We start from the raw sequence: 60,948 nt of genomic DNA on the forward strand, positions 1-60,948 counted from the left end.
GGAGTACCCCAAATCCAGGTTATTTGTTATTTCCCACCACTCCCCTCTTTATTTGTATTCAACAGAGTTCTCACCTCACCCTCTTTGCTCAGCCTACGTGTTTTTCCAAGGAAATATCCTCCAGACCTGCAGTTTCCGTAAGCACATCTCTAATGTGAGAACCCATCAATCTCCCTGGTTCCTGCCTTGCTTCCGAGTTCAGTCCCTTATTTTTCAATTCAGTATGGAACATGGTATGATCAAAATACACAAAACCTTCATCCTCGGCTGTGTTGGTCTGAGTTCCCCGCCTTGGCTGGTGTCTCCACACACTGCTGAGAACTCCTAATTCTTCGGCTAGTCAGGCTCCGAGTCCTGTTAATTCTATCTCTTACACATTTCCTGAATTGATCTCTGCACCCTCTTTGTGATCACCGTTTGTATTCAGCTTACCCTGTCAGTTACAAAGGGTCCCGCCCACCCCATATAGCCCCTGGGCCTCAAGGGACGGTAACCCCGCCCCCCCCACCCTGGTCCCAGGAATTGGGATCATACAAGGAGCATCCCTCTCCATTGTCAGTGACTCGGTAGGAATGGGCGTGTGGCTGATTCTGCCCAAGGAAACCATGAGAGAGACTTGCTGGAAGCCTCTAGGAAACTGCTTCTTTTTCTTCTTAAAGGGCCGTGGGAAACCACCCAGCGGATGTGAACAAGGGAGCATTGAGTCCCAACTGGTCCTGGTAGGCATTCTTCAACCACGAAAAGAGCCAGCTTTAAAATGAAGCCAACTGTGGACGGCAGAGGGGAGAGACAGAAAGGGCGCCTTCGGCGGGGTTAACAGGCCTCTGTCACCTCTGGACGTCTTACCGCGCGAGGCAGCAGATTTCCTACGAGTTGAAGCCAATTTTAGTTGGCTTTTGTGTTACTTGCAGCCAAATGGACTCTATCAGAGACACAGCGTGAGTTAAACTAAAAACCCGGTTGTATAAATCTCCCACTTACAGCCTCTCCACTCTTGGAGACAGAATCACTCCTCAGTGCAGACCGCGCTGGAGCCCTGCTACGTGGCCCGTGAGAACGATGGCGCCCACCCTCCCCCGTTCTGTTCAGTGACACCAGGGTGGCAGCTTGAAAACCGTCACGAGGGAGCATTTGCACACAGAAAACCGGCAAAGGCTACAAATCAGAGCCTTTTCTCCTCCCGACACCAGTTGTGAAGCATTAACCGGTACACTGCTGTGTAGCGTTCTAGACCTTTCCCAGCTGGCCCAGGTTGGCCTCTCCAGCTTCTCCTCCTTCCCTTAGCTCCCCTGTAGCCCTAGCCACAATGAAATTGCAATTCGACAAGTGTGCTGTACTGTCTCCTGGCCCTGAGTTCTTAACAGAAAAATGCCTTTTCCCTCACCTCGAAGGCTGACTTCCACATCAGGGCGGAGTCACAATGCCTAGAATCCATAGCTTTAGGGTACTATTTCAATTTCTTTAAAAATTGTTTTAAATGCTTTTATTTATTTTTGAGAGAGAGAGAGAGACGGAGACAGAGCGTGAGTGGGGGAGGGGCAGAGAGAGAGGGAGACCCAGAATCCAAAGCAGGCTCTGGACTCTGAGCGGTCAGCACAGAGCCCGACGCGGGGCTGGAACTCACGGACCGCGAGATCATGACCTGAGCCGAAGTCGGACGCTTAACCGACTGAGCCACCCAGGGGCCCCTGTTTTAACTTCTTTCAAAATCAAGAAAGAAAAAATGATCAAAGAAAATGTTTTAATATGTAATATGTGTCTTTACCAGTTCCATTAGTGAAACATAACAAAAAATTTTTGTGTGTGGAGAAAGGAGCCCGTAAAGGCACAAGTGCCTAGAGCCCGTTAAAGTTATAAGGTGGCCCTAGCTCATCTGTCTATGAAACTCATCTCTGTGAAGATTTCTAAACTCCTCTGAGTTCATCGTCCTAGTCTCCACAATACTGTTTATACTTTTGAAATAATTTTCAGAACGACATGGGTTGTAAATAAATAAGGTATTGGCTCCTCCTGGGGCCTCTCTCCTTGGCGTGCCAGAGGGCCGTCCTCTCTCTGGGCCCTCACACGGTCTTCCTTCTGTGTGTCTGTCTAATCCTAATCCCTTCTTGGAAGGACACCTCATTTTGACCGGATTGCTTCCTTAAAAGCACTTCCTCTGGGGCGCCTGGGTGGCTCAGTCGGTTAAGCGGCCGACTTCGGCTCAGGTCACGATCTCGCGGTCTGTGAGTTCGAGCCCCGCGTCGGGCTCTGTGCTGACAGCTCAGAGCCTGGAGCCTGTTTCCCATTCTGTGTCTCCCTCTGTCTCTGACCCTCCCCCATTCATGCTCTGTCTCTCTCTGGCTCAAAAATAAATAAACGTTAAAAAAAAAAAATAAAAAAAAAAAAAAAAGCACTTTCTCATCCAGTCACATTCTGTCTGAGTGACTGGGGGTTAGGACTTCGGCACATCAGTTTGAGAGGGACACAAAATTCAGCCCACAGCTATGCTGTCATGCGTCGTGGTATTTTTTTGTCATCCAGCTCCCACGCTGGGCTAGACTGTGAAGTCCTGAAGGGCAGAAACTCTGGTTCTTGGTGTCTCCATCGCCCAGGGGAGGAACACAGCCTTTGCTGAGCGGATGTGTTAGAAGTGCTGTGGAAGAATACACGTGCTCAGGAAGGAGGTCAGGGTCCTATGGCGAACCCATCGGGCTCCAGAGACTTCTAATGAGCAGTCAGCAGCACCGGGGGGGGGGGTGGGGGGTGTGTGGGGGGGTGGGGGGGTGTGGGGGGGTGGGGGGGTGCTGGTGAGGGGTGGCTTAGCAGCTCTGCCTCTAGATGGAGTAGCTTGTGTTGAACTGCTTTCTTCTTGAGTTTGACAGCAGCTTCAGAGACGAGAGTTAGAAAAACAAATATTCAAAGGGGTTCTGGCTCTTTAAAAGTGTATTTATTAGCAGTGACTTGCATAAAATCACCTTTTGAAGGGGGGAGGCAGCTGTTTTCTTTTTTCCAACGTGTTTATTGGGACATAATGAATCGCAGAAATGTTCTCTGCTTGCATCATCTCAAAAGGGCGATGTATATACATCTGGTGGGAATAAGAAGGTTTTTGTTTTTGTTTTTTTTGATTGGAGGATGGGATAGAGTCCCAAGCCATGTATTTCTATACAGCTCCACTTCTGTCCCTTGGAAAAACTGGCAACCAGTCTAAGGTTCCAGGATGCCAAGATGCCCTGCAGTGGGGTACAGATTTCTCAGTTCATATCCCATTTTTTTAGACCCTTGTCATTTTGGCTTCGTATCTCAAAGCATTGAATATTAGAGCTGGAAATGCAAATTCCTCATTTTCTAGCTGAGCAGGTCACACAGTGGTGAGTGGTTAGACTACATGCTGAGTGTCTTTTCTTTTCTTTTTTTTTTTTTAACCTTTCAAAAATTTATTTGAGTAATCTCTACACCCAAGGTGGGGCTCAAACTCAGGACCCTGAGATTAAGAGTAGCATGCTCGGGTGGTGCCTGGGTGGCTCAGTCCGTTGGGCGTCCGACTTCGGCTCAGGTCACGATCTCACGGTCCATGAGTTCGAGCCCCGCGTCGGGCTCTGTGCTGACAGCTCAGAGCCTGGAGCCTGTTTCAGATTCTGTGTCTCCCTCTCTCTCTGCCCTTCCCCCGTTCATGCTCTGTCTGTCTCTGTCTCAAAAATAAATAAAACGTTAAAAAAAATTTTAATTAAAAAAAAAAAGAGTAGCATGCTCGGGGCACTTGGGTGGCTCAGTCCGCTAAGCATCCAACTTCGGCTCAGGTCATGATCTTGCAGTTCACGAGTTCTAGCCCCGCATCCGACTCTGTGCTGACAGCTCAGAGCCTGGAGCCTGCTTCGGATCCTGTGTCTCCCTCTCTCTCTGGCCCTCCCCCACTTGTGCTCTGTCTCTCTCTCTCAAAAATAAAGAAAAACATTTAAAAAAAAAAAAAAAGAGTCATATGCTTTTCCAACTGAACCAGCCAGGCAACCCTATACTCTGAGTTTCTAAATCTTGGTCTGGGATTAGTTCCACTACTTTCAACTTCCCCTATGACCCCATTCTCAGCCATCGCTTTAAATCCTTCCTGGAACAGAGTGGAATGTGAGCAAGTAAGTAGAAGTCAAATAGGCAATAGAGAGCAAAACGGTTAAAATACCCCAGTCTATCGACGATCAGGCCTCCGGGGAGACCAGTGTGAGTTGTATCAGTGAGAGAAGGCTAAAGGCAAAAGCAGGAATTGATGCGGTCTTGCCTCCATTCGAGAGAGCGGCCGCAGTTAAACTCTCCTCAGTGGGACGAAGGTGCACCTAAACGTTTGCCCCTTTTCTAAATTCAGAGAAGCTTTTAAGGAAGACCTCATCTGACCTAGCAAGGAAAGATACAATTAAACCCGGTTACTGGAGCTTTCTATTGCTTGCGTGCCCAGGGCAAATGAGCTAGGATGGCCCTGGGGAGCATGGTTTCTGATGTTTCGGGCCTGGCACTGGGGGGAGGGAGGTTAATACACACTCACATGAGACACTCACCACCACTGAGGCCTCTACACAAATCTGAATGGGCCAGCAAGAGGTTCTAGAGGAGTCCAGAAATCGGGGAGGCCCTGATCTGGATCCCAAAGCTCCATCCTTTCTACCCTCCAGGTGATAGAACACCTGTAGAGAAGTCCAATGACTCTTGGTAAAGCTTAATTTAGGAGTCAGCAGTCAAGAGAAAGGAGGTTACAGTCACGACAAAGGGGCGACGGGTCATGCTGAGTTTTTGTTATTTCATTAGAAGGAGGCGAATTCTGCGTGCAGCCTTTCCAGCTTGTCTCTGGAAGGATTTGACCTGAGAGCAGTCTATCTCATTGCAGGCTTACAGTGCGTGTTCCTAATGTTTTAAAAAAAAATTTTAATGTTTACTTGGGGGGGGTGAGGGGCCGAGAGAGAGGGGCCAGAGGATCCGAAGCAAGCTCTGTGCTGACAGCAAAGAGCCCAACGTGGGGCTCGGACCCACGAACCGCGAGATCGTGACCTGAGCTAAAATCGAGGGTCAGATGCTTAACCGAATGAGCCACCCAGGCACCCCCAGTGAATGTTCCTTTTTTTTTTTTTTAATTTTTAAATGTTTATTTATTTTTGAGAGAGACAGAGCATGAGCAGGGGAGGGGCAGAGAAAGAGGGAGACGCAGAATCGAAGCAGGCTCTGACATGGGGCTTGAACCCGCCAACTGTGAGATCGTGACCTGAGACGAAGTCAGATGCTTAACCGACTGAGCTACCGTCCCAGTGAATGTTCTTGAACGCACCCCTGGCATTCTGCACAGCTGGCTCAGTCTTGACAGCCATCTGGCTCTTTATTGCCCTCTGTGGGGCATAGCCACACCTTCAGGGAAGCCAGGGTCACACTTTTGCCTTTTGTAAGTGAAAGACACTTTCTGCAGCGGGTGGTGACGATATGTTTCCTTCCTCTACCCTCTGTCTCTTGTCCCCACGCTGTGCTATCTGTGCCCCCAGCCCCCTCCCCTTTCCCGCGCTGCATCAGGAAAGCTTTTCAAGCATTCTGGTGTGGGATTGGTGGGGTTGGGAACAGTAGAGGTGACCGGTGGTTCCCTAAGGCAAGGCCTAGAAAGGCCTGGAGAGAGTCAATTTCCCTGTCGGCTGGGACACTGGCTCTCGCACCGCATCAGGGAAGCGGCAAGTCTCACACACACCTAGGGACAGCTGTCTTCTCCCATCTTGAGGGGGTCGGGGAGGTCAGAGGAGTGAGCAGGTGGCTGACTTTATGACCGTTCTCTTCTAATCATGGTGATCTCCAAGGTGTTTGGCATGGTGCTTGTTATCTTTGACCCCCAGCTTCAACCCCGTGTGGTTCATGCGGGCTTGCTGTGGCCTCACACACTTGTGAGGGTGAGGTGGTGACGGAGTTTTGGTCTGAGTGCGTCACCCCCAGCCGCAGAGACATGGACAAGCCCTCCTGCCGAGCCCTGCAGACGCTGCTTCTTGAGGTGAGACCCACACACCCCCAATAAATCCTGGCTTTGCTTAGCAGCCTGAGCGGGTTTCTGTAGCTTTCAACCAAACAACCTCTACTAAGGTCTTTATTGAAATAAAGTCTTATCTAGAGCCCAATATACATAAAGAAGAGATGGGGCACTTGGGTGGCTCAGGTCATGATCTCGTCGTGCGTGAGTTCGAGCCCCGCGTCCGGCTCTGGGCTGACAGCTCAGAGCCTGGAGCATGCTTCGGATTCTGCCTCTCCCCTGTTTTGTGCTCTTTCTCTCTTTCTCTCAAAAATAAACATTTTTTAAAAATTAAAAAAACAGAAAAGAAGAAATGACACTGTGGCTGTTCGGTTGAAGCCAGGGACGTTCCGTCAGCCCCTGTGTCCTCTGCTTGGGTGCCTTTGAGGGGTTCCCTTGGAAGCAGTTTAAAAACCACTGCAAAAGGCAGTGACTCTACCACCAAGGGGACTTGGTGTCCCAGGTAATCACTGGGCTCCTTCTGGCCGCTGAGCCACAAAAAGCAGACACGAGGGTTACAAGCGAGGGTGACAACATCAGCATCACCAAGGGGGCACAGAGAGGTCTGGGGCCCTCCAATCCCACCAGCCTGAACTCAAAGGACCGGGACATCCTCTGCTTTGGTTCAGCGGTAAGTCAGCTGGGAGGTACCCAGTGATCCTGTTCTCTCTACCGGTGTGACCTTGACCATTAGCCTGTGCCAGATCGTATTTGGCTCGAGACTCTTCCTAACGTACCTGGGCTAATACCTACCCGACTCGGTGGCGTCGTCTCCTGGAAAGCACTCTCACTCCATCCTCCAGCCCCAGATATGTACACGCTGGTTGTATACAGAGTCGTGTTTGCAGCTGGGCCCGGAAGACGGACTTCTGGGGGATGGCCGAGGTGGGGGAGGGGTGCGGTCTCCCTGGTGTTTGTGCACTCAGACCCTGCTCTTTGGTTAGGCGCTCACAGCACCTTTGGGTCCAGATGCACGATGGTGGTGCGAAGGCTGTCACACGATACTTACCTCTACAGCAGGCTTGTGGCTTCTGCTGTCAGATGAGATCCCCACGGTCTCACTGGTGGCAAGTCGCCGCACAAGGACTCAGACCCATGACCTTGAATTCCAAGGAACGGCTCTTGGAGCCCAGCTCCTCCAGAAAAAGCACCCCTGGTCCCCGAGGCGCACCTTTTGCCATAGAACTTTCTGCAGCTGGGGGTGACTCAGTGTATTTGCTTTCTCCATCGTTTCTTGCCCCTTCGCTGTCTTCTCTGTGCCCCCAGCCTCCTCCCCTTTCCTGTCCTGCATCCGGAAGGCTCGGGAGCTGTTTTCCCTCCCTCTGGAGCTGTTTTCTTTGTTCTTAGGCACAATAGGTGACCCACAGCCTTTCCTCCTAGGTCCCCTCCCCAGTCTTGTGGGATTTCCTCTAACAGCTGGGTCTACATTTCCAGTCCTTTGGGGAGGTTGGGGTGGGGCAGCCCCTGGGGCCACTTCCCCACCACTGGCCGTGTGCCTGGTTAAAGAACGTGATCAGAGCAGCAGACTTTCCAACGATCCCTGGGGGTGGCTCAGGCCCAGGCAGACAGGTCTGGGCCCAAACAGAAGAATCATTTTGGCCTTAGACAACAGCATTGACGTCTACGGGCTACGGGCATTAGCTCAGATTAGACCAGAGCACCACCCAGGACAGTAGCTGGTGAAGAATGTGGATAGAGGATGGTCAGAGCAAAAGCAAGGGGACTCTCGATAGGTATTCCTCAGTAGTCACTCCCTCCAACTCCCTCGCTCCTTACCATCCGTGGGTGAATGATTTCTGTGACTTTGGGGGGGCCCAGGAGACATCACATTTCAACCCTGCTGTGGGAGACCCCACATCTGACAGTCTATGGGCAAGATTGGGGTTTACAGATAATGTGGCAAGATTCTGAGCTATGCAGTGACTCGTGTTTTTTGATAGACATGTTAAAGATAGCCCCTGTTTAAATGTTTTTTTTTTAAGTTTTACTTATTTATTTTGAGAGAGAGAGAGAGCATGAGCAGGGGAGGGGCAGAGACAGGGAGAGAGAATCCCAAGCAGGCTTCGCACTGTCGGCACAGAGCTCGACGCGGGGCTTGAACCCACAAACTGTGAAATCATGACCTGAGCTGAAACCAGGAGTCACAGACTCAACCCACTGAGCCACCCAAGATAGTCCCTGTTTAAAGAGAAGGGAAGGGATAGGGGGAAGGCGAAAAGAAGGAGAAAAAGAAGAAAAAGGAAACCAGTCCACAATTACAACCCATAGAGAGGAGAAAACATGTTATAACCCAGAGAACCAAAACTACATACATATCCATCTTTTTCAAAATCGGCTCACTAGATTTGCCTGTAGGAAACACATTCAAAGAGAGACGAGGCAGCAGATTAAAATTCCTTCCTGCCTGCTTTAATCTTAGCACGGGCGGACGATAAACAGAGCCCTCTTTCAGCCAAGTCTGGTGAGAGAAATTGCATCTTTTTCAAGCAAAGGCCTATGGACGGGGCCAAGCGGTGAGCATCGCGGACCCGTCCCTCATCCACCGTCCTGCCCCCCCCCCCACCCCCTCACCTGTCTGGGATGTCTGCCTCTCCCTGTTGCCAGCAATGGCCCGTAAATGGCACACAGAGATTGTACCAAGTTACCAAGCTTTGACCAAAGAAAATTCAGGCAGAAGGCAAACCGTATTGCGGACACATCTGCTTTTATTTGTGGCCTTTGCACAGCCGGGGTTTCAGGTTCCCGCTTCCTGCCAGCCTCTGAAAGCGGCTTTGTCTTTTTTTTTCCTGGACTGAAGCATTGCATTTGCGACAATCACACAAGCCTCAAAAGCTGCCATTTCTAAGGTGGCATCCACTTCTATGGCTCGCGTCACAAAACCACTGCAGGCGGCCAGAATTCTTCCCTTATGTCCAGCCCTTTGTTGCTTTTGTAGTTGTGTAGGGAAAAAAATAACTTTCTTTTTTTTTTTTTTTTTTTTTAGTGTATTCGTGTGCTGGGGGCTGTCGGCTGCCATAACAGAGTGCCACAGACTGAGCCACTTACACAACAGGAGCCTATTTCCTGACGGATCTGGAAACTAGAAGTCTGAGATCAAGGTATATCGGCGGGTTTGGTTTCTCCTGAGGCCTCTCTCTTTGGCTCGTGGATGGCTGTCTTCTTCCTGAGTCTTTACATGGTTCTCACAGGGAATGTGTGTCTGTGCCCAAAGTTCCTTTCCTTTTTTTTTTTATAAGACAGAGTAAGAAAAGAGAGAGAGTAAGAAAAGGGGGGAGGAGCAGAGAGAGAGGGAGAGAGAATCCCAAGCAGGCTCCGAGCTATCAGCAGAGCCCAACGTGGGGCTCGAACTCATGAACCGCGAGATCATGACCTGAGCTGAAATCAAGAGTCAATTGCTCAACTGACTGAGCCACCCAGGCGCCCCCCCAAATTTCATCTTCTTAGAAAGACCCCAGCCACATTGGATAAAGGCCCATCCTAATGACCTCATTTAAACTTAATGACTCCTTTAAAGACCTTTCTCCAAATACTGTTACGTTCTTAGACACTAAGGGTTAGGGCTTCAACATATGAATTTTGGAGGGATGTAATTCAGCCTACAGCTTTTGATAAAAATTGTACTGGTCTTTTGACTTTCACATTCCAGAACATTCCAGAGTGCTGGGAAAAAAAAAACCCATCTGACCACCTCTACCTATGCCACTTGAGGACTCTTTGGCCTGTTGCACGGGAAGTTGTTATCTTGCATAGCATATTATGGGAAACGCTGTGGTAAACCCTGAAATGCATTTTCTCTTTTGATGCTTACGTAATGACCTCATAGGACTTCATAAATTAATGCATGGAAGTGATGAATAAAGGCTAAAGAGATCCCTTAAGCACTTAAGACTTCTGTTAATAGACTTGCATATGGGGAAGACCATGTGATGGGCTTCTGGGTCAGAGGTTGCCATTTATGGGTCTGAATCGAATGTGTATCTTGGAGCAGTGCATTCTTCCATGTCAGGGACTGTTAATTTTGTTTCTTTCTTGACGAGACTCTTCCATTGGGTTTTACAAGATCTTACAAACAAAGGCATTAAGATCATATAAAGCAGGATTATTCATTATACCATAAGAATTGCTTGCGTGGGGGCACCTAGGTGGCTCAGCCGGTTAAGCATCCAACTTCGTGTCAGGTCATGATCTCACAGTTTGTGGGTCCAAGCCCCACATTGGGCTCTGTGCTGACAGCTCGGAGCCTGGAGCCCGCTTCGGATTCTGTGTCTAACCTTTCTCTCTCCGCCTCTCCCCGCTCGGGCTCTGTTTCTCTCTGTCTCTGTCTCTCAAAAATAAATAAACATTAAAAAAAAAAAGAATTTCTGTGTGACCCACTCTAGGAAGTAAGAAATTTGTAATCTCATTGAAGAAAAGACGTGCGACTCACCTCTGCATATACTAATGGAAATTCAATTCCTTAGACCATTGTCTAGGAAATCAACAACGCTAAGTATTTCCGCCTTGATGACAAGGCCCAAGTTTGTCACCAGCTTTCTCTTCGCCCGCTACACCCCCCCATCGGGCTTCACCTCGCACACCCAAGCTCACATTTCCCTCATCTGCTTCTCTAGCTGGTGTCTCTCTTCTGAGCTTTGACCCCGAGCCTTCTGACTACAACACTTTCCACTTAATTTTCCCACAGGTAATTTGAACTCCACATGACCCAAGCAGAAACCATCACCTTGCTCTAAATCCTGCTCCTCCTCCTCTCTAGTCCTTGTTGGTCAAATGGCACCATCATCAATCTACCGCCCTCCCTTTCAATTTACCGATTCCTGCAGATTCTACTTCGTTAGGACATCTTGAGTACACTCCAGTCTCTCTTCCTTCATTGGTACTGTACTGGACTCCACCCTCCAGTGTTCCCCCATGGGGTCCTGAAACCCATGGGTGCAGGGCAATATCATGGCGAATATCACGGGTGAGAGATAAACAACATCGTGCTTTGGGCTCTGGAAGGTCTGGATTGAAATTCCAATTCTGCCGCTTCATAACTGTGTGACTTTGGTCAAGGTGCTTCATCTCCACAAGTCTTGGTTTTCTCATTGGTAGAATAGAGGAAAGGTCTAACTTTGGGAGGTGAAGTAACTTAAATAAGAGAACACATATAAAGTAATGAGTACGGTGCCTGGAATACGGTACTCAGACATCTGATCATTTAATTGCTCTGATTGCAATATTTCAGTTACCCTCAATTTCCTTGGCAAGGCACACATGGCCAGCGCCCTTGCTTCTCTGACCCCATCTCTTGACCCTGCTCACCCAACTTTCCTCGTCTCCACCATGCTGAACTCTCTGATGTTTCCAAACGAGCCAGGCTTTCTCTGCTCACTGCTCCTTTATGTAAGCAAGATGGCTCCCACCACCTGACCTCATGCCTCCTCCTTCCCACCACCTCCCTCTGTACGATCCTAGGGCTCATCCTTCTGGGAAAACTCTCGTCCCTTCAGAGGTCTTCTTCTCCATCTAGCAGCTTCCTTCTATCATTGCACTGATCACACTCAATTGCATCCATTTGTCTACTTGTCCCCTTCCCTTTTCTTCCTAGAACTAACTTTATGCATTGTATCGCTAATTCCTAGGCACCAAGCCTTACATATGATGGGCATTTGGCGCCTATTGAATGAATGATAACAGCCAGCATTTATGTAGCCCTTGTTATGTGTCAGGATAATATTGGCTCTGATTTCTTTTTGTGGAGCTGCTGAGTTTGTTTTGTTTCCTATGAGTAAAAACCCCTTTTTAGAAGTAATCTTTGGTTATCTGGTCAGATTTGGAAAAACTTTAACCTTGGCAGAAATCTGCCTTATCACTAATAATGTTGCTATTTGTCTCTGTCTTTGCTGTTTGTCGCATGACCGTAAGAAGAAAATTCAAAGGGAGGATAGATTCCAATACGTACATTTCTCAAGTCGGCCCTGAGACGGAGAAATTCAGAAGTCTTCAACTTATGCCGGCATCCTTTGGACAAACTGTGCTTGGTCACTCATCAAAACCTTATGAAATGAGACTCGAAAGCATTATGCAAAGTGAAAGACATCAGACACAAAGGGCCATATATTATATGATTCCATTTATATGAAATGTCCAGAATAGGGAAGTACACAGAGACAAAGGTAAATTTTTTTCTTAATTTGAGAGAGAGAGAGAGAGAGCCAGGGAGAGGGGCAAAGGGAGAGAGAGAGAATCTTAAACAGCCTCCATGCTCAGCACGGAGCCTGACATGGGGCTCGATCCCATGACCCTAGGATCACAACCTGAGCCAAAGCCAAGAGTCAGACACTCAAACAACTGAGTCACCCAGGTGCCCCAGACAGAAGGTAAATTAGTGGTCACCTAGGGCTGGGAGTGGGAACAGGAATTGACTGCAAATGGACAAGAAGTTACTTAAAAAATAATAATAATAAATACATTAATTAATTAATTATTTTGAGAGACTGAGAGACAGAGACAGAGCGTGAACAGGAGAGGGACAGAGAGAGAATCAGCCTCCACACAGAATCTGAATCAGGCTCCAGGCTCTGAGCTGTCAGCACAGAGCCCGATGCAGGGCTTGAACTCACAAGCCATGAGGTCACGACCTGAACCGAAGTCGGAGAATTAACCGACTGAGCCACCCAAGCACCCCAAGAAGTTACTTTTCAGAGTGATGGAATGTTCTAAAATTGGATTGCATGGATGGTTGCACAATTTCGCAAATTTACTAAAAATATCAAATTGTACACTTATGATAGATAGACTTTGTAATGTATCATCTGTACCTCAATAACACTGTTTATAAGAATCCTTATGAGAACTTTCCCCAGTCTTACCTTGTTTTCTCCATGACAGTCTGGTTCTGGGAGAGATTTCCTTTCCAAATCTTTCACCCTCTGGGAACTGCAGATATGCTGGGATTGTAATTTTACAGCTCGGCCCGTCGCCTGGAGAACCTGTGACAGATGTATAAGTGGTAATTTGGACCAGACTCCGCTGGGCTCAGCCTATGTGCCCATCCCCTCTAGGCCATATCTGTATTTGTGCTATAACTCAAATTCATGTACATATCATTCTAAATGGCATCATTTCACCAATAACTTAGCATTACGGGAGCCACTTTAGGGAACTTTTGATAGTCACAAAATCATTTGAGAGATGAATGAGAAGGAAATCTTTCTAACTACCCAATGTTATCTATCTATCTATCTATCTATCTATCTATCTATATTTTTTGATTGGTATGAGAGAGCATCTGAAAGAAATTTAGGTTTTAAAGCTGCTTCCTTAAAGAGATTCCTTGGCCACAGGGGTGCCTGGGTGGATCAATTGGTTGAGCTTCTGACTTCAGCTCAAGTCATGACCTCACAGTTTGTGGGTTCAAGTCCCACATCGGGCTCACTGCTGTCAGCCTGTCAGCCTGTCAGTGCGGAGCCCCCTTCAGGTACTCTGTCCCCCTTGCTCTTTGCTCCTCCCCCAATCATGTTCGCTCGCTCTCAAAAAAAAAAAAAAAATAAATAAATAAATAAATAAAACATTTAAAAAAAGAGAGAGTCCTTGGCCATGGCAAAGAAAAATGTGAAAAACATAAAAACGTGTCTCTTTTTAATCGCTTAATCACAACTCATATCGAAGAGCCTTGATTCTTCCTATTCCTTTCTCCATTCTCTGTTCCATCTCCTTCTGCCCCTCCTTCTCCCCTGATCTGCCTGCTTCCCTCCTGAACCACCAGAAACTTTCAAGTTCAATTATCTTTTCAAGTTAAATCCTCCTTGGAACAGAGAAAATCCCTACAGTTGATGTTAAGCCCCGTTTTTTGCCCGCGCTGAGAGCCGTTGTCAAAATTTTCCCAAAGTCTTTGGAGAAATATGACTCAATGGATGCAAATTTACAGAGGAGTTTAGAACAGTCTATGAATATGTCATCCAGAACTCACTGTTCTATCCCAATTAGTTCAGATATTAGTAGGAACCTCCTTTGCCAAAACAGTGGGTCACCAAGGCCAGAACGGGAAGAACCGAGTGTGGCTTAAGACGGTGGAGGAAACCAGAGGGATTGAGAAAAGTTGTAGATGTTGGACAAGATCTTTTGGAAGCTATCCCCAGATCTTTCCAGTGAAACCACATGGGGATCTGAGTCGGCCCTTAGGCCAAGAGAGGATGAGGCCCCTTGCAGACTGCAACGGCGTTTGGAAGTAGATTGGTCAGCAGATGTGACTCCAGCTCTCTCCTGGCTTTTGGAAATGGCCTTAATCCAGAAATAGGGGACTTAATACACAAGCAAACGCTAGAGCAGGGAAGAGCCCATTGCCAGACCTCCGGCTCCTTGCCGAATGCTTTAAAAGAAACAACAAGGCTCAGAATAGATACATGAATTTACAAAAGTCAGATGATGGGTATCTCTAAATAATCCTCAAACCCCGGGCACTTGTTGTGATGAGCACTGGGTATTATGGGTAAGTGATGAATCACTACATTCTACATCTGAAACCAATTTTGACCATCTATGTTAACCGACTAGAATTTAAATAAAAACTGGAAATAAAAAAAACAACACCCTCAAACATTCCCAATGCTAATAACAGCCGTCCTCAGACCTTTAACCTAAGAACATTCCTTCCTTCTTGTGACACAACAGCACTAACTTGATAAGGAGGGGTTCACACGGCCAATAAAAACACCAAGTTCCTTGTTCTCCTGAAGGTCTCTTCCTGGAAATCCCTGAAAATGCCCCTGTTCACAGTGAGACCATAGCTAATTTCCCCGTTGATTTACTATTACTCCAGTATCTGAGTCAAATCTAAATCGGTCAAGGAGACGCAAAAACATTTTTCGACGCAGGCGGGATTTGGGAGTGAAAACACGTAAGGTTCAGAGTGCTTTATCTAAGTCTCTATCCAAACTCTGCAGCATTCTGTTAAACCGGAAGCTAAAAAAGAACTAAAACTAAAGAACTTGGTGAAGGCCTCCCAGAGAAAACGCTTATCACTCATGGCTTGTACCAGTCCACATAACACTCCTAACCGTCCCTCATCGAAAAGTCCGAAAGCCAAGATACAGATGCATTCAGGACTTCAGGGCCACCAATGGGATAGACATCCCTTGCTTCGTTATTGTACCAAACCCAAATCTAATTTCACATGGGTGCCTCCTGCAGCTACGTAGTTAACAGCTGCCGATTTGCTTTCCTTAGTGTCCCTTTAGATCGAAGCGGTCAAAACTCATTTATGTTCCCCTGGGGAATTTGCAGTGTGCCTGGACAATTTACTCTTTCCGCCTCTCAATCATCTTCAACCAGGGCCCCAAGAACCTTCCATTTCCCTATATCCTATGCTTACCCAATATATAATGAGCTTTTGCTTGTTCTAGAGACGAGGTGAGATCCAAGACTGATTCCATCTTCCTCCTCAGAAAGGACATGGGTTTCCAAAGAGAAGTCACAATTTGGTCAAAGTGAGATTCATTTCCTGGGACTTGTTTTATCTTAAGGAGACAAATCCTGACTTCAGACATACTGCAGGACCTTCAAAACTTTCCCAGGCCAGCAAATAAGAGACAAGTAAGAAGATTCCTGGGTCTCACTGGCTGCTGCCGGCAGTGACTTCCAGCTCCTGTGAAATTGCCAGGGCACTAAATGACTTAACCAACTCCTCGATAGCCGAACCTCTCCCCTGGGAGTCTAAACATGAAAGGGCCTTTCATGAGTTAAGATTAGCCCTCCAACAATCCTCCACATTGGCCTTCGCAATTATCATAAGCCTGTCTACATATTTGTATATGAGACATTAACCTCACGGGGATCACGAGATGCCAAGAACTTACTACCCTCTCTCTCTCTCTCCATCCAGTGGCTGTGCCATTTTACATTCTCGTCTGCAGTGTATGAGGGCTCCAATTTCTCTACATCTTTGCCAACACTTGCTATTGTCTGTTTTTTTGGTTTTTGTTTTTAATTACAGACACCCTCGCAGGTGTGAATTAGCAGCTCACTGCGGTTTTGATTTGCGTTTTCCTAATAGCAAATATGCCCAGCATTATTCCACATGCTTTTCCATTTGTGTATCTTCTTTGGAGAAGTGTCTGCTCAAGCCCTTTGCCCATTTTTAAGTTGGTTTGTTTGTCTTTCTGTTGTTGACGTGAAGGAGCTCTTTATATATTCTAAATATTAAGCCTTGTCAGATGGATAGTTTGCAAATATTTTCTCCTATTCTGTGGGTTGTCTTTTAATTCTCTTGATGGTGTTGCTTGAAAACAAAAGTTTTCAGTTTTAACGAATTCCAATTTATTTTGTCTTTGTCGCCTATGCTTTTTGGTGTCGTACCGGAGAATGCATCGCCAGATCCAAGGTCATGAAGGTTTCCCCTCTGTTTTCTTCTAAGAGTTTTCTAGTTTTAGCTCTTCCATTTAAGTCTTTGACCCATTTATTGCTGTCCTTGATCCACTGCAAGTTAATTCTTGTATACGGCACAAGGGAGCACACATGGATGTTGCATGTGGATGTCCCATTTTCCCAGCACCACTCGCTGAGGAGACCGTGCTTTCCTTCTTGAATGGTCTTGGCACCCTTGTGGAAAAGTCAGTTGACCGTGGACATGAGGGTTTATTTGTGCCTTCTCCATTCTCTTTCACTGGTCCATATGTCTGTCTCTACACCAGTCCCACCGTATTTTGTTTTGTGGAGCTTTGTAGTAGATTTTACAATTGGGAAGCCTAAGTCTTCCAGGTTTGTTCTGCCAACCTGGTTTTAGGGTCTTTAAATGTGCTGGCTTCCTCTGCTGGAAGATCTTTGTTACACGTTGAAGATATACAACATTTCTCCTATGAAATCCTGTTACTTCCTCCCGTACATATCCCTACTCATCACTATAATACCTAGAACCTTGGTATTCTTCTATTATCTGAAGAAGGGGAAATTCATTACGATCTGACCTCTGTTCATGAACGATGTGTCAGAAACTTTAGAAAAACGCAGACTCGGGGTGCCTGGGTAGCTCAGTCATTTAAGTGTCTGACTCTGAATTTTGGTTCAGGTCACGATCTCAAGGTTCGTGAGTTTGAGCCCCACATCAGGCTCTGCGCTGACAGTGCAGAGCCTGCTTGGGATTCTCTCTATCCCTTTCTCTCTCTGCCCCTCCCCCATTCTCTCTCTCTCTCAAAGATAAATACATAAACTTAAAAAAAATCTTTTGAAATAAAAAGAAAAGCACAGACTTAATCCTACTGGTTGGTGGACAATATCTTCAGACTGAGGCAGGAAAATAATCTTGTAACAAACTCACTTTGCCTCTAGAACATGCTCTCTTGGCAGAGGCAAAATCCGCCCAGATGGCAAAATTCGCTGTGCTCACCAGGGCTTTCCAGGTAGCTCCAGATAAGAAAGTTAAATATACACACGGAGAGTAAATATGCATTTTGGGGAGTTCATAATTTTGGAATGCTTTGGAAACAGAGAGTCCTCCTACCCTCAACAGAAACCCCATTTAGGAATGGGAACCCAGTGGAAGAAGAGCAGAACGAGGCATGGGGACCCTGAACCAGGGTGGAGATGGCCCTCTCGTCCAAGTATTGGGGATCCACCCCGTGTCCCTCTTCAGGTGTAAACATCTGACCTAGTGCAAAGCTGATGGCCATTTGCCTGTTGGCTTGTTTTCTGGTTAAGCAGAAAATTTCTCTTAAAACAGGGATTGCAAAGAGGGTGAGGAGGAAGCCGAAGACAAAACTTTTTGTCTCCTGTGTGCATTTGATTGACTCCGCTACTAACTCCCTCTGGCTAGAAGGGTAACCTTGTAATTCGAGAAAGGGTTTTAGGTTCTGAGTACCTAAAAGGACAAGCCAACATCTGGGAAGGAGCTAGGCTGCATAGAATTTCCCATGCTGCTTTAAAAGGCAAGGAAGACCAAAATACAACTGGAAGAATCATTCGAAGAAGGGCAGACTCGCTGAAGAATCCTGTTTTAAAAAAATTGCGGAAGGGGCGCCTGGGTGGCTCAGTCTGTTGGGCGACCGACTTCGGCTCGGGTCATGATCTCACAGTCCGTGAGTTTGAGCCCCGCATCGGGCTCTGTGCTGACAGCTTGGAGCCTGTTTCAGATTCTGTGTCTCCCTCTCTCTCTGACCCTCCCCCGTTCATGCTCTGTCTCTCTATGTCTCAAAAATAAATAAACGTCAAATAAAAAAAATTAAAAAAAAATAGCGGATTTAGGAAATAGGAGAATGCTTTATTCTTCTTAGAGTCACAAAATGACAATTTAAATTTCAGATGTCCCCTTCCCCTACTTCCTTATGCATCCTGAAATTATCTCAGTATAAATCTTGATCTGGGCCACCTTGCTCTCTCACCCACTGGAAATCTACTTGGTCAGAGTGTGGCATAGAAACTAGGAAGCCCTCCTCTTTCTCTTAAAGTCTTCTACCCAAGGGGCACCTGGGTGCCTCAGTCGCTTAAGGATCCGACTTTGGCTCAGATCATGATCTCGCGGTTTGTGAGTTCGAGCCCCGCGTCGGGCTCTGTGCTGACCGCTCAGAGCCTGGAGCCTCCTTTGGATTCTGTGTCTCCCTCTCTCTCTGCCCCTCCCCTGTTCACGCTCTGTCTTTGAATAATAAATAAATAAATGTTAAAAAAAAAATCTTCTATCCAAAAGTAAAATGAAACCCAGCTTCTTCCTTTGACTCAAGGAAAGATGACTTCTTTTGAATACGTTTCCCTTTGTTTTCCCAAAAGGTGCCTCTTAACTCTTTAAGCCTAAAATGTGTATTTGATAGTTACAGTTGAACTGTTTTCGTGGCCTCTTTTCTACTTTATTGGAAAGGCTAAGTGAAGGCTGGGGAACAGTTCCTTGGGAAGTACAGGTCCCAGAGCCTAGAAGCATCTACAGTCGGAATATCTGAGCCCAGATCTGGCTTCCTGGCCATTAAGCCGTGGGTCCTTAGGCAAGCCACTTAATGACATCCATAAACTGGGGATAATATGCACTCTGTGTGCCTAATCGGTTGTTGTGATGACCAAACAAGATAATGTATGAGAAAGTGTTCTTTAAAAAGACACTGTACAAAGAATGGTTATCTGCGAGCGACAGGATTATAGGCCAACTTTCGTTTCTCCCACATGTTTTCTTCTCTCTGTTATATAATTTATACTTTAAAGAATAACTTTTAAGGGGTGCCTGTGGGGCACAGTCAGTTGGGTGTCTGGCTTTTAATTTGGGCTCAGGTCAGGATCTCCCGGTTTGTGGGATCAAACCCTGCATCAGTCTCTAAGCCGATGGCATGAGCCTGCTTGGGATTCTCTCTCTCTCTCTCTCTCTCTCTCTCTCTGCCCATCTCCCACTCGCACACGAGTGCGTGCACTCTCTCTCAAAATAAATAAGCACTTTTTAAAAAATAGCGTTTAATTTCCTTTAATTTTTATGAAATGTCATATATGTTTTCTGTTTTCCGTTTTCTTTTTCAAGTAGGCTCCACGCCCAACGTGGGGCTCAAACTCGCAGCCCCGAGATCAAGAGTCATATGCTCTGCTGACCGAGACAGCCAGGCGCCCCAAATGTCATTGATTTTAAAATGAAAGGATGCAGAGCTGCATGAGTACAAATAAAAATTAACCTTCTTTTGATGTTGCTCTAATTTTATACCGTTTCCTAATAAAATGCACAAATTTCTAACTTGTAAGTTTCATACCGATGGTGTCAGGGTGTTGCTGGGGGATCTCAGCACGTAGAACATAGTTAAGCTCTATATTTAAACACTAAGAAAAACAGAAATAGGGGGCACCTGGCTGGCTCGCTGGACAGAGAAGGTGACTCTAGATCTCGGGGTTGTGAGTTCGAGCCCCATGTTGGGCGTAGAGTTTACTTTAAAAAAATTATTTAAAAATAAAGAAAAATAGAAACAGGAAAATAAGACTTTTCTTGGTCCTAAGGACAAAGCCAGTTCTTGGAAATTTGGTTAATTAAAATACAGCAAATGTCTTAATGTAAAGCTAGTAGTAGAGTCCTACAGCTAAGAAGCGAGCCTCCGGTTTCTGCACCGGATGTACAGGTTCAAGAGCGTCTGTCCCCTCTGGCCGGTGGGAACACAGCATCTCCTAGCCCCGTGGCGGTTCCGGCAACAGTTCAGCAGACAGCCCCTCGTAGTGGCTCTTTGGTGTCACATCCCATGCACGCACAGCTGAGTGTTCAGCTGACTTCAAGGTCGCCCCTTGTTGATTTGGGGACCACTCTGCACAGCTCTCTCCTCTCCAGTGTCCTGCCTGTACCAGCTGCCTCTGTCTCTCCAAATGTCCATCCTGACTTCTCCGGCGTCTCCACCTCCCATCCCGCCTGGCTTCTGGAAAGTGCCTCCGGACAGAAAACCAGGGAAATTATAGGACTCTCCCTATCTGGGATTGCTCTCTCTCTCAGGGACCAGTCATCTGTCGCCTGTTGCCTAAGATCTGAAACCATCTGGTTCCTAGGGTTTGTTCAGTTTGCCAGCTGTTCAAGGCTGGAGAGCAACTCTGGAACCAGTGACCCCCATATGGCCACAGTCAGAAAGTCCTTAAATTTTGGAAGCTAGAGCCTTCATTCCCTAAAAGAGACTGTTCCCACTCTGGATTAGAAATTTGGTGACTGCGGAATGGACACATAGTGCTCTTTGTATCTCTTATAACACCAGTGGTTAAGTTACAGAGCAAAATGGAGGGAGAACTGATTCAGCCGAGAATTACCGAATGCCCACTATATGCCAGGTTTTCATTTGGCCCCGGGGCTACAGGAGGGAACAAGATGTCAAAGTCCCTGCTTCCTGGTAAAAATCAGTAGTGACCTAGAACGTACAATTTAAGCGATATCTCTCACCGTACCACCTGCCCTGACGTCACCCTTCCTTCTTCTCGACTTTCAACTCCCCACTTTTAGGATTGATTCTACACATTTTTTTCCACCAGCTACTGAGTCCTTTGCACTGCTCCAGACGCTGAGGATGATTCCAATCAGGAGCAAAGCACAACTTCTACCACCAAGCAGCTGAAAACTGGCGGAGGAGATGAGGTGCGTATACGAACAATTAATAAATTCAACTCCCCCGGCCACTCGTTTCCCCAAAAGCATTAGTTGAAAAGATAGACTTACACCTAGAGGTCCAGAGCCTCTGCAGTTCTCCTCCAGTGGGTTCCAAGAATCAGGAAAGCTCTGAGAGGTCTTTTTGTACTTCATAGTTTTGCTTGGAGTCCATCTTGGGAGGGGCAAGAGAAGAGACTGCTTTCTCCGCCTCCAGGCCCATATATTTACCTGCCACTGGACTTTGTTTTTTAAGTTTATTTATTTATTTTCAGAGAGAGAGAGAGCATGCGGGAGGCACAGAGAGAGAGGCGGGGAGAGAGAGAATCCCAAGCGGGCTCTATGCTGTCAGCGCGAGCCTGACGCAAGGCTCGATCTCACGACTGTGAGATCATGACCTGAGCCGAAATCAAGAGTCAGATGCTCAACCGACTAAGTCACCTAGGCCCCCCGCCCCGGCCACTGGACTTCTGATTGGAACTTCCCCCATTACCTCAAAAAACTCGACATGTACCCAACTGACTTCTCCATTGTGTCCTCCTTACCTTCCTTCTCTTCAAGAGAATCATCACCATTCACCCTGCTGCCCGAAACAGAAATCCGGGCTCACCCTGGACCTCTTCTCTCTCTTCTCTCATACCTGATCCCTCACTGATATCTGTCAGTCAGACCCCTTCTTTTCACCCTCCCAAGTGAGCTTCATGATTCAGTGGTTTTGCCTGCCTTGTGCTCAGCTATATCCCCCATAGAATAGGTGCTCAAGAGATAGTTACCGAATGAATGAATGAATCTTCATTCTTGCTACTCTCTTGCTCTAGGCCCTCATCTTATCAAATGAACTGTTATGATAGTCTAACTAGATTCAAGGATGGCAAGCAGAAAACGCTCAAATCCATTGACGACAACGCTGCCACAGGGATCTTTCCAAAACACATCCAATATTTGTTATTCATTATGTTCTACGAGGTTGCCGCGGACACTGAATTAGTGAATGCTGAACCGTTCCTTGTTTTTTTTAATTCTTCAAACATTTTTTTTTTTAACGTTCATCTATTTTGGAGAGAGAGACAGACAGACAGAGTGCAAGCAGGGGAGGACAGAGAGAGAGGGAGACACGGAATCGGAAGTAGGTTCCAGGCTCGAAGCTGTCCACACAGAGAGAACTCATGAACCATGAGATCATGACCTGAGGCAAAGTCAGGTGCTTAACCGACTGAGCCACCTCGGTGCCCCTGAACCATTCCTTCTAAGGGGAGATACAGGATCGGGTTCCTGAGAGTCTTTTGGTCACAACATTTTCCTCAACCTGTTAATGCATAGCCTTGCTTTATGGGTGTTTCTGTTCAAAGATGCCTTATTTGATATATATATCACTGATTCATTAACATTGAACTCACCAGCACTGCTACTCGTGCCCGAATGGACCTCATCTAACGCAAGTATTTTCTCCATACAGCACATCACAGCCTTCTTGCATTAGGAACGCTAGACAACATTTCAGCATGGAGCTTGGGGGCTGTGTTAAACAATGCAATCACCAACAGAAACCAAAAGAAATGCAAACTACACGGCACTAAATAGACCACAAAAGGGACACTGGTTTACAGTGTGACCTAAAACAGGAAGACAGAGCATCCTGTTTGACCTCAGCTGAGAGCCTGTGCACTGAGAGACTCAAAATTTTCAGCTCTCTGTACATGCCCACAAATGACTATGGAGGTGCCACAAGTGTTGATTTTGAGGTCACAAATGAATTTTAGCAAGTAGGCAAATTCGCACATCCGGAATCCACAAATACAGAACCCGTGAATAGTGAGGATGAACCCTAACACTCAATCACGTCACCTCCCTCCCCCCACCAAGCCTTCAATGACTTACCATGGCCCCCCGGGAACTTGGTTTCCTCTTCAATCGCAGGACCCGGTATTTCTATTTAACTTCTGAGTTTATATGCCAGTCTCTGGTGATTCTTGGGCGAAGAAACCATTTGCTTATATTCTTACCGCCTAACACAGTGGCTGGCACATGGTAGGTGTTTAATAAATAGCACATTTGAAAAAAAAAATAAGTGAACAAACCCACAAAGTGAAAACACAAATGAACAATGGTGGATCATGGCATCTGGGATAGATGACAGGTGGGCCATTATTTTAAAAGTTATTTTCAATTTACTCTTAATAAACTGGCCTGCAGTGAGTGCATGAATCTATTTAACTGGCGATTAAGCTCTGGTACTACCCACCAGAAGGATAAGAAAAGGACCATACCACTCATTGTCATTCGGTTTGGTTAACTTGTAGAGTTGAATAAAGCCCAGTTGGCTTGCACTCTGCTGCGTCGGATACTGATGACTTTGTCTAAATTCTGTCTGATGCTCCCATTCTATTTACATTCCGATTCCCCTTTGCTCTTTGTGCGGATTCCCGGCCAGTGTGTACTGAGAGCTTTTGGTCCTTCCTCCACTCTCTTGTGCGGTGAGTTTTAACCCCGTTATCTGATATTCGTTTAAAGACCGAGCAATGCCACGTGGGGAAACCCCATGCTTTTTGGTTTCAGTTAAGCTGTTATCTGCAAATAAGTGTTCCCACCAAAGGATTCTTGGAAATGCTGGCCGTCATCAAGGGAGCTTTTGAATGGCTTGTTTCAACTTGAACCATGTCAGCTGAACGGCGTTTATTGTGTGTGACAGTCCCACTGACTGCGATAAGTTATTCTCTCAACTCTCATTTATTCAGGCTAAAAAAAGAAAGGGTGCATACATAGCCTCTGAGGCTAATTCTCAACTCCACACAGAAAGTCACCAAGCACTACAGGTCCCAGCTTGGTTGTTTTGGTTATTATTATTATTTTTTAATCATGTCCCATATACCTCCTCTCCACTCTAGACTCACAGCCAGGCCCTTGGTCTAGGGGCCAGCTTTAACCTCTGCATGGACCAAAACATTAGCTTCTTAATTGTTCTTTCCTTCTTTCAGTGGGTCAGCTCCTCCCCTCTCCCCCACTAATCCATCCTGTACCTCTGCCTTGTCAGGGCTCAAAGCCAGATTTCCTTCTCTCCCTTTCTCCACCACCGTGGTGTGTGCGGTTGACTCTGTTCCCTGGGGCTTCTCACAAGACTTTTCAGGATCGTGAGATTCCTGGCCAAGAAACAAAAGCAGAATTGTCCCAAAAAACTGGTAATAGAATCAGGTCCAACTACAAGAAGAGACAGTGGAGAAGAACCAAGCTGGGTCTATAAGGAATCCCACATGAGATGCACCTGTATTTGTTTTTTTCTTGTTTAAGTTTATTTATTTTGAGAGAGAGAGAGAGAGAGAGAGAAAGAGAGAGAGAGAAAGGGGCAGAAGAGAGAGAATCCCAAGCTGCCAGCACAGAGCCCAATGTGGGGTTTGAACCCACGAACTGTGAAGTCATGACCTGAGCTGAAGTTGGACGCTTAACTAACTGAGCCATCCAGGCGTCCTGAGATGCACACATATTTGTGCCATGTCAAGGTCACTAGCGTCTTACCGTATGAAGTGGAAAGCATCACCATCTCTGGACAATTGGCCATGTTTTCTTAGGAAGATTTTTCTCTTTGTTTCTATGCTTCTCCATAGTAGTCGTTTGGTTCAGTGATGAATATGTGAGATCTGGGGGAAAAACACACCACAGATTTCATCATTCCTGCACGAATATCCATGCTTCCTCTCTGTTGAAAAACAAGTCCAAGGACCCTATCACTTACTTCACAGTTAATGATCCCACCTGGTCTCTGCAGGGTCCCCGGCTTTATTACCTGCTCTGTTCAGATCATCATCTTCACTATTGCTCACAGGCCCACTGCCCATCTCCACGTTGTGCCTCATGGTGGCCCCTGTCCTGGAAAACCAGCCTCTGTTTCTCCTTAAAGGTCCAGAAAAGTTCAACTCCCTCCCCTCGGCCCTTTTCTAGTGAGGGTCCCCCCTCTGCGAACTCCTGGAGCCTGTAGCACTCTGGCTTGGTACTTATATTCATAATATAATGCTTGTTATTGTTTTTAACCTTTTCATGTATGTATGTATGAATTGTAAGCCCTTGGGAGCCCAGGACCAGTTTTAGGCCAGTGTTGGCCAACAGAAAAATAATGTGAGCCACAAATGCCAGCGTCTGTAATTACAAATTTTCTAGTAGCCACATATTAAAATAAACAGGTGAGATTAATTTTTAATGATATATTTTCTTTAACCAAATATACCTCAAATATTACCTCTCTAACATGCAATCAACGTGACCAACTGTCACTGAGATGTCTTAAGTTCTTCATTTCATACTGTCTTTGGAGTCCGGTGTGCATTTTATACCTACGGCACACCTCACTTTGGACTAGCCACATTTCAGGTGATCAGTAGCCCTTTGGGGTGAGTGGCTTTTATGGTGGACTTTCATATTGGCTTTAAGTCCTCCTAGGGCCTGCTACCGCGCACAGTTGAGCGACAGTAAAATGTACACAAACACTGTGAGTCAACACACTGCTGTCTCACTGGAGGAGCAGGAGGGTCTCTAGAGGCACAAGTTTCCGTCCTTGACCCTGTTCTATTCATCGCTTTCATTGACGGTGTGGATACTACAGCGATTAAGAACAGCCGCTGTGTAATGCGCACATAGCCAACAATACTGTATCGTGCCCTTAAACGCTTGTTACAAGGATGGACTTCAGAGGAGCGCTGAGAAATGCGTAGAATTGTCGAATCGTTGTATCGTACGTGTGAAGCTAACAGAACCCTGTGGTTTAAAGACGCTTAAAAAAAAAAAAAAGAGGGTGGATTCACATTATGTATTTTTCATCACAATTAAAAAAAAAAAAAGAACACTTGGTCTGAGTCAGAGAGAGCTTAATTGCAAATCTTGGCTCCACCAAGATATACACGCGTGAATATGAGCAAGTTCATTTTCTTCTCTTAACTTGGGTTTCGTCATCCATAAATGGGGATAATTACACCAACCTCAAAGGACCTTTGTGGAGAGTAAATTAGATCCCGCCTGTAAAATGCTTACCCCAGTACACAGAACATATTAAGCCCTTCAAAATGTTAGGTTTTACTGCCATTATTATTACCATAAATGGTAATTTTATTAATTTGGCAGATGAGGTAACTCGGGGAAAGTTAGGTCTTTAAGTCAGATTGAAAAATCAAGATCCAAGGGGCGCCTGGGTGGCTCAGTCGGGTAAGTGTTGGACTTTGGCTCAGGTCACGATTTTGCAGTTCCTGAGTCCAAACCCTACATCGGGTTCTCTGCCGTCAGCATGGAGCCTGCTCTGTCTCCCTTTTTCTCTGTCCTTCTGCCACTCAATGCCCCCCCTCCCCCGCCACCTCCTCAAAAATAAAGACACATTAAAAAAAAATCAAGATTCAAAAGGGTTTTCCCAGATGGGATTCCATAGGCTGAATAAAATAAAATGAAATCTAATATAGATTAGTTGAAGTGTTGCATTTGGGTTAAAAAGTCCAGCCACACAGGGGCGGCCTGGCTGGCTCAGTCGGTGGAGAGTGCAAGTCTTCATCTCAGGGTTGTGAGTTTGAGCCCCGTGTTGGGTGTAGAGATTACTTAAATAAATTTTTAAAAAATAACTAATTTTTAAAAAAATTTTAAAAAATCCACCTACACAAAAATAAGCTTTCAGATTCACCGTAGCCCATACAAAAAGAGTCATGTGATTATTCATTGACAAAATATAGTTAAGAATAAAATTATGATTATACTTTTTATTTTATTAAATATTTCATGTACGATGCAAACAGTACAAAAGAGTGTAAAGCAAAAGGTTAAAAATCCCCCTCTCAGAATCCCCCTTTTCCCACTCCTGCTTTGGTACATGTCCTTCCAGAAACGTCCTCTGCCTAAATAAACATATACTCGTTTATCTTTTCTTAATGCTAACACTTACGGGGACAGACTCTCTTTGCAACTTATTTGAAAAGGAGTTAAAATGTAAGTTGAGATGCATGATGAGGTCACTATTTTTCAGAAATGTGATGTGTCAACTCCGACTTTGATTTTAAGCTTCAAACAAAGGAGGCTAACAGTAAAATGAAGGAAACACTCCAGAGCTATTTAGAACTCGCCCAACACATCTGGAAGCTTTCACTCACAGAGCGACACTACCTTTTAAGAAAAACACAGACAAAGTGCTCCGTGTCTGGCAGAGAGTGATTAAGGGGGCAAAGTAATTCAAAACCATATCTTCACAGACGACCAGCTGTAGGGCCTAAGGATGTTATCCCCAAGGAAAGGGTATCTCAGAGGAGTGTGTTAGCCATTCAATGGGAGTGAAAATAGCCATCCAGACAACCTCAGCGAGCAGGGTGTAACCAGGGTTTGAACTGTTGGGAAGGCATATTTTGACTAAGTAGGGACTTTGGTGGAGATAAGTGAGCAGGAAAGGGGCTTTTTTAAATTAGAAGCCGCCAGGGAGGAATATTATTTCTAAAAATCAGAAGGGTCTGAAGTGTGAATGCGTGACCAAGTGTAGTCCCCCCAATCATCTCAGATTTTAAGGAGAGGCTCGTACTCCATTCGCGAAAATAACTGCCATGTTCTTCAATGCATTTCATTCATTATGTCAGAGGAATTTATTTGTGTCTTTGAGCCTGGCTCCTTGCCAGGTGCAAAATAGATTAAAATAGAAGAAAGGAAGGAGAGAGGGCGAGAGGGAAGGAGAGAAGGAGGGAGAGGAAGGGAGGGAGAGAGGAGGGGGAGGGAGAGGGAGGAAGGGAGGGAGGGAGAGAGGGAGGGAGGGAGGGAGGGAGGAATGAGTGATATTAACTCCAGCATCCCACCAGCTTGCCCGTTCTAATTTCACAGTCTCCTTTTGCCTTGATTTTTCACGTCTACCACTCTATTCCTCTACCCTACTTTTCCGTTCTCCTCTTCCACTAGGTTCAGTTACTGCTGAAAACTCTTGCAATCCTTCTTCTCCTCTCCCAAGGGGCATTTTGTCGATAGTCTGGGGAAGCCTCCTGGGCGAGGCACTTCACCTTGCACTCCAGAAAAGCCAACTTGTGGCACGTCCTTCCCAAATGCTGTAATTCACTTGCTGCACTTTCTAGCTTTCTGCACTCTCCTTGGCCGTTCTCTGTAACTTCAAACGGCTAGTATTGAATGAGAGGGTTTCTAAGTCCTGGTTGGGCTTGCTCTCCCTGTGATGTACCTCTTCTAGGTATTGTGACCATCACTCGTTAGTGCAGACCCTCCGGGCCCTTCCACAACCAAATAGCTCCCTGGATTCTGCCTCAGGCACCTCCCCAGTAAGAAGACAGTGGCCCCGCGGGGAGGTCCCACTGCTTATTAGCTAAGCAAATACCTTTGATGAACCCCTTTCTCCCTCATTCCTTAGAGGGAACTCTGGGAAGTACCTCCCAGGGATTTCTTGGTTCACATGAGAAAGTGCTTTACAACGAACCAAGCGCTGGTTATTTTTATTTCTTTTTCCTATCCCTTGCTTTCTGCCACCTAGTTGGGACCTTCCTTGCCTCTCGATTCAAAGATGCGTTAACCTCTCAACTACTCTCCCTGCCTCTAAGCTCTGTATCTCCCTCCAACCTATTGGACGTGGAAGTGCCCGAATGATCTTTGTTTTGTTTAAGAACCTTTAAAAAAAAATTAGAGAGAGAGAGAGCAGGGGAGAGGGGCGGAGGGAGAGGGAGAAAGAATCTCAAGCAGGCTCCACCCTCAGCACAGACCCTGATGCAGGGCTTGATCCCAGGACACTGGCTGGGAGCTCACTTGAGCGGAAATCAAGAGTGGGACGCTCACCTGACTCAGCCATCCAGGCGCCCCCTGACTGATCCCTCCAAAGCTCAGGTTTTAGTCCTTTGAAGCGCTCAATATAATTAAAATAAAAACTTAAAATAAAAAAACATAAATAACTAAAGCGCTCAATAGCTTCCCATTACCTAAGAGACAGAATCCAAACGTCACAGCGTGCACTTTGAAACCCTCCCCAGCCTGGTACGAAAACCAGTGTTCCGGCCTCTCTACCTTTTGATCCCCAAAGCACCCCCCCTTCCAACTGACCAGCACTCTCCCTGCCCCTCGCCAACCTCACCTCCCTTGTTCAAAGTCAAGCCCAATTTAAGTGAACACACATCAAATAAGTTTTTTAAACTAGTTATATTCCAGTAGCTTTGCGAATGAAAAAGTGTTAAGAAAATTAAGACCAAATAATGGAGTCATTTTTTTCACCGATCCTCATGCAAATTTCAGGAAAATCATTTCCCCAAAGCAGCAATTCTGTCTGATAAATCTTTCTATGTCGAAAGAGAAACTGAAACCAAAAAAAAGTGAAATTATGGGAAAACCTATGACAGTTTACTAGATATTGTGTGCTTCTAATAGCCCAACACTGGTAATACTTGATAATCAAGAGTAAATTAACAGCCTAACATTTACAAATGCATACTGTATGGGGCACCCGGGTGGCTCAGTCGGTTGAATGACTGACTTCGGCTCGGGTCACGATCTCTCGGTTTGTGAGTTCGAGCCCCGCGTCGGGCTCTGTGCTGACAGCTCGGAGCCTGGAGCCCGCTTCGGATTCTGTGTCTCCCTTTCTCTCTGCCCCTCCCCCACTCATGCTCTGTCTCTCTCTGTCTCAGAAATAAAGATAAAAAAAAAAAACTAGAAAAAATAAAAATGTATACTTTAGAAAGTATATAAGCAATTAGGTGAGCGTGTAGGGAAGCTGACCAAGATACATACATCAGGAGATGCAAATGTCAGTCCAGATTGTCTACGTTTCTTTTTTTTTACAGTGATGATATATTTATAGTAATGATTTTTTTTTTCAAAGAATTTTTATATCACTAAGTGCCTAGCATTGTGCTGGGTGCTATAGCAGCTACAAGAAAAGCCTGGAGGCGCACCTGGCTGGCTGCGTCAGTACAGCACGCAATCCTTAATTTTGGGGTTGTGTGTTCATACCCCACATTGGGCATAGAGCTTACTTAAAAAAAAAAAACAAAACCGAAAAACCAAATACCCTTAAAAATAGAACTACCCCATCATCCAGCAATTGTACCAGTATTTACCCAAAGAATACAAAAACACTAATTCAAAGGGATGTGTGTACCACTTTGCGTTGACCAGCATTATCTACAATAGCCAAATTATGGAAACAGCCCAAATGCCCATGGACTGATGAGTGGATAAAGAAGATGTGATATGTACACACACACACACACACACACACATAGTGGAATGTTACTCAGCCATAAAAAAGAATGGAATCTTACCATTTGGAACAATCTGGATGGAGCCAGAGAGTATTATACAGAGCAAAACAAGTCAGTCAGAGAAAGACAAATACCATATGATTTCAGTCATACGTGGAATTTAAGAAACAAATGATTATAGGGAAAACAAAAGAGAGGCAAACCAAGAAACAGACTCTTAGTTACAGAGAACATACTGAAGGTTGAAGGGGGAGAGAAGTGGGGGATGGGTTAAATAGGTGGCAGGGATTAGGGAGTGCACTTGTGACAAACGCCACGTGATGTACGGAGGGGTTGTTGAATCACTATATTGTACACCTGAAACTAATGTTACACTGTATGCTCACTAAGTGGGATTTAAACAAAAGCTTCAAAGAAACACAACCAAATACCTTTTCCTCCCTCAATAAACTTCCTAAAAAAAAAAAAAAAAAAAAAAAAAGCCATGCCCTTATTCCAGACTACATGAACTTCAGGGTTTGTAAAAGGAGATCTCAACATGGAGCGAGTCTAGCTCAGAGTCTCTTCTCTCTCTCTTTTTTTTTTTCCATAAATTTCCTTTAATGTTCATTTATTTTTGAGAGAGAGAGAGAGAGAGACAGAGACAGAGAGTGAGTGGGGGAGGGGCAGAGAGAGAGGGAGACGTAGAATTGGAAACAGGCTCCAGGCTCCGAGCTGGCAGCACAGAGCCCGACGCGGGCTCAAACCCACGAACCGGGAGACCTGAGCCGAAATTGGACACTAAACCGAGTGAGCCACTCAGGTGCCATTCTGCCTCCCTCATTGTCTTCTTCAGAGCACAAGTCAGGTTGCTACCTGAATCTGTGTCTCCCAAATTGCAACTCTAATTGCTCAAACGAATGTCCGTGTGCTTTAATTTTCAGTGAATTCTTTCTTTGTCAACATTTTGAGGTGATAAAGCACCAACTTAAAAAAAGAAAAAACTACATCAAAGAGTCTAGAATTAAATACATGTGCTAAAGTTTTGGCCAAATACATTGCACAAGTGGTCTCCAAGTATTCTAATTTTAGGTTCTGCCACAAAGGGAAAACAGCTACTGTGGACAAGAAGGTACACTTCTCAATGGCTGGCAGAATTTAAGGTCATTAAATTCTCAAAAAAGAAAGCTCAGGGATGCCTGGGTAGCTCAGTCGGTTAAGCGACCCACTCTTGATTTTGATTTTGGCTCAGGTCATGATCTCATGGTTCATGGCTTCAAGCCCTGAGTCAGACTCCACACTGACAATATGGAGCCTGCTTGGGATTCTCTCTCTCTCTCTCTCTCTCTCTCTGTCTGCCCCTCCTGCATGCTCTCTCTCTGTCTCTCTCAAAATAATTAAATAAACTTAAAAAAAAAAAAAAGAAAGCTCAATCAGACTTAATGTGCTTTTCAGCTTCCTTCTATTCTATCCACAACCTAAGTTATTCAGGTTTTAGAACTATGAAGAAAAGCACAGAAAGATTCTGTGATGTTCCAGAAAGCACATGCCAAGTGGGTAGGAATTCAGGGTGGGAATGAAGAAGTGGTTGGATTAGAGGAAGGACAGAATGCAGGGAAGAGACTGCCTCTTGGTGAATGGTGTCAGATGTCAGTGACTTTGAGGTCTGTGTTGCAAGGCCCAGGTCCCAGACCTTGACCTACAAAATCTAAGAAGAGGTGTGGGTTACTGAATAAAGCACTAGATTAAACGTCTGCATTCCCCGACCTCCAGGAACTTGTGAATAACAAAACAAAAACAAAAACAAACAGATATGAAAAAAAAGTTGATTTAGCTGAATAGGAGATGGCCGGGCCTCATTCTGGCTTCAAGTCAGAATACCAGTGTTTCAGAATTGAATAAAAGCAAAAAAACCAAAAAACAAACAAACCAAAAAACCAAAAAACCCCACACAGTCAGCCTTGAACAACACAGGTTTGAACTTCACCAGTCCACTCAGATGCAGATTTTTTTTTTTCTAGAACTACAGTACAGTACTATAAATGTATTTTCTCTTCTTTGTGATTTTCATGACATTTTCTTTTCTCTAGCTTTATTATAAGACTACAGTATAGAACACATAAACATACAAAATATGTGTTCATTGACTGTTTATGTTATTGGCATGGCCTGCAGTCAATAGTAGGCGAGTAGTAATTAAGTTTTGGAGGAATCAAAAGTTATACACAGATTTTCGCTGTGGTTGGTGCGCCTAACCCCCACGTTGTTCAAGGGTTAACTGTATTTTCCGAAGCTATTTATTACTTCATTCCTGTTATAAGCATGAACTTTAAAAGGTACCTTATATTGGCAGAATATGCAGGCACTGACTGACATTTTCCAGGGTGTTAAAACATTGGGTGGGCTCTTACATAATTACGTTTTGGGTTTATACAAATAAAGTCTTAGCATCATAGACATTCTATAGAAATTTCTGTTCACGCTGGGATGTTATTTCTGATGTAAGGGGGGCCTATTTCAATATGTTCACCTCACTGAGTATATGCCAGAACACAGAGCCTGCCTTTAAAACTGGGGGGTTGGCATCATCTGAGCTGCCCCTTATGACCTGGTGACGAACTACTGGGGGTGATGGTGGGGGGTCCGGAGCTGATGGCCAAGAAAGAATTCTTGAAGATGTCTTTGGTGCAAAAAGGTGATTTTATTAAGGCATGGGGACAGGACCCGTGGGCAGAAAGAGCTGCACTGGAGTTGTGAAGAGTGGCTCCTTATATACTATGGGGCTGGGGGAGGTAAAGTCAAAAAGGAAGTTTCCAAAGAGATTTTCATATGCTAAAGACTCACAGATTACCGGTGGCCTAGCTATTGTCAAGCTAAGGTTGTTTTCCCCTCTAGCAAAGCCTTATTAACATTAAGACAGTAGGGAGAAATGTTATGCTCTGTATTTGCCTGAAGTATTTGTCAATGGGCTGCAGGTTGCAAGGAAATTGGATTTTACCTGTTTTTTTCTTCTTGCCTTTGTTCCCAATATCACTATGGAAGGGAAGGGGATGTTGGGGCTCCAGGAAACTGAGTCTGGAGGCTTCTGGAGATTAGGCTATTGATAAGATTGCCTTTTTCTCGTAATTTACTAAGATATTTGTAAACTGACAGAGACTCACATCCTGTATGACTGTGATCTCTATCAGTTAACCATTTGTTTTCTTTCCTTTCCTTTGTCCTCAGGCAGCCAGGAGTGCCTGAGGAGTGCCTGAGGACTACAACTTACCCCTCTGCTAGGCCCTGTAGGACAGACAGCAATGCGACACCTGAAATTAAAGGAATTCATGCCAGGGTGTGACCCAAGATCAAAACGTTTCCCACCCTCTCCTCTCCCTTAGTCCCCCACACCAGCAATTTGTAACTTTCCCAAAGAGGCCCTCTGTTTAAAGAGGCTAATGAATGAATACCTGAAATCCGGAAATATGACTAGGTAATTAGTGGAAGGTGAGGCACAGTGAGGAGATGGAAAATTCTGGGCAGTGGGTGGGGTGGGAAGCCTTCCTGATGCTCTCAAATCACACTGCCTGCCCTGAGGCTTCTTAGGGTCAATATCAACCTGTGGCAAGGGTCCAGCAGAGAACATCCGCCAACGTTAAACACACTGATCATGGGGCAGACTCTACAGGGTGGTAGGTTAAAGGGGAAAAGACCCCCCAAAATGCAGGCCTCTTTTACGTTGGATGTCTGAAGCACTCAGAACACTTTATAATTATGATCCTATTGGGTATTTAGAACAATTAAATCTCTTTGATAATTAAAATCAATACTCAGCGGGCATTAAATTTATCCGCTCTATATGCACTGCATTGGCTTTTAGTCCGTGGAGGGACTGTTGTCTGCTAATCGGTCCTTACTTCCTTACCTTTCTATCTCTAATCTGGTTATAACTGTCATTTTTATTCTGCCTAGAAAGGATACAGCTTGTTTCTCTCTCCCTTTTCTCTCCCAGAGGTGTGAGTCGTGTTTCTTTTCGCCTCAGAGCTGACGGATAGTTTCTGAGATTTAAGTTTTCCCTACTTTTGTCAACATTTCCATCGAGAATTACTCTTGTGTTCACCGCCAGGCTGAAAGGCGTGTTTGTTTGCGGTTTGAAGTTCCAAAAGTGGACCTAGAGCTCTTCTTGGCTGCTGTCCGTAGGGCTGGACATTGTCACTGACTGAGGCCAGCGTGCCCTGGAGGGAACAAGCGACTCGCTCCGGTCTGGGTGTCCCAACCCTCCAGGCAGCGAGCTGGACTTAAAAGGAGGTCCCGATTCAGGCCTGGGGGAGGGGCAGGGGTCCTGTGGCCAGAGCCCCGCCTCCCCCACCTCATTTGGCCGGGACTCTGCCTGTAGGGCCCTGGCCTCTGGGGACGAAGACCGCGGGCGGGGGGGTCCTCCAGCACTGCCTGACCTTCTCTCCGAGCGGGAGCCTTTGTCCCCCACCCCCTCACGAGCCGTCCTTCGGGTTGCATCGGACGTGGGGGCTCCCTCGGTAATTACAAGCAGCTTTGGCGGCCGGTGGGAAGGCCACCTCGCCAATGGAGCCGTCCCCCAGGACTGTGGGCAGGTGAGGGGGGAGTCCAGGGAGGGGCCTGAGGTGAGGCGGGGCGCGGGGCGGTGCTCGGGAGTGGGGGCGGGGCGAAAAGTAAGGGGGCAAAGTTGGAAGTGAGCAGGGATGCGGGGGCGGACACAGGCGTAGGGGGCCTGGGGGCAAATGGGCGGGGCTGGGGGGGTGAGCCGGGCCGGGGCGGGGGCCGCCAGGGGGGGTCCGGGCGTGAGGCGGGGAGGCGGGGCGGGGGCGGGGGCGGAGGCGGAGGCCGGGAGGCGGGGAGGGGAAGTGGGTGGGGCGCCACCGGGAAGGGGGCGGACCCGAGGAGGCTTGGGGCCCGGGTGGCGGCGGCGGCGGCGGCGGGACAGGCGCGTGGCCGGGTCCAGCGCGATGAGCGGGGCCGGAGCCGCTCCGGGGGCGGCGGACGCGGTCCGGGGGCTGCGGGTGGACGGACTGCCCCCGCTGCCCAAGAGCCTGAGCGGGTTGCTGCACTCGGCGTCGGGCGGCGGCGCGTCGGGGGGCTGGCGACACCTGGAGCGTCTGTACGCGCAGAAGTCGCGCATCCAGGACGAGCTGAGCCGCGGGGGCGCGGGCGGCGGCGGGGCCCGGACCGCGGGGCTGCCCGCCAAGCCTCCCAACCTGGACGCCGCGTTGGCCCTGCTCCGCAAGGAGATGGTAAGGGGGGCTCCGCGGGTCGGGGCGAGGGCGGGGGGTTCCCCGTCCGGGCTCGCCGTCCCGGGAAAGTTCGCCGGGACCCGCGCTCTGCTCCGGAAGTCCGCGCGCCCACCCGCCCTTTTCTGGCTCTTTTGCTCCTGGAGCCGGCGCCGAGTGAGGGATCCTGTCCTCTCTGCCCACGGTGCAACCCTCACCCGGGGAGGGTCCCCACCCAAAAGGCAGTTTTCGGAGCCCGGGCGCCCCAGGTCCGGCCCCAGCTGGCTCGGAAACGGGAGGCGCGTTGTGGGGTTCGCTCGTGGCCTCTGGGCGGACGCGGCGCGCCGCGGTCACTCCTCTCCCGAGTGAAACAGACCTCCGGGGTCAGGGAAGGGCTTTCACTTCGGCTGCGGGGTGAAGGGCTGTGTGCGACTGTGTTTTGCTGCCTGGGAGAGGACAGTTTTTTCCGCACGAGTGTAGACAGCAGATTGGAACAGCCCTCGCCCCCCTCCCCCGCGCCCCAGGCGGCGCGTGCAGAATCCGATTACTTACTTCGGGATGGCTCCAGCCTCAGATGGCTGTGAAGGCGAGCGCTCGGCCCATCCCCTCTCAGCGTGGTGGAACCGAATCCCCCAACCCGCTTCCCCGTCTGGGTGAAGCCCGTGTGGGTTCTTCGGGTCGTGTCTGGGCGCCAGACAATGGGGCTTAGCTTTTTTCAGTCCTTTGGAAGTACATTTGGTGATGTGGACCGGGACACAGGATTTCAGGTGACGCCAAAACAGGGCAAGGGCTGGGATTTAGGTGACCTCGAGCCTTTCTCCAGCTTTCTTCAACAGGCTTAGGCTAGGCCAGCGGAGAACATCTTCCCTCCTTTCTAACTTCCCGCTGGGCCCTGACCACCTACCCCTGGCCACCGGGCTTTCATCTTGGAATCGGCCCCTTCCTTTCACTTAGTGCAGGTTCTTATGCTCTTTTAAGTACAGGTAGAAACTTTATTAAGGAAATCTAATACACGAAAGCTGCTTTTTTTCCTAAGACTCAATTTGCCAAAAAACTTATCACAGAAATCCTTTGTAGATGCATCTGGTACGTTAAGATACTGTTTAGAAACAACTTATGTCTTTCTTTTTTTCTTTCTTCTTTTTTTTTTCAGGAGCATATCCATTCTGAAAAGTGAGACTTAATTAAATCTGGAAAAGCAGTCTTGTTTTTTAATCAATTAGATATTGTCTTCCCACTCTGTGGCTGGCACTGAAATTGTGATTTCCAGTTCTCTCTGAATAGATTTTCTAAGCTTCTTACAGAATGACTCAAATTCCAAGACAACCATTTTTGATTTATTAATAAACATTAATTGACACCAGCATTGCACAGCTAGTGAGCTGCATTTTAAGTAGATAAATCCACATCTAGGATGTTTACAGTTGGGATTTAGATGTGGCACAAATACGGGGGTGAAATGGGAGTACTCATCCCGGGTTAAGTTCGACACTGGAACAGACAGGAAAACCTCAGGGCCACTCCTTTTCTGAAGCTCTGGTTCATAAACACTCTCTAGTGGCTTGGGAGTCGATGTGCTATTCCCAGAAGTATTTTTCCAGGTCCCTCCTGGTTCAGATGGAGAACAGCCACAACCTTATAATTATGCCTTGGACCAGAGCTCTAAGTATTTGAAATACAAGGAAAAATAAACTGCTATCTTTGGTCCGTCTGATATTTAGCTGAGATAAAGATAAGATATGGCTACAGGCCTTGACAAGTTCTTTCACAGAATGCCCCAAGGTCTTTAAAAGTACTCTAGGTGTTTGGGCTTTTTTTGTTTTTTTTGTTAATGTTTATTTATTTTTGAGAGAGAGAGACAGTGTGAGCAGGGGAAGGGGCAGAGTGAAAGGGAGACACAGAATCCGAAGCAGGCTTCAGGCTCCCAGCTGTCAGCACAGAGCCCGACGCGAGGCTCGAACCCACGAGCTGTGAGATCATGACCTGAGCTGAAGGCCGAAGCTTAACCAACTGAGCCACCCAGGCGCCCCTCTGGGTGTTTGGGCTTTAAGAGATTGACTAGCCTGGGGCAGTGGGGTCCAAGTAGTAACTTAAACGGAGTTCATTCCTGAATTATCTGGAATAATTTGTGTTGATCTATTTCATTGGAAGGCCCCGAGGTCAAATCTGTGTCGAGGGATGTACTAGAAGTCCTGGCAGAATGTGATTAATCCCTTTTTTGAAAAAGTCCTGTGCAGTCACAGATTCATGTGATTAATCCTTTTTTTTTTTTTTTTGAAAGTCCTGTGCAAGCCAGCAGTGGTGGTGTCGCAAGGCCTCTCTGATAATCAACAAGGGAATAGCGCAGATTGTACCTTAAAGAGGGAGCGGGCACTGGGAAGGTGGGTTCCAGAGAGCCTCAAGTAGCGTGGGAAGGGTTGAAGTGGAAGACTGGCACAGAATCGGACTTTGAGGAATTAACTTGATAGCAGGGTGCAGAGGAAGCAGGAAGTGGGGGGTGCTAGAGGTGTGCTTGGAGAAGGTGAGAGCCTCCAGCGGGGTGGAGGCCAGTGACCGGGAAACAAGAAGCAAATGGGAGACACTTCTCTGAAGCAGAAAATGCAGGAGTTGCCAGTTAACTATTAGAGTCTGGGAGGAGACGTTAAGCTTTTTTATGGAAAGTGCAGCTAAGCAAAACAATGAAAAGTTCCTCATAGACCTAGCACCCGGAGATAATCACTGTTAATAGTTTGGGATATTTCCTGTGTAGGCACAATGTAAATGCTTTCTGTACATCAGAACTTCTCCATGAGATGGATACTCAAATTCTTTCTTCCTTCCTTCTTACCTCCCTCTTTTTTCTCTCTCCCTTTCTTTTCTTCTCTTTATTTTTCCTTCCTCCTTCCTTCCTCCCTCCCTCCTCCCTCCCTCCCTCCCTCCTCCCTTCCTTCCTCCCTCCCTCCTTCCTTCCTTGCTACCTTCTTCCTTCCTTCCTTCCTTCCTTCCTCCCTCCCTCCCTCCTTCCTTCCTTCTTTCCTTCTTCCTTCCTCCCTTCCTCCTTCCTTCCTTCCTTCCTTCCTCTTCCTTCCTTCCTTCCTTCCTTCCTTCCTTCCTTCCTTCCCCCCTCTTTCCTTCCTCCCTCCCTCTTTCCTTCCTCCCTCCCTCCCTCCCTCCCTCCCTCCTTCCTCCTTCCTTCCTCCTTCCTTCCTTCCTTCCTTCCCTTCCTCCCTCCCTCCCTCCTTCCTTCCTTCCTTCTTTTCTTCCTCCTTCCTTCCTCCTTCCTTCCTAACTTCCTTCTTCCTTCCTTCCTTCCTTCCTTCCTTCCTTCCCCCCTCTTTCCTTCCTCCCTCCCTCTTTCCTTCCTCCCTCCCTCCCTCCCTCCTTCCTCCTTCCTCCTTCCTTCCTTCCTTCCTTCCTTCCTTCCTTCCTTCCCTTCCCTTCCCTTCCTTCCTCCCTCCCTCCTTCCTTCCTTCCTTCTTTCCTTCCTCCTTCCTTCCTCCTTCCTTCCTAACTTCCTTCTTCCTTCCTTCCTTCCTTCCTTCCCCCCTCTTTCCTTCCTCCCTCCCTCTTTCCTTCCTCCCTCCCTCCCTCCCTCCTTCCTCCTTCCTTCCTCCTTCCTTCCTTCCTTCCTTCCCTTCCTCCCTCCCTCCTTCCTTCCTTCCTTCTTTCCTTCTTCCTTCCTCCTTCCTTCCTAACTTCCTCCTTCCTTCCTTCCTTCCTTCCTTCCTTCCTTCCTTCCCCCCTCTTTCCTTCCTCCCTCCCTCTTTCCTTCCTCCCTCCCTCCCTCCCTCCTTCCTCCTTCCTTCTTCCTTCCTTCCTTCCTTCCTTCCCTTCCTCCCTCCCTCCTTCCTTCCTTCCTCCTTCCTTCCTAACTTCCTTCTTCCTTCCTTCCTTCCTTCCTTCCTTCCTTCCTCTTCTTCCTTCCTTCCTTCCTTCCTTCCTTCCTTCCTTCCTCTTCTTCCTTCCTTCCTTCCTTCCTTCCTTCCTTCCTTCCTTCCTTCCCCCCTCTTTCCTTCCTCCCTCCCTCTTTCCTTCCTTCCTTCTTTCCTTCCTCCTTCCTTCCTAACTTCCTTCTTCCTTCCTTCCTTCCTTCCTTCCTTCCTTCCTTCCTCCCTTCCTCCCTTCCTCCTTCCTTCCTTCCTCTTTCCTCCTTCCTTCCTTCCTTCCTTCCTTCCTTCCTTCCTTCCTTCCCCCCTCTTTCCTTCCTCCCTCCCTCTTTCCTCCCTCCCTCCCTTCCTGTATGCTTGACACACAATGTTAACTTTAGTTTCAGGTGTACCACACAGTGACTCAAGTCTCTGTGTTCTGGGATGCTCACTACAAGCGTGGCTACTATCTGTCACGGCACAACGCTATTACGATGCCACTGACTATATTCTCTATGCTGTGCCTTTCATCCCTGTGACTCAACTCATTCCAGAACTGGAAACCTGTACCTCCTGGACCTTCACCCATTTTGCCCATCCCCCCCACTCTGTCTCCTCTGGCAACCATTGGTCTGTTCTCTGTATTCTTGGGTCTGTTTCTGCTTTTGGTTAGTTTGTGCATGTTTTGCCTTTTAGATTCCACATGTAAGTGCAATCATATGGTATTTGTCGTTCTGTGTCTGACTTACTTCACTTCGCATAATCCTCTCTAAGGTCCACCCTATTTCCATATATTTTAAAAAATCACTCAGAATTTAATTCCCCTAAGATCACAGGTTCAACCAGATGTGTCCCAAAGCTTTGTTTTAACCCTTGCATTGTACTGCTCGCATGCACAGGCACTTCCACCGACACAAATACACACGGATCGCATTATACATTCTTAGTTGCATTTTCAGGAGCACATCTTGCAAAGGTTTTCCTAGTCAACACATGTTACAATGTCTTCAGTAACTGCAGAGTCTGCCATTGTGCAGGAGAGCAATAACCTTGCTAATCCATCATTGGGAAGGTGGGGTTCATTGCAGCAACGGGGGAGTCAGGAGGGGTGGCTCCTTTAGAGGGAAAGGTGGTTTGTCATTACATCAGTGGAGGAGTATGTTACACATTTAAAAATGAGGAGCTGGAGGCTGGAAAAGAGGCTCGGACCTGGTGATAAGACAGTGAGGGGTGGGGGGGATGGGTCCAGGGCAGTCTGGGCTCTGAGGGCAGGAGAGCTGTGTAGACTTGGTGGTTCCCTGCCCCGCGTGGTGCCCGCTGTACCCCCTGAGTTAGCACTTCCTGTTCTAGGAACCCTCCTCGGTGAAGCTTTGTCCTGCTGCTGCGGTCCCCGCCCTGCCCCGGGGCGGGTGGGGGGAGTGGGGCCATTTGGGATGCGGGGAGGGTCACACAGATAATACTGCGCTCTATAGCTTACCTGCTCTATAGACCGGAAAAAAGTCCTTTAAGACCAGAAGCTGAGTTTGTTGGTTTTTTGTTTTTGTTTTTTTTAAACATCAGAGGATCTTTTAGAATCACATTCAACAGATGTTCGTTGGGTACGTGTTAGGTGTAAAATGCTATGGAGATCCAAGGAAACTCTCTAGCCATTTCAGGAGCGTTATACCATCTGGGAGATGTGGTCATCTTTACGGCAATAGGAGTGCTGTAGCGTGGATCACCTCTCAGTTTTCATGCCTGGGCTCTCCGTGTGAGTGATAGTAACTCCGTCTGAACCAGCTCTTGCTGAAGAAAACTCTCGAAGGGCTGGATATATACAGAGACAGACTGGAACCAGGGCCGATGGGGCATCCGGGAAGCCCACCGTATTCTCCTCCCCTCCCCCCTCCCCCCCGCATCATTTTATTTTTTTCCCACGTTTTGGACCGTGGCTGTTAACAGGGTCCACACTCAGTTTCGGCCATGCTTCTTAGTTCCAGTTGGTAAATACTGTGTGGAAGGACGCCAGCGGGCCCAGCTTGGGTGGTCTGGCCAGCGTGGGCCAGCTAGTAGTGACTGAGGACAGGGTCGCATTTTACTAAGATAGTGTGACCATGTGGATGGGGTAGGGGTGGGGTGGGGGTGCTGGAGATCCCCCCGCAAAGAAAGGCCAGTTAGCAGAAATAGAGCAGGGGGCTGCTGGACAAACTATGTATCCCAGACCTCTTTCTACATAAAAATACTTTGCCCTGAAGGGCCCCCCCAGTTTAATAGACTCTTACCTGCTAAGCGGATAAAGCCATATTTGCTCACTGGATCTGGGTTGGCTTTTCAAATCCTTGCGTGTGGCTGCAGGACACCCTTGACTCTCAGTGTCAGCCGGGACCCCCGACACACACTTTCCTTGATGTTTGTACACAGACCACCCATCCAGTGGCTCCGTGACATTAGCTCATCAAGTTTGAACACCCCAGAGAGTCACACGAAAGCATGGACAGCAGATTCTCAGATATGGGGGGCAGGACATCTTTGAGGGGCTGCCATCGTAGGGATTCTTGGGGTCCACCTCTTACACCATCAGGGGCAGGTTCTAGCAGCTTTGACACTTGGAACCTCTTTTTTTTTTCATGTTTCCTCCCCCGCCCCCCCCCCCCCCTTAAAACTGTCAAATAGCTATTTTGGTCACCAACCCGGGCGTGAGTGGGAAGTCATCCACACAGAACCTTTGAGTGCCTGGGCTGCAGTGGTTTAGGCGAAGAATTTAATCTGATTCAATAAAGCTAGATTTCTGAGACCAGCAATGCTTCTCTTCCCTGCGTTTTAGTTGAGAGAACAAGTGCATGTCCAATGAGTTTGTTCAGTGAACTGTATTCCAGGAGACGTGCGTTAGCTTGAATAGCCCGCATTCCCGTGGATTTCAGCTCTTATCCTGCATGTGAAGCCGGTGTGTTAGGGGATTTTAGTCTTTAAAAGGGTTTATGGTAAAGGTCCAGTCCCAAAGTCAGGCCTGTGAAATGCCATCTGGAATAACAGCATTAGCCTCCGGTACAGCATTCTTGATTGATGTTGATCATAGGAGAGCGGAATGTCTGGTGGCCTTTAATACCGTCTTTGTGTATTGTGTTCCCCGAAAAATGGACCACCAGCCCCAGAATCCTCCGGGCTGCTTGCTAAAATGCTAATTCCCGGGCCTCTTCCTATACCAGCAGTATCAGACTAGGAGAAGACAGAATCTGCATTTTGAACAAGCTGTTTAAGAATTGGGTAGCTCCTGGGGCACCTGGGTGGTGCAGTCAGTTACATCCTACCCGTGATTTCGGCTCAGGTCATGATCTCACGGTTGGTGGGATCGAGCCCTGAGTCAGGCTCCGTGCTGACAGCGTGGAGCCTGCTTGGGATTCTCTCTCTTTCTCTCCCTCTCTCTCTCTCTCTCTACCCCTCCCCTGCTCCCATGCTCTCTCACTCTCTCAAAATAAATAAACTTAAAAAAAATATTAAAAAAAAGAAAGATTTGGGAAGCTCCTGAACCAGGCATCAAGAGCCCCAATTCTGTTATTAGATTATGTGGTATAATTGAAGCAAGCACTTTGCTATTTTCAGCTAGAGATCCCTTATGGGGAAAATGAGAATTAAATGCCATATAGGCTCCTTTTGGCTATAACAATATAATTCTTTCCCCCTCCTGCCTATATGGGTCTTGATGGTGCCTGCAGAAGTTTACTCTGTCATAAAATAGTGTAGGTGGGGCGCCTGGGTGGCTCAGTCGGTTAAGCGTCCGACTTCAGCTCAGGTCACGATCTCGCGGTCCGTGAGTTCGAGCCCCGCGTCGGGCTCTGGGCTGATGGCTCAGAGCCTGGAGCCTGCTTCCGATTCTGTGTCTCCCTCTCTCTCTGACCCTACCCCGTTCATGCTGTGTCTCTCTCTGTCTCAAAAATAAATAAAAACGTTAAAAAAAAAATAAAATAAAATAGTGTAGGCACAAGTACAGGACCTACCTGTTGCCATGTGCATGGTGTCCCTGAGGACACCACGTGGTGTCTGTAAATTCTACAAAGAAAAGGAAGAGCAGCACAAGGTTGTTGTTTTTGGACCGTGTTCGTCAAAAATTAAGCTGTCTAGGGGCGCCTGGGTAGCTCAGTCGGCTAAACGTTGGACTTCAGCTCAGGTCATGATCTCGCAGTTGGGAGGTCGAGCCCCGCGTCGGGCTCTGTGCTGACAGCTCGCGGAGCCTGGAGCCTGCTTCCGATTCTGTGTCTGCCTCTCGCTCTCTGCCTCTCCCCGCCCCAACCCCGCCACGCACATGCTCTCTCTCTCAAAAAATGAATAAACATTAAAAAAAAATATTTTTTTTAAATTAGGCTGTTTAGGCTGTAATTACTCTGTATAGTACTTGTTCCCACCCCAGGATCCACCCAATAAAAGCACAACTAGAAAGGTGTATATGTATCATAGTTTGTGGGGTGGGGGCAGGTGCAGCAGGGGCGGGCTGTGGGCTCACTGGTCTGGTTTCATTCGCTTTTGAGGTTATCTCTAAGTGAGGTTACACTTCTGGTCCCAAGATGTGACAGTATAGAGATTGAAAGACATTTTTTTCATACCACTTTAACTTTTATGTATCCCCCCCCCCCCCCCCAACCTGTAGAGATCAGAAATGGATATCTTGCCGGAAGCACAGCCCTTCTGCTTTTCCCCCACTTCCGGTTAAGGGCATTCTGGGAATGCGAAAGTGCCCCGGTTGTTGGCACTTTGGGCACCTGGTCACATGCAGAGGGCCTCGAGCCAGCAAGTGCTGGAGCATTTCTGTGTCGCTCTGGGCCAGCGTGTCTGTAGATCTTGGAGGCTGCACGGCCAAGGAGGTTCAGGGAAGGAGTTCAGGGAGGGCTCAAAGAGAGGACATTGGCCCTTGTGCATGCACTTCCTGCCCACCAAGCAGCATTTGGAGGCTTTGCGGCCTTGCTCCTGGAATGCCCACCTGAACTCCATGGAGACTTCAGACCTCGGCTTGAAAAGCTACATTTTTCACGATCCCGTGTATGAAACCCTACAGGCGGACCACAGACTGCACGAACAGGAAACCAGCCGTGAGACTGGCTGGGTCAGATATTTGCCCCCCAATTACCCAGTGTCTTTCTCCAGAGCCCCGACCTTCTATTCATCTCCTTCATTGCCCACGGGCTCCAGATGTTTCCAGGTGATTAGTAGGCAGGGCTCATAGAGATTGTTCTTTTCTTTCCTGTTGCTTGTTCCCTCATAGACCCTTAACCCAGAGATGTACGTCCTCCTCCAGGAGCTTTGGAGACAGAAAAACCCTTAGGCCTCCTTATGGTTCTACTGAAATTCATTCAGGCATGTGGCCTTTTCTGTTTTTGAGTGCTTTCAGCTCACTTCCCTGATTGGCTCTAAGAGCCATGCACTGGCCTGATTTTATACAGTCTCGTCTGCAAGGATTCTGGCAGGAAGCACTGCCCTTGACCTGAGAAGGAGGGGTGGGGAGGGAGAGCCTCTGTCCTCTGACCAGTGCTCTCCAGGAGAGAGGCAGCCTCTGGGGGACCCCAGGCCTGTCGCAGCCTAGAGAGGCTGGACTGAGGATTACCGAAATACATTTGAAAGAGGATGTTTGGTATGTTCTTAGGTTGTTGACTGCACTTAGAATTACAGATAAAATAGCCAAGGTCATTGCAGTTAAAGAGAAATGGCAAGGTGTTTAATAACTCTCATAACCACAGATAGGCAAAGTAAAATAATAAGGTGTCATGTTTTATCTAAAAGACCAGCAGAGGGACACCTGGGTGGCTCGGTTGGTTGAGCGTCCAACTCTTGATTTCGTTTCAGGTCATGATCCCAAGGTCATGGGATCGAGCCCCATGTTACCATGTTAGGTTATGCGCTGGGAGTGGAGCCTGCTTAAGATTCTCTGTCTCCCTCTGCCCCTCTAACCTGCTTGTGCTCTTTCTCTGTCTCAAAAAAAAAAAAAAAATAGCAGAGATTGAAAAAAAATGATCATAGTAATGGTGAGGATTTGGGGATATAAACACCATAAAAACCGAATCTCTTTTGCTTTTTATGTCAGTTGTCTGAAAAACTCTGGCTACTGACATGAGGCTTTCTATATATTGTCCAAGAACTTGGGTTTGATTTTAGCTTCAGATTTGCTCCCCGAACTGCATCTACTCTTGCAGAGGGGGAGTTCCAGTTAATTGGATATCATTCAAGAAAATGACAACACAAACCAACCTTCAGATGCATGTTGAGTTCCAGCGTGTTGTCAGGGGCCCTTGGGTCATGTTTTTTCCTCCAGTCCCACCTGATTTCAACATCAGTTGTGTCCATGTTTCACTCATTATCTTGGGCAGTGGCCTTTTTTTAGGCTTTGGATACAAACCCTTGAGGAATGGTCTCCTGTTTGCAGGCCCAGGACTGGGGAGGGATTGGAAAGAAAGCATCCTTTTCCTTTCTCAACCCCTTCTGCAATTTCATTTTTATAAATTTTTCTTACAGTAATAGTCACACAGTGGGTGATGATACTTGTACTCAGATGTGTCTTGCAGTGATATAGAATAGTGATCGAAACTCACTGAAAAGCGTGTGATAACTATATGAACCTAGATGTTCACAGTACAAAAAAGTAAGTTGCACAGACGTGTGTATATGTGGTATCTAGCTAAACAGCTTGCATAAACATGGTGTCTCGAGGGATACATACTAAACTGCTAAAAGTGGGTATCTTTAAAACAGTTCTTTTTTTTTTTTAATTTTTTAACATTTTATTTGTTTTTGAGAGACATAGAGATAGAGCACGAGCAGAGGAGGAGCAGGGAGAGAGAGGGAGACATAGAATCGGAAGCAGGCTCCAAGCTCTGAGCCATCAGCACAGAGCCCGATGCGGGGCTTGAACTCACGAACTGTGAGATCATGACCTGAGCTGAAGTCAGATGCTTAACTGAATGAGCCACCCAGGCGCCCCCTAAAACTGCTCTTAGAGTGTGGGCTGGGGGACATTTAGGGGTCCCTAGATCCTTTTCAGTGTCCATAATTATGTGGTTGTCATATTGATAAATGAGTTGTTTTAAAGTATTACCTAAGGAGGGGGCACTTGGGTGGCTTAGTCGGTTAAGTATTGACTCCATCCCAGCAGAGGTCTTGGTCTCAGGGTTATGAGTTTAAGGCCCGGGCTGGGTGTGGAGCCTACTTAAAAAAAAAAAAAAAATTACCGAGGGAAATGTATCAACATTTGGAAGGTCTGCATAATTCAGTGAGTCAATTTTTCACAGTTTTCATAGCACTAATGCTTGCTGTTACAAAATCACACCTGGTTAAAAGATCCATTCAAAGTGCAAGACTGATAGATTTTAAAAGATTTTTTTAATGTTTATTTATTTTTGAGACAGAGAGAGACAGAGCATGAGCAGGGGCGGGGCAGAGAGAGAGGGAGACACAGATTCCGAAGAAGGCTCCAGGCTCTGAGCGGTCAGCACAGAGCCCAACGCGGGGCTCGAACCCACAAACCCCGTGAGATCATGACCTGAGCCAAAGTCGGATGCTTAACCGACTGAGCCACCCAGGCGCCCCTGATGGATTTTAATGTAACAGTATAAAAAGTCCATTGGCATAGTTTCAAATTCCACACTGCAGCCAACTGAAGGGTAGTGTCCAAGAAGAAAACCCACCTATTACATATCCGTGTGAGGCCAGAGTTTCTTCATTTAGTTCAACCAAAGCAATGTGTCACAAAGGATCAAATGCAGGAGATAAGCCAGGCATTAAAAAGATGTACAAAGTGGTGGCATTCATAAAAACGTTATGTTGGGGCGCCTGGGGGGCTCAGTCGGTTGAGCGTCCGACTTTGGCTCAGGTCATGCCCTCGCGGTCCGTAGGTTCGAGCCCCGCATCTGGCTCTGTGCTGACAGCTCGAAGCCTGGAGCCTGCTTCGGATTCTGTGTCTCCCACTCTGTCCCTCCCCCACTCATGCTCTGTCTCTCTCTCTCTCTCTCTCTGTCAAAAATAAATAAACATTAAAAAAAAGTTATGTTAACATGTAATGGGTATATTATTTATGTTTAAATGGATCAATATGAAAACTCAGTCTCAATTCCTAATAAGGTAAATGTTGACAGGTATAATACACATAAATGACAGCTCTTAGGGGCCCTCAATAGTTAGAGGTCCCAAGACCAAAACATTTGGAGACAGCTGCTTTAGAACATGGGAGGAGGGGGGCGCCTGGGTGGCGCAGTCGGTTAAGCGTCCGACTTCAGCCAGGTCACAATCTCGCGGTCCGTGAGTTCGAGCCCCGCGTCAGGCTCTGGGCTGATGGCTCAGAGCCTGGAGCCTGTTTCCAGTTCTGTGTCTCCCTCTCTCTCTGCCCCTCCCCCGTTCATGCTCTGTCTCTCTCTGTCCCAAAAATAAATAAAAAAACGTTGAAAAAAAAAAAAAAAAAAAGAACATGGGAGGAGGGAATTATGGTTCACATAATTATGAACCATTGACGTTTTAATATGACTAGAACGTTTTATTTTTATAATGGGGAAAAAGTAAAAGAATGTGCAAAGCCATCACTTCATTGGTACCAATATTAGTTTAGGTTCGAGGGAAGCCAGTGTGGCCTGGAAGAGGTTGCAGAATGGGCTCCGTCAGTGTGGACGCCTTTAGCTGTGAGCAGTAAACACACTGAAACCACTTTACGTGGTAGAGAGGGCGTATGGGCGAGTGTAAAGCTGCAGGAACTGTGGGTGTGGCTTAATCTGGGGGTGCAGCCACGCAGCCTGGTCTGTTTTCTGTCTCTGAATCACCCTGACTCTTCAGAGTGTAGTTCTCAGCCCGGTGAGCCTAGGGCCCACACGGGAGACGAAGGAGACCAAGTAACCCAAATGCTTTTCCACCCAGGAGAGGACAGTGCCACGTAGGGGCCACATGATGGACTGGAAGCTTGCTTAGTGAGCACAGAATTACGGGCCACCGGGGAGTTTAGAAGTCCTTCAGGGGCCGGGCGCCTGGGTGGCTCAGTCGGTTCAGCGTCCGACTTTGGCTCAGGTCATGATCTCACAGTTCGTGGGTTCGAGCCCTGTGTCGGGCTTGTGTGCCGGCAGCTCGGAGCCTGGAGCCTGCTTCCTATTCTGTCTCTGTGCCCCCTCCCCTACTTGCTCTCTGTCTCTCAAATATAAAAAATTAAACAAAAAAAGTCCTTCAGGGGGATCTCAGTCCAGCCTGAGCTGCCAAGTTAATAGCCCCTTCTCCTACTGGATCAACACCAAAGAAGTCTTTCTCTTGGGTTTTCCTTTGCAAAAGAGTATGCAGGTCAGCGTCCTTCGGTCACTGCGTCCTTTTTTCAAAAATCAGGTTACGATCCATCAGGTCACTGCTTTATTGCATTCCAGCCTCGCAGATACCCGCTGGACACCTGGATCAGACTTGGGGGCATTTCCCAGGTCTTCTGTAAAATAAATTCGTTCACAAGCCATCCGTGTGTGCTTAGTCATTCATTCCGTTTTTGAAAGGTAACTTTGAAAATGGTCTCATTGTGAGTTAATACATATTCATAGTAGAAAATCCAGAAAGTTCAGAAAAGCCAAATACAAGTCACCTGTGATGTTAGCAGCTAGCAAGCTGCTATCCCAGCTGACACGGCGACACCTCTTTGCCCGGGTCAGCTGTGCGGGCAGTACAGGCTGGTGGTCAAAGCGCTGACCTTGGAGTCCTAAACATGGGTGCTGGTCCCTGCCCTCCTACCGTATGCCCTCCATCAAGAGCCTTCATCTTTCCGGGCCCCAATTTCCTCATCATAACAGAATCGGCACCTACTACACAGAACAAGGAGGAGATTATGTATTTGTGCACCACCGAGATTTTCTTCTCTCCGGTCAATCCCTAGAAGGGAACAGTTAGCTGGTTAAAAGTTGTGTGCTATTTTAAGGCTTTCGTTGCCGTTACCAGTCAGACCGCCGCGCAGGTTTCACAGGCATGCAGCCCTGTGTGGTGTTGCCTACATGATATGCTTTTTTATTGTTACTAGTTTTTTTTTTAACGTTTATAAATTGAGAGAGTGTGAGAGCACCTGCAAGCGGGGGAGGGACAGGGAGAAAGGGAGACAGAGAATCGTAGCAGGCTCCGGGCTCTGAGTTGTCAGCACCTACCCGACACTGGGCTCGAACCCACGAACCGTGAGAGCATGAGCCAAAGCCGGACGCTTACCTGAACCGCCCAGGTGCCCGTTATTCCTAGGTTTTAAAATTGAGAGCCTCGTGCTCGTTGAGAAAAAAATTAAGCAGTGCAGAAGGCTATAAATTCCCAGTCCCACTTTCTAGAGGTAAGTTCTGCTAACAGACCTTTTCTCTTCCGGTCAGAAGCTTGCACATGTGTGCTTATGCATATAAAGTGAATTCCTACCGTGTACTGTTTGGTAACCTGAGCTTTTGTGCTCAGCAGCACACGTGGGTCACTGTTGTGGGTCACTGTTGTACCCAGCTGTCACCCTTTGAAATGACTGCCTAGTTTTTATTGTATGACTTTACCCTACTTTTCAAAACCAAGTCCTTACCTCCTTATGTTTCGATGTGAATTTTCATCCAACAAACCTTTTTTTGCATCTGTCCCCGTATTTCACACCACCCCCCTCCCCGCCTATATTATAGCTCATGATTCTTTAGTTTCACTTGGAATCTGTGCAACCCTGCCCGTCTGTGCAACCCTGCCCATCTTAGGTTGAGGAATGCGGTGGGGAGATAATGGTCTGGTGTGGCAGTGGGGGGTCATCTCAGAGCCGGTCCCAGTATGATTTACTGAACTAACCCATCCCCCCACGTTGACCTGCTTCTCCCCAGCCCCACGCACAGAGCCGGCTGCGGCTATGGAGCAAACAAACAAAACCGATTCTTTTTGTCTCTGTTGTGTTTCCTACTTATTGCTGGATTTGGGAAGAAGTTGCTTTTGTTTATGTACTGGTGAGTCACCCCAGCTTGTAGTTTCTTAAAACTATTTTTCTTAACTACCACTTATTTCTAAAAAAATACCCTGAAGTTTTTTGTGATGCTTTGTTTTCAGTCATCAAAAGCTTCCTTTTAAAAAGTACCTTTCATCTTCCGAGCCTTGTATCCGAATGGTCACGTACCTGCTGGAACTGTGTGAAAGTTGGGAACAACACTCTGACCCACGGCACCTTCCAAAGGTAGAAACTTAGCACCCCGAAACCCGGCTGGGAACCAGTACCCTGTCCGATGTGACGTGTATTCATGTGGCCAGTCTGTTGGGCGTCTTTGAGACCATTTCGAGGGTGATTCAGGATTGTTGGGCCCCATTGTTGGAGGTGTGGGTTGCTGAGCCACCTGTGCGTTGCAGCAGGGGTGGGGGGTGGTGGGGAGCTCTGTGCAGGGGAAAAGAGAAGAACATGACCAGGAAGTTAAGCAGGAAGCCCAGACAGAGAGAGGAAGGAATGGCATTAGCAGTTTAAAGCAATGGAAGCTAGCTGATTGTTCTTAATTGTCTTGAAGGTCTAGAATAAGGGCTACAAATTACACAGTCTTAGAATATTCTGTAGTTTTCTTCAATTATCTGAAGTTTTGCAATCTGCTTTCACAAAAGAGCTGTATTTTCTGAATCCAGCCATGAATTAGATCAGCTGGCCTTCAGGGACATGTGGGAACAGATCACTAAGGTGACAGGCTTCCCCTGCTTGTAGTATGGGGACAGTGGTGGGGGGGTTAGTGGGCTTGCTGAGGGCTTGGCCCCACCCCAGTCCTTTTTTCTGGGAGGACAGGTTCCTGTTCGTGGGTGATTTAATCATGTTCTGAAACCACTCTGCAGTTGAGTTCTCTTGCATGGTCCCTCTCTCCCCTTCTATATTCTCAGGCACCCATCCCTTCCCCCCGACCTTCAAGGTTGAGAGTGAGTTTGATTTCTGGAGCTGTCCTGAGTCTCTCTCCCTGATGCAGACAGTAGCTGGGTCACTGCATGTGGGCTTGTCCTACATTAGAAGAAAGCAGACCCATGTGCTTACTGGCAGCACAAGGCAGGCAGAGAAGGTGGGGGGAACTGGGGAGCACCGGTGCCTTAGCCAAGGTCCAAAGAGCGGAGGAGAAGCTGGCGTTGGGCCGGGCAAGCAAAGAGGCTTTAACACAGTGGGGACAGGTCCGGGACAGTCTGGGGAAGAAGGGACCTCCGGCCAACCGTTGCATGAGGTGCAGGTAGAGCGCAGATTCAGACCAGATTATAGAACGCTGCCTAGGGATTTTCAGTTTGCCTCTAGAAAATGTAAGTTAAAGTGTTGAATCAGCCACCGCCGAGGGAGAGGCGCCCGGCGGGGAAACTGACTTGCTCATGTAGCTAGCTACTTCCCTCCTGCCCGCCGAGTTCATTTGGAGGATGGCTGGTAACTCAGAGCTGAGTTTGGTCTAGTGCCTGCAGAAGGCACTGAGAAACCGGGGTGTGTGTAGGCATGTGCGTGCACGTGTGTGTGCTTAAATCCCTGTTAACTTAGTCTAGGCACTTGGCGTCTGTTCAGCAGGGTAATAGGTGTGTGCAGGACGGAGCTGTATTCCTAGGCGGGTCCGACCTCCGTTTCTAGGCCAGCGTTCCACCCGATGACAGGGCAACTTGGTGCGTCATTCCAGCTGCTGCCGCCCAAAAAGGTCCAGGACATGATCCTGACTCGGGGCCTGGAAGACCTTGGACAGGGCACCTGAAGAGAAAAGCCTGGGACCACAGGTCTTTGAGTTGTGTGGAGTCAGAGGAAGTTAGAGCCTCAGAAACCCGGTTAGCGGTTGTTAGGGCTGTAGAGCCCCGTGTTCCCCTGCGCCCCCCTGGGCCCACGCCCACCCTGCCCAGAAGATGAAGGCCAGGCCTGGTCCAGTACTGCTCCTTCTGGTTTTTCCTCATTCATTTCCAGGGTGGGAAACAGTTTTGGGATTGCCCAGCCCTACTGGTATTAGAGTGACTCGGTAGAAATCGCTTCAGGATTCCAGATGAATCTTCTCTATGACTTTTTTTTTTTTTTTTTTTTTTTTTTTAATAATTCCAGGCTAGTTAACATCCAGGGTTGTATTAGTTTATGACTTTTTAAAAAATGTTGGTTTAGGGGCGCCTGGGTGGCTCAGTCGGTTAAGCGTCCGACTTCGGCTCAGGTCACGATCTCGCGGTCCGTGAGTTCGAGCCCCGCTTTGGGCTCTGGGCTGATGGCTCAGAGCCTGGAGCCTGCTTCCGATTCTGTGTCTCCCTCTCTCTCTGCCCCTCCCCCATTCATGCTCTGTCTCTCTCTCTCTCAAAAATAAAAAATTAACGTTAAAAAAAATTAAAAAAAAAATGTTGGTTTATTTTTGAGAGAGACAGAGTGTGAGCGGGGGAGGGGCAGAGAGAAAGAGAGAGACAGAATCCAAAGCAGGCTGCAGGCTCCAGGCTGCAAGCTGTCAGCACAGAGCCCGACGGGCTTAAACCCACAAACCATGAGATCGTGACCTGAGCTGAAGTCAGATGCCCAACTGACTGAGCCACCCAGTCGCCCCTAGTTTATGACTTTTTAAGCAAATACTACTAAGACTCTAAGAGGGTGTGGCTTTCTTTATTAGAGTTTCCATTCCTTGTATTAAATCCTAGCACGGACAGTAGGTATGTGTGAACTTGCCAAGTCAGAGTCTTGTAGTTTGGTTACTGTATTCAGACCCGGACACTAAGGAGGAGCCCTGGGAAAAAAGGAGCAAGTCCCTGGGGAAGGGACTAGTTGGTTAACGGACCAGGACATCATTGCGAATAGTTGAAAGACCCGAAGCTACTGGCTGGAGAAAACAAATCGTTTTTTTCAGGGGTTAGAGGTGGCAGACTGAAAATTACTTTCAAGTATTTAAAAGGTGGTTAAGAGAAATGAGATTTGTGTGCGTTGCATAATGGCCACACCTAGCATCAGGGGACCTAGAACCTAAGGGCTGGGAGATTTTGACTTGGCATGCTGAAGAATTATGGCTGTTGGAAAATGAATGAACTGGCCTGGAAGGTCCTCCTTTGGAGGGTTTGAAGTAAGACATTTGAGGTCCTTTCCTGTTCGAGAGTCTGCAGTGAGCACCCTGGTCCTTAAGAAGCAGGTTTGCTGGTTAATTTCCAGCTGGCTTGTGACTGCCCTGGCAGGTGACCATCTTCTACCAAAGATGGTCAGGTGGTTGCTGCTCTGTCTGCGGGATTGAGTTGGGGCAGGAGGAATATGGCTCCACACGGGCTGCCTGGTACATCCTGTTCCTGCCGTTCCTTTCCAAGATGCCATTCTGCAGGCTGGCAGAGTGGAAAGAATCATGAACATAGTAACAACAGTAGCAGCTGTCACCCTTTCCAGAAGTTGAACAGGATGTCCCTGGTCTCACAGCTAGGGAGTGGCAGAGCCAGCATTTGAACCCAAGTAGGCAGGCTCCAGAACCCGCGCTGTGTTCCGTGCTCTTCTGCCTGGCTGGCCTGAAAGTCAGTGCTCACAGGAGAATAAATACAAGGGGCCCAGGGAAGACAGATACTTGTGTCAAGAACACTGGCTTCGGCGCCAGAACTGGACGTCAAGATCGTCTGGGTAATTTTCCAAACACAAAGGTCGGGAGCCCACTTTTCCTCATGACGACATGTGCACAAGCTGATCAGGAACAAGAGTGTTGGTGTCCGACTCTAGGATGTGGCCCTGTGGCCTGGGCGTCTTTTGGCTTACCCACGACTTACCTAGTCAGGGTGGACTTCTGACAGTGGATGCCATCCAGCCAACTCTGCCCTCTCAGACCCTCTCTCCTGAAGTCTTTCTTCCCTGAACGTCTTGGCAAAATATGCTAAGTCAAGGTGCCTTGGTCCTATTTCTGTGGTCTACTCAGCTAGAGCAGGGAGATAGCCAGTGTTTCCTCGGCAGTTTAGCGTGGTTGAAGGGCGTGAAGAAAAATCTGGGACTTAACACCCAGTCTTAGTCATGAGATGAATGCTGCTTTCTGGACCCCAGCTTCCCTTGTGTGAAAGTCGGACCGTCTTATATGGCGGGTCTCGTCGCTGGATAATTAGGCTGTAGATCTTGTCTTTCTCGGTTTTCTGTGTGCACATTCCCATGCCTCTTCGGTGCTTTAGCCCTTGCTGCACAGGAGACATTTGATGACTGTTTATTAAAATGGATGGGTAGCTCATTGGAGCCCTCCTGGTAGCCCCGTAAGAGAAATGATTATTCCCTCTTGTCATCAGCCAAGGCTTAGAGCTGATGCATGGCTTGCAAAAGGGCCAAGAAGCAGGAGGCAGGTCTCCTAGCATCTATGTAGAGTGTCTCCCCTTACGACTCGCAGGGAGGTCTACAGCTCAGCAGCTCTGTCACCAGCGGCCTCACACCCACTGGACCCGAGGCCGCACGGTTAACAATCACCGCAGGTGATTCTCATGCAGTGGCGTCGGATGCACTGGGCTGGGCTGCATTTCCAACTGGATTAACCCTTCTGTCTTTGGGACTGATGGAAACACTCTATTTCCTGGGCTGACTTGTGCTCTTTCCCTTGGGACAAGGCCGTGGGAAGAAGGGAACTTGAAGGTGAACAAATAGGTGACTTTCAACTGTTCCTTGATAAGCCACCAGTGGTGAAAGTGCTTCCCAGGAGAATCCGTGGAGGCCCCCAGGTCTCACTAGACTTACTCAGTCGCCTGCTCTGGGGAGTGATCCCACAACCATCTTTGGGTAAGACTGACCTTGTCCGAAGAGAGGGAGTCGGAACACTTCTCTTGGGGGCCCGGAGGCTGAGCCGGTCAGAGGGTGGGTGCTTCAGGGCGCAGTGTGTGACACTGATAGGCGAACCGCTGTCACTGGCAAGGGGACTCTTGTCCCAGAGAGTTGAGAATGATTTTGGTATCAGGGAGGGCACACGCGGGTCCCCTCTTGAGTCTGATCATGAGGAAAGGACACACTTGTATCTTGGCATCCAAAGGGTAACCAGTTGGGGCCACCAGAATGCGTAGCACTGTTCCTTCCCGGGGCACGCCCGGGTGCCAGGGTGAATTCCACAGGCTAGGGCCCGCCGCCCCGACGGTGCGATCCTGCCCTGACACACTGAGTAACGTCTGAGGTGTCGGCATCCCACAATTAAGGTTTTCTCCAAATTGGAAAATCCAAAGCATCCAAGTGATGCCCTGCGTCGTCCACGGTACGGAAAGAATGTGCTGGCACGAGCAGATTGCTGGCTGAGCGTTCGACTAAAATTAAACTCCAGTGCTGACTTCTTGTTTTTCCCTCCCCCTCTCCCCCCGCTCCCCTCAAGGTTGGCCTCCGCCAGCTGGACATGTCCTTGCTCTGCCAACTCTACAGCCTGTACGAGTCCATTCAGGAATATAAGGGAGCGTGCCAGGCAGCCTCCAGCCCGGACTGCACCTACGGCCTGGAGAACGGCTTCTTCGAGGAGGAGGAGGACTATTTCCAGGAGCAGAACACCCTCCACGATGGGAGGGAGCGGGGCCCTCCACGGGACCTGCCGCTGCCCGTCTCCCCGCTCTCCAGCAGCGACTGGATTCTCGAATCCATCTAGAAAGGGCTCTCCGCCGAGAGGCCACTTCTGCTACCGGACCACCAGCATTTGCCTCTCCTCTTGAAGAAAGCTCCTCTCCTCCATCGTGGGCGGTCGTCGGGCGCCAGCGGCCGGTGCTGTCAATTTAATCTGGAGGTCACACGTGGCGGGGTGTTCTGGTGGCCGGAGTTTGTGCCTGGGCGATCCAGAGGTGCCCAGCCACATCCTCGGCTCCGTGGTACTCAGGCGCGCCTGCCGAGGAAGGTTCTTCCTCCATCCTTTCCCCCGGGGGACACCTTTCGGGGGGTTTTGCGCAAGGCGACTTTTACTGGTTCGTTACTTCCTTACGGGGTGGTGGACGATTTGCACCCTCTGTGTTGTAGGAACTGCGTCCAGTTTGCAACGCAGGGAAACTAGCATTTCGCCGCTCCCCTGCCTCTATGCATTCGGCAGCCTTTCTCGTTTCTGTCTTGTGAGCGTTTAAGGCCCTGGGTTGGGCTTTATTTCTCTGTAAGCCGCACTGCTAGCTGCCCAGGTGACTCAGTGGAAGCTTTTTACCAAAAAAGTAAACATTTCAGGTCCTACCCATCGACTGCATTCTCTTCACCTGTCGAAACAACTCCTATCGTTCTTTGTCTATTCTATGGAGGAGGGAGGGAGCTAATACGGAGATGCGTGAACGTGGGAAGCTGGGGCAAGCTCATGTTTTGTGTCATTCACTGAAAGGTGGTGGCAAACGTTTTTGTTCTGAAAGATTCTGAACGTGAGCTAGTATATTAGTGATCCTGCCTCTTCCACTCAAAAACAACGATCACCTTAAGCCTTAATATATTTATTAAAATCCTTCACGAACACTTTACACTTTGTAGGTTAAAAACGAGGATAAAATGCTAGACTCTCTGACTGGGGTTGTGTGTTCTTTTGGTCTGAACGCCGAATCGTCCGTTTCCAGAACTTGAATGCATTGAATCCAGTCAACTACTGAAAGAGAATTACAGTATCTTTTCTTGCCGTTGAGAATTTGAAAGACGCTTCATTCCTCTGTTGATTTATTCTTGGACCACGCAGTTGGGTCTCAGCGCTGCTCTGTCTCTGACCACTTCAGATCCCCTGCCCTCTTCTTTCTTTTGACGTGATAATTGCTTACTAGCGTCTGTTTCGGGTTAGAGAGAGGAGGGAAAACTAATCCCCAGGAACCAACAGTTGACAGCCTGCTATGTACGGGATCGGACCGTGTGTTGGGAACTGGGGTGAGGCATACAGAGAAGGAAGAGCATTCCTGCTGATCTCCTGTGTTGAAAGTAGTAGTTAAATGAGAGACGGCAAACTGCCTCCAGTATGTGGCTCAATCGTTCAGGGGGGGACAAGAGAATTAAAAGTGGCAGGACTGGTGCAGTCTGGTCATCTCCCGGAATCTTTGAGGTGGGGCCCCTACTTAACAAGGAGTCGAACCTCAGGTCAGCTGTTCTCAACCCTGACCACATTAAGATCACGTGGGGGGCTTTCGGAAGAATATTGAGTCTGGCTCAAGAACCCCCATCTCCATTCTGATTTAATTAGTCAGGAGTGAGGCCTGGGTCTCTGCACACTTCTAGAAGTCCCCCAGGTGATTCTAACGCAGATTCAGTTGCCATCTAGTGTTCACACTGGCCCGGGAAGCAGCATCTTCTTGGAGCCCCGGACAATGGCCAGGAGACTCTGTCCTCTCAGGATGGGCACCCGCAGCCAGGGAGTGAAGCTTGCAGGGAGTGAAGCTCAGGCGAGGGGGAGCCCCCCAGTTTAGAATGCACAGCTTCTGGGTGCCTGGGTGGCTCAGTCGGTTAAGCATCCGACTTGAGCTCAGGTCATGGTCTCACGGTTCGTGGGTTTGAGTCCTGCATCAGGCTCTGTGCTGACAGCTTAGAGCCCGGAGCCTGGTTCGGATGCTGTGTCTCCCTCTTTCTCTGCCCCTCCCCTGCTCTCTCTCTCTCTTTCAAAAATAAATAAATGTTAAAAAAAAAAAATCGAGAATGCACAGCTTCCCTGGGTCTGCTGCCTCTGGACTCTTCTGGAACTGCAACCACAGATTCACAGTGCCTTTGAGTTTGGGGACCCTCATGTCAGTATTGGGGGGATAGGCTACCAAAGCTAGAAGTGGAGTGAATCCAGGTAAGCAAGGGGCCTCTCCCTTACTGTGGGGAAGGGCTGACACGTTCCTCACCCCGATGGTGACGTGGCAAATATACATAAACCACTGCAGGCCTTAGTAGTCCATTCGAAATCTATATAAATTGCCCCAAACTTTCTCTTACTCCAAATATAGTGTAAATATATCTTGGCAAGGAATATTAAAATTTCCCAAACTATAAAATGTTTTCTAATACACTCACCTTACAAAGGTCCTGCAAATGATTAGAAAATAAATTCTGCTGGGGTGGGGGGGGGGAGGATCCTGGGTGGCTCAGTAGGTTAAGTGTCAAACTGTTGATTTCGGCTCAGGTCATGATCTCTCGGTTCGTGGGATCGAGACCCGCATTGGGCTCTGTGCTGACAGCACGGAGCCTGCTTGGGATTCTCTCTCTCTCTCTCTCTCTCTCTCTCTCTCTCTCCTCTCTGCTCCTCCCCAACTTGCACACTCTTGCGTGCACTCTCTCTCTTACTCTCAAAATAAGTAATTAAATTCAGCCACTGCCCTTTATTGCTCCCTGGCATAAGTCATCACCTCTATGTTTGGAGTGGGGCTATTTTGCTACTCCAACAGAGTGGCCAATGGAGGGCCTGGTAGGCAGTAAAACAGTCCAATTTTTGCTGAAGAAGCTGTAATCTGTAAGGCAATGTACAGAGCAGATAGAGAAAGGCACCTTTCGCTTTCTAGGGCACATGTGCAGTGAACCCAGAGTTGTTGATAATTTAAGCCTTGCCATTCACAAATGATGCAGTTCCTCTCATGTCCCTAGTGGCTTTCAGAGTCAATTAACCAGCCTGATTCCTTGCTTTTGTTTTTCTGTAACCTAGGTTGATGTCATTCATTCGGCTGACATGTACTTAGTCCTATTTTGGGTCGCGCTGAGGCAGGCACTGAGAGCACAATGCAGAACCTGGAGGGTCTCTGGCAGATCTCCCTTCTACAAACACCTAACGTGTGTGGGTAAATACTACGATCAGGGAAGTACGAGGGGCCCCTGAGGCCCAGAAGATCATGGCTAAGGGAACTGGAGTTCTCAAATGAGGTTTGGGCTCCATTTATGCTTAAGACCCAAGCAGGTGTTGGAATAACGTGCTGTAGCCCCTCGATCTTAAATCACAGCGCGTTATTTCACGATTTACCGTGCAGTGCTCTCTCCTGGATCTTGCTCTGACTTCTCCGTGCACACACCTCATTTCTTTCAGAGCCCGTGATTATAGACATAGGTATGGCCAAGCGCACGGGTGACGGAAAGGCTCTTTAGCAACCAACGTCAGGCCAGGTATCCATTTGATTTCATCCTTCTGTCCAAAGAAAACTGACTGATTGTAAAAGCCCAAACATGTCTGGTCTACTTGTCTTCGGGGCAGATTGTACTTTGAGTTCGGAGAGATGCATCTGAGCCGATTCTACACGGAGGTGGTAGGGCTTCTGTCGCAAAGATGACACCTGCAGGCTCCACGTGAGGGACAGCTGACACCTGGGTCACAGTTCCATGGGTGAAAATGCGACGGGAGCCGGTGGGCCTCGCGACCACCCAGGGAGGACAGGCTCTGGAAGTGGACCTGGTGCCTTTGTTCTAGCCAACTGTGAGAATGCATTACGTTTCCACCTCATTTCTCTGGCTTCTGGTCAACTGAGGACAGGTCCCTAAATACCCAGATCCCTGTCTGCTTCTGACTCCCTGAAGAATGTGCACAAACCGAGTACCTACAGAAGGTTGAGCAAAACCTTTATTAGATACACTAACGGGGCGATGTTAGCAAAACGAAAAGCATGAAGCAAGTCAGTAAGGAGGAGTTATGGCCCTAGGGAGCCGATGCCAGAGAGAGGAGAGAGCACAGAGGCACATGTCAACCTCAGGGACAAGCCCGGAGACCACCCCCCCCCCCCACCCCGTCCCTGCTTCTTGTTCGGTCTCCAAGATGGAGAAGCTCCAATGAAAGTCCCACAAGAACAGAGACCATTGTTATTGGGAAGGCGGGTTTTGGTGGGAGGAGCACTTGTGTTAGAAATAGACGTGGTCAAAGCCACAGTCACCTCGTGGCCGAGAGCACACCCCGGTTTCCTTCAGAGGGAGCAGCCTAGGAGAAGGGAAGTAAGGACTTAGTCGGGCTCTGTCCCAGGACTTAGGGAAGAGAGCACCTTCCCCTTCATTCCCCTTCTTTCTCCTGTCCTCAGGATGATGCGACGCCAGGGTGGGGCTCTGGGAGAAAGGGTGAAAGAGGAGACCATTACGATGGCCTCTACGGGCACCTGGGTGGCTCAGTCAGTTAAGCATCTGACTCTTGATTTCAGCTCAGGTCACGATCTCACAGTTTGTGAGTTCGAGCCCCGTGCTGGGCTCTGCACTGATGACGAGCGCAGAGCCTGCTTGGGCTAAAAAAAAAAAAAAAAAAAGATGGCCTCTAAAAAATATTGTGTTAGAAACAAGAAGAAAGCACCTTTGAAACCCCTAAGTCTAGCACAAGGGTGGGAAAACAGCCCGGATTTGAGGTTGAAGGGCAAGCTGGTGACCGTGCCCGCCCATTTCTCCCGTGTGTCCCTCTGCAGAGAACCCAGGGATCTAGATGGAGATGAATTTGGGGATTGAGGACGGCGCTCAGTCACCAGACTCCACTTGCAGTGTGTGCCCAGCATGTCAAGGCTGGCAACACGCCCTCCGGGGCACGGGTCCTCTCTGTGGCTGATCCCTACTTGCCCTGCCGGCAGAAATGCCAGGGAAGACAGGTTCAGCTCCGTCCCCCTGTGGTCATACGCCACCGTCACCGTGTGTGACTGATTCCTTTCAACAAGCTTCTATCGGACACACCCTGATGACTGCCTCCCTGAGGAATAAACCTACAGAGGCCCAGCCACTCCTACCAATGCATTTTCACTGTGCCAGGACCTCAAGCTGGAAGGAGCCTGGCATAAGACCTGGAAGTTGAGTTTACCTCGCCCTACCGTAGAAGAAAGGATGGAAACACACCCCATAGGGCAGGAGACAAACTGGGACCCATATGTGCTAGGTCATACACTTCTTTGTCTTAAATGGATTGAT

The 60,948-nt window shown here is 47.9% G+C and overlaps 1 protein-coding gene across 1 annotated transcript; it reads left to right on the top strand.

The window, feature by feature from the left end:
• Positions 1 to 35,139: 35,139 nt before the first annotated feature.
• On the top strand, positions 35,140 to 56,644 carry FAM89A (family with sequence similarity 89 member A). The gene is made up of 2 exons (XM_042908163.1): positions 35,140 to 35,463; positions 55,499 to 56,644. The coding sequence occupies exons 1-2, from the start codon at positions 35,179 to 35,181 to the stop codon at positions 55,760 to 55,762; spliced, it is 549 nt and encodes a 182-aa protein (XP_042764097.1). The 5' UTR covers positions 35,140 to 35,178; the 3' UTR covers positions 55,763 to 56,644.
• Positions 56,645 to 60,948: the final 4,304 nt, after the last annotated feature.

Source organism: Panthera leo, chromosome D2, assembly GCF_018350215.1.
Source record: "Panthera leo isolate Ple1 chromosome D2, P.leo_Ple1_pat1.1, whole genome shotgun sequence".
Taxonomy (NCBI): domain Eukaryota; kingdom Metazoa; phylum Chordata; class Mammalia; order Carnivora; family Felidae; genus Panthera; species Panthera leo.

Excerpts from the sequence above, each read along its gene's own strand:
- FAM89A (XM_042908163.1), top strand. The coding sequence starts at position 35,179 with ATGAGCGGGGCCGGAGCCGCTCCGGGGGCGGCGGACGCGGTCCGGGGG. Across the intron at positions 35,464-55,498 it reads CCCTGCTCCGCAAGGAGATG|GTTGGCCTCCGCCAGCTGGA; the intron begins GTAAGGGGGGCT and ends GCTCCCCTCAAG.